This window comes from Haemaphysalis longicornis, unplaced genomic scaffold, assembly GCF_048455015.1.
Source record: "Haemaphysalis longicornis isolate Haplotype H1 unplaced genomic scaffold, Haemaphysalis longicornis Haplotype H1 scaffold_1, whole genome shotgun sequence".
NCBI lineage: Eukaryota > Metazoa > Arthropoda > Arachnida > Ixodida > Ixodidae > Haemaphysalis > Haemaphysalis longicornis.
In genome coordinates, this window is record NW_027526203.1 from 340,119,113 (window position 1) to 340,191,201 (window position 72,089).

Here is a 72,089-nt window from a genome sequence, read left to right on the forward strand (position 1 = left end):
GGCAGATGACTGTGGAAGCTGCGGGAATAACACCATTCAGGAACTATGCGATATATATATCAATTATCAGTATTAGACAGCACGCAACATTCTTCGCAACTAATTCCCTTATTGCGAGATTTTCAAACGCTCTTGAAGGTTACCCGGTATGGCAAACGACGGCTGTCACTACTACAGTACTTCAAAAGTGCCGAGGTGCTCATTCCTATAAGCTCCATTTCTCGTCCATTCTTTGTCCTACACGTGCTGCATCTTGCCGGCCGGCAGTTTTCCCGTGATCGGTGGATGGATGTGCACGTGTCCTTGGCGTCACCTTAAAAACTTTGGTGTGTCATATTTACACGTCATTTTTCTAACTTAGGAGGCATCTTTGACATTGAGTGGCATGTGCGCGGCGGTGTCGCGTTCACTTTCATTTTTTTAGTGCGTTAGCAATGGATAGGGCACATGGGAAAAAGTTTTCGCCGTTGGTCTGCAGACACAGCGCGTCAGAAACACATAGAACAAACACCTCGTGTGGACATGTTGGTGACGTCGATGAAGTTGGCTTCGGTGTTGTTGTGTTTTCCTTTATTCAACAGGCTCAAGGCTTAGAAGACATTACGAGAGTCTGATCTATATCCAGGAAACTAGGTTAGCCTTCCGGATAAAGTCCAGCAAAAAACGTTAGGCGAGACCATGGACCCACCGATGGTAATGCGTGTCTTGCCGTAAATTAGGCATGAGGCCATCAGACATTTCCTTCGAATGTCCTCGGTTCCAGGGCATTCCATAACACATGGTGAACGTCTGCCGGAGCCGTTTCATGAGAGAGGTTGGTTATTTCACGTGCCGTCGGTAGTCCCCTATCCACCCACTCGTGCGGGCGGGAGTAAGAGCAACTCCCAACCGGATCCTTCGTAAGACAACCTCCTCCATCCTGGTAAGGTTGAGCGGGAGGAGAACCGAGCACGGAGGTATAATACCACGCGTTCGGCGTCGAAGGTCCTCCTTTGCCGCCATTAGTGTGGCCCATAGGTCACTTGGGAGCTGGGGGGGGCGATGATGGGACGGGGAAGTTGTGTAAAAGGAAGTCATCCTGTTCATTTTCTACAATATTGGTGTAACCAGGCACCCATGACACAAGCGCCTTTGACGACATTTTCCTATGGAGCTCATGGATTCTTTGGCAGATTATGGGAGTCTGCGCAACCTGTTTGTAATAATGGATCCCCTGCGTGCAGTCAGTACGAAAATTGATGTTGGTCAAGGCTTAAAATCTTCCTAAGAAGCTACTTCCTACTTACTAAGAAGATACTTCCTAAGAATACTTCCTAAGAAGATACTTCCTAAGAAAATAAATTTAAGAAAAAAAACGCGCATTTTTTATTGTGCGAATGACAGTTTTAAACAGCGTCCATACATTTAAATGCTTGCGTCCAGGTATAGAAGTGGCATATAACAGCTCAAAACAGATTCAAGGAACGCAAAAAAAACTACATCTGATTCTTCGCAGTATGGCAGAATACAAAAAAAATACAAGAGAAAGAAGCGACAATCTAGGTCTTTTCGGGAAATGAATGGAATCTAAGAATCCGGCACAGTGCGTGTGCCTGAGAACAACCCCAAAAGGGTTAAATACATTCTACCCATATCCATTACCTCCTTCTTCGGTAAAGTGGTGAAACGATTTATCTGAAATGCCCTCACTAAATACCTCGACAAGATCAACTTATTTGCTCAACAGATAGGGGAATATTGAGCGCGCACATCCTATCCTCCCAGGACGTCCTTCTGCAGCTGTACGAGGAGAAAGAGGAGGGGGAATGCCTTTAATGATAAATAGAAGTCAGCCTGGCAGCGAGCTTGGCTAGCTACTCCATATGAACATGAGAGGGATCAAAATGAGCGCTGGAAGCGAAGACACAAAAACTCATACAAACATTACCAAACGCAGATGAGCACAAAGAAACTTACCGATGCAGGAACACGCACACAGCCCACGCACAGTTGTAAAGTTAAAGCAAACGTTTACAGAGTTTTGTTCAGGCCGGAGTCACGGAGAAACGACACCATGGCCCTTGTAGTCCGTGTTGCCATGGCAGTTGAGTGCCTTGGACCAATGACGTCACGAAGTTTCAGTGGTGCATCAGCCCGTAGTCCCAAAGTTGTCTTTATGCATAGCCGTGGAGTGTCAAAACGGGGACACATACGCAGTACATGTTCTATGTCCTCACGAACACTGCAAGCATGACAGTGAGGGAAGACAACTCGGCGCGTCTTGTGCAAGTACTGGTTGGTGAGAGCGACGTTGAAGCGAATGCGGTGAACAATTGCTTCGTCACGCTTTTCCAGGCAACACGGCTTTCGGAAGGCGGAAAAGTGCAGGCGGGATAAATTCTACACAATGGCTGATAATTTTCTATCTGTCAGTCCATATAGATAGTTGTAACTGCTGGACCACAGATTACGCAAGCGTCGCGGCATCACCTCGAGGGAAGAGAAGCGGGGCGATTACTCTAGACTGGTTGTGGGCCGCTCAAGCTGTCTTGTCGGCAACCACACTCCCAATCACTCCACAATGTCCAGGTAGACCCTGTAGCACAACATCGTGAAGCAAGATGGTAGTCTGGGTATATCATTGACAACCCAAGTACAGCGCAAGCCAGAGCTGTACTGGCCATAGACCTACGATATCAACTTAATGCTTTCGACAGTGTTTCCCACAACGGTATCCTGACGCATCTGGAAGCCACAGGCTGTGCCCCGCATGTACAGCTACATTCGTAGCTTCCTAAACTACCGCACTGTCAGGATCATGCTTGGTCTACACTCCCCACAAGCCAGACAACACTTGGGTTGTGGCACACCACCGGGGTCGGTGCTCTCTTTTACATTATTTAACCTTCCCATGTGCGGCTTCTCCTGAAGCCCCAACACCATCGAGGGAATCAAGCATACTGTGTACGCAGACGACATAATGATACGGACGACATAGGCCTCTGCAGGTACAATACAAGACTGCTTGTAAGAAGCCTTTGAGGTAATGCAACATGAAGCTAGAATTCGGGGCTTAAGCTGCCCCTGCTTCCCAACAAAGTCTGAGCTAATTATGGTTGCTAAACATACCCGAAACCAACCGCAGAAAAAACTCTACATTTCACTAGATGGTGCCTTCACCCCCACAAAAAACCGAAGGGCAGATTCTTGGCTTCAAGTTGCAAAACAACGTAATGCCCAGTGCCACCACCGCAAAGCGCCTAAAAGAGGGAGGACAAATTATACACATGCTCCGCCGCATCACAGAGTAACTGACCTAAAGGAAGTGGAAGCGGTATACGGTTGAGGGATGCCCTTCTCACCTCTGCTTTCCGCTATCACATTCTGTACCTAAACTTCACAAAAGATAAAAAAGAACGGCTTGAAGAACTCATGCGAAAAGCGAAGAAAGTGGCCTTAGGCACACCTGTTAGTTCCAGCACTGGTGCCCTCTTGAAGGTAGGTCCGTATAACACTTTCCGAGAGTTAATCACGGTGCACAAGAGGGATGTACTGTAACGCCTTCGTCGTGCCCATCGAGGACGTCGAATCCACTACACACTAAGCTACAGTACATCTATACCTTCAGATTATTCTTCAGTCATCGTCTCTCATCTCAAGAAGGACACCAGGAATCACCCTGGGGTAACCACACGGGCCCCATCCGTATCCCTGAACGGCGACACCAATCGCTGTCTTCTTTCAAGAACTCATAAATGAGGCGCCATCCCACCAAGCCATGTATCACGTTGACATTACCGCCAATGGACATTGTGGCAGCCTCGTTGGGCTCAACGAGCATCCATACACCATAAACACCGAGAAAAAGCAATCGAAAGCAGCCCTAGGGCAGCGGGTATCGAGTTGCTCGCCATCGCTCGTGCTATTCAGTGAAATCAAAACTTCGTCCCTTCAGGTAGTAGTCGACCAACCATTACTTCTGCATACTATCAAGGGGCCTGTCAACAGCTCATTCACAACCTTCGCCAAGAAAGAGCTCAACTACTCAACACTTTCACCAATCTAAATTATGACATTATTTGGACTCCTAGAAATGTCGTAATGTTTGGCGATGAGCGAGCTCTAGTAAACGCGCTCGCCGCTGCGGCTCATCTCCGGGGTTCGGAAAATCCCTCGTGCAGAACATCCCTCCCATCCAGAACGCACACTGAAGCAGCTGCGGATCAACAGGCGGGACCTCCCTCCTCATCAGTCAGCTTTATTGTGGGAGCCGGCCGTACTGTGCCGGTTAGCACGGTCCTGCACATTCATGACGCCTTCACGAGAACGTCTCCTGTACTGAAATACATCCGATCCTTCTCCCATTTGTGTATACTGCGGCGAATATCCCAATGGACAGCATATTTTATGGTAATGTCCAGCAATACTTCATCATCCCTCATCTGCCTTCCAACTCAGTTGCGCACCCCGCTTGGACTGGCATGCCTGACTCGGGCGCCTCGCCGTGAACACCAGCTAATACTGGTCACTCACATTCAGCCTGCCCTAGATATGGGCGGCCTCCCTAGACACCTTGAACTAAGGGAATAGAGGTCTCTTTTTGTACGAAATAAAGTTACCTCAGCCATTCACTCACTCAACCACTCACTCACTCACTCACTCACTCACTCACTCACTCACTAAGCATGGTCCACCGAGGTAAAGGGAAGGAATTAAGGCTTCTGCCAAAACTGTCACTGAAATTGAAGCCTATCCGCAGCATTCGGCAAGTTTCAGAAAACGTGGCAGTGCAGCAAATTCAGCGTCCTAGTTTATGGCTCACAGTGTGGTTCGTCCTTGGATAACCTAAATAACAGATAGAAGCACCAGAATGTCTTTTCATTGCACCGTTCAAGACAATTGGTTCAAGCAAAGCTTGAAATTCAGCCGCGCCATTTCCCGTGAAAAGGAATGCAACAAATGCGACTGACCGAGGCTTAATTATTGTGTCGCTCAACAAGTTAAGTTCGCTGGTATCGCGAGAAGAGTCCTCTGCAAGGGCAGATAGCGCGGTCCCGTACACCCGTCCGCTCTAACTGGACCACCATCATCTACGGACCACTCTATCATCTACGTGTCGCTCGTCGTACGCCTTCCGCCCTTTTTGTAAAAAAATATTTTTTGGGGGGGAGGGGGGAGGGGGATTAACGCGCCGAAGCCAAACATGGGTTATGAAGCGCGACGTAGTGGAGGGCTCCGGATTATTTTCCATCACCGGAGGTCTTTCATGAGCGCCAAAATCTCTACACACGGGCATTCTTGCTTTTCGCCTCCCACAGAAAAGCGGCCCGCGGCCGGGATCGCACCCGTGTCCTCGGATTCTGTAACACAACGCTTTAGCCACTGCGCTTCCGCGGCGAGTATCCTATTTGTAAATAAATCCATCCCTTAAAATATGTATGTATGCATGTATGCATGCATGCATGCATGTATGTATGTATGTATGTATGTATGTATGTATGTATGTATGTATGTATGTATGTATGTATGTATGTATGTATGCATGTATGTATGTATGTATGTATGCATGTATGTATGTATGTACGTATGTATGTATGCATGTATGTATGTATGTATGTATGTATGTATGTATGTATGTATGTATGTATGTATGTATGTATGTATGTATGTATGTATGTATGTATGTATGTATGTATGTATGCATCTATTTATGTATGTACACTCAGGCATACCCAACTGGGCCATACAACGTTGCAATCCTGGCACTGACAGCCGATGCTGTAAAAGTAAACTGCTGCCTTGAATCGGGCGCCTTTCTTGCTCATAGATATTCCCCCATTCTTCGCTTCCTTTCCAATCTCTGCTAGAAGAAGAAAAACAAACTGGTAACTAGCGTGGTCTTGTCACCACAAAACCAGGGAAATTGTGGGTATCTGTCAGCTTCCTCCAGCGAAACTGCAACTCAGCTATACTGTCATAAGTGACGCAACCTCGCAGCGCCGAGGACAATGGTCGCGCTTGCGACGGCCACTATTCACGGAGAGCCAGCTCGTGGGTAACCTTGCCCTCAGATGAGAGACAATTTTATCGCCCAGAAGGCGAAAATACCCTAGCAGTTTCCGTCACCGTGGAATCACTTGAGAATCGATACCTGAAGTGCGACAGCGCTTCTAGCAACGGCATGTGCTTGATGCAATAACTTTTTTTTTTCAGTCCAGAAGCAAGTTGCAACATCTTTTGCATTCATTTTTTACAAATTGAAAACTGTAAATTCCCTAAAACAGAACCGCCTCTTTCCCAATCCCCCCCCCCCAAAAAAAAACGCGATACCATAAAAAAATAAACACTGAGAAACCGATTACAGGCCGCAGTAAAACTAGAAGAAAACGTGTTCAAATAGATGGCTTGTTACCTACCCCGGGAAAAGGGCTGTCACAGAGCCGCTTTTGGCCTAGGTGGCCCCCAACACACGCGTTAGAAATAAAATTCTGATTCTCTCTCTTTCTCTCCTTACGCACTACCCTGTCAGGGTTCCTAAGACCAAGTTGATGAATTTTCTACAGTTATTCTACAGGGAATTCCCATGTTTCTACCCAAAAATCAAAAATTCGTCATAAAATCCATATTTTCAACTGGTTTACACTTGGGCCAAGAAAGGCTCTAAAACGCAAAGGCCATGCTCACCGACAAACTGCCCAACTCGCAGTCCACAATCAAAGGGTTAGATGCAGGAGTTCAGGTTTTACAGAGTCCTATGCCAAGACCTATATGCTCGCGATCAGCCGAATTACATAGCCATGGCAGTAGTCAGCGCTACGCCCGATTCGAAAATCTTAGTACGTTTGGTCATTACCTGCAGATAAACCAGCGGGTATAGCGGACCTCTCAGACAACAACGGCAACCCCATTTCAGATGTTGCCACATGTTTAGCCGAGAAAATCAAGTTCTATATATAAACGGTAAAATCGACCCCCCGTCCAACACCTTTTCTCGTCGTCAAAATTCTTTATTTCCAGAATTAGTCGTGACAACGTTTACTATAGGCCCTCAAGAACCTGACACAGTAATTTTCTTGCCGTCCTGGCGTTACTGCTTCTGCAATTTTAAAAGCTTAAGACGAGCTATTGATTCCTGCACTAACTACAAAATGTATTAGTTCAGTTTAATATGCCACATTCCCACGTGCCTGGATGGTAGCATGCATTCTTCCTGTCTTTAAAACTTGTGCTAAACCGCATGCTAGTAACCATCAGCCTATTTCCCTTCTTTAAGTTGTGTATAACTTTTTGGACTGTTTTACACGAGTCCGTAACTTCCAGTGTTAAATCGCACGTCTTTCACGACAGCATGGGTTATTTCCGGCGGTTGTACAACCACTAATAATTTTCCTTTCGTGCAACGAGCGTCCTAAGCGGTTCGTTGTCGGATACAGCTTGATACTGCGAACTTTGACGTGACCAAGGCTTTTGATGGCGTCACTTACCTCTTGTGAACTACGAAACTGTCCTGCCTGAGCATAGGCAATTCTTTTGTTGAACTTTTTTGAAATACTTATGTGGGACGGGCCTTTTACATCAATTGGAAACGCCAGAAATCCTACCATTTCTGTGCGTCAAGTGGCGTGCTACAGGGGTATGGCCTCCACCCTCTTTTTTTGTGCTAACTATGTTTCGGCCGCTATAGGAGGAGGAATAAACGTTTATTGAGCAAACGGACAGGAGTGAGGAGTGGTGCTCAGCTTCCTGCGTCCAGGAGACCGCGAGCCTTTGCTGATTCCATGGCTCGCTTCATCAGGGCTTTTTGACACTCCGGTGCGGAGCTAGTCAGCGCAGCCTTCCACTCATCAGTGTCAGGGTTGCGTGGGCAGGAGTAGACGAGTTGACAGATTGTGAGAGGACTGTCGCAGTGGGGGCAGTTGTAGGGGTGGTGGAGTTGTAGAATGTTTCGGTTTGTAGTCTGCGGTAGATATATGCTTTGTAGATAGATAACGTGTGTCGGGGGGAGAGGATATTTTCTTCTCATTTGGGTGTAATGTAACAATAACGAGCTGTAGCTGTTTTCGAGGGGTGCGTGGTTGGTAGGTTAATGCTCTATCCCTCTCAGGATAATTTGTGTTGAAGATGGGAATGCCCGAGAGTGGAGTTCTCAGACGGCATCGGGAGCCGCTTCGTTCCAACAAGACCTGAGTGGCCATAAGTCCAGATAATAGCGAAGCTCAGGCAAATGATAGAGCTCCTAGCGGAAGAGAACGCTCAGTTACGTACACAGTTCGCTCGACAGGCGGCAGGACAGCTCCCGTCACAGGAGAACATGGACACCACCACTACAGTCCCTTCCGGGTCGGCCCTGCACACCCCTTCTGAAATGACACGCAGGGAGCTCCCCAGAGACCTGCTCATACCCGCCGACTCGGAGACCGAAACCACCTCTATACAGCCTTCCAAACTCCGTAAGGGAGTTGATGCCAAACCCAAGGATACTCAGTCTACAATTGAGCAAGTCGTGAACCCCAAACTAGAACAACTCGAAGAGAAAACCGAACGTGCAATGAACGACCGCCTGGAGGAGTTCAAGGCATGATTACGAATCTTACCGATACCATCGCGAAAAAATTCTCAGCTACGAAATCCGGAATCTCGGTTCTCGAAAACACGCAGAGCCAGCCAGTCTTCGGGGATGGCGGCCCAATTAAGCACAAGCCATACACGCGTCCCACCACTGAGCCCAACACAAGCACATTTATAGAGCACACTGCATTATCTAAGAATATTCTCGGGGATTAACATGGGACTAGATAACCGGCGACCCTATAGCAGCATCATTATCTGGCAATGGAATTGTAGAAGCTACCGAAAGAAGCGCGGCGTCCTTCGCCAGCACATACATCAGGTGGGGAACGACGCCGTACCAGATATTATCGCACTACAGGAGACATGTGGGACATCCAAGCTCGCAGGCTATCGTGCCTTTTCCCCGACGGATACCATCCCTGCCAGCCGCCCCCACCATCTGGTCACCACGCTGGTCCGTAGCAATATCCCGGCCATACAGCATGCCATGGGAGTCGAGGGGGCCGATCACGTGCTGGTGAAACTGGTTTTCACCACGGGCCAGCGCAAGAGTAGGATCTTTATACTTAATACGTACAGCAGCCCCCGGCAGGCCCACCGTTTTTCCAAAATTTTCCGACGTGCGTCCGACTTGGCGGGCCATACTTTCCCGCTCCTCATCCTGGAAGACTTCAACGCCCCACACTCAGCATGAGGCAACGGACGGAACACAGCGAAGGGCACCCGCTTATGGCTTGATGCACAACAGGAGCGCCTTGCGCTCTTGACCGATCCGATGCAACCCACAAGACGGGGTACGAGTACCACACAGGACATTACCCCCGACCTCATCTTCATTCGAAATCATCACAGTTCCGTTTCTTGGACCAACACTACGGTCGACCTGGGTAGTGATCACTACATCCTAAGCATTAACTTAGAGACGCCCCTGTACAGACCTCGTGCTGGCGTTGCTCAGCAATGCGTTAACTGCAAACACTTGGGATCTAATATGAGTGCCTCACGCACGTGACGTATACTCCATCTCATTGATGACAGCAAGACCAGAACGTCTCAACGACTGGAACTCCTCAAACTCCTGCACCAATACCCAGGCGACCCCCAGCAATTCTTCGCAGAGCTCCGAGCCCGCTACATTACTGAAGCACCCCCATCGGTTGCACGCACATATCAAGGCAGCTGCCAATCCGACGCTTGATGCGCCGTACACGGAGTCTAACACCCGCAGGGCCATGGCCCAACTCCGTACGCAATCGGCGCCTGGATCCGACGTGATCACCAATAAGACGCTTCGGAACTTGGACGGCACCTCTGTCACGGAACTTACAGCCTACTTCAACAAATTCTGGATCGAAGGGGTGGTTCCGGATGACTGGAAAACTGCCATCACCGTATTCATACCAAAACCAGGAAAGCCCATGAAAATCAAGAACCTTCGCCCCATTTCTCTAACCTCATGCTTAGAGAAGTTGTTCGAGCATATAGTTCTCCACCGGCTTGCTGTATATGTTGAAACACACCAATTACTCCCCGAAACCGTACACGGCTTCCGCCAGGGACGCTCCACGCAGGACGTGTTGATACAGCTGCACCATGATATAATACTGGGCACCGGAGTCGGGCCATGGGACACCCGGGCCGTCCTTGGTTTAGACCTCAAGAGCGCCTTCGATAACGTAGCCCACGATCCCTTCCTAAGCGGCCTCACTGACATGAATGTCGGTCCAACAGCCTATCACTACATACAGGACTTCCAGTCCCACCGTACGCCACGCCTTACAATCGGAGATCTCAAAACCGATCCCATCCTGCTGGGCGATGTGGGGTGGAGTGCTCTAGCCCTTCCTATTTAACGTGGCGATGCGGGCTCTCCCGCCAGCACTAGCCCAGATACCTAATCTTCAACACAGTTTATACGCGGACGATATCCCTTTATGGATAGCCGGGGGGTAGCGACGGCGATGTCCAGAACGCCCTTCAAGCCGGAATTAGAACAGCAGAAGGCTATGCCAACAGCAAGAGGCTGCAGTGCTCCCCGCATAAATCCGAGCTGTTTGTTATCTACCCAGGACGTCACACCCCTCCACCCCATCAGAGCATTCAGTAATACTCCAACGCGGGAAAGCCCATACCTCAGGTTCCCGTTATTCGGGTATTGGGGATGCACATTCAAGCGAATGGTCTCAACTCCGAAACCATCCACCTCCTTGATATCCATACCAACCGGGTTGGTCGCATGCTCACTCGGGTGGCTAATCAGCGACATGGAATATCCGAAAAGTCTCTTCTTCGCCTCGTCCAAGCCTTCATACTCTCCAAGGTAACCTATTCCACCCCCTATCTGCAACTGACCTCGCCTTGAAATGGAAAAAACTCAATATAATTCTGCGCCGTACCTACAAGCTGGGGCGAGGCATTCCCGGAACGGCACCTACCCACCACCTCCTGGAGTTGGGTATCCATAATACTGCTGATGAACTCATTGAAGCTCAGCGCACCTCTCACATTCACCGCCTCGCACGCACACATATGGGCAGAAAAATCCTACAACGGCTAGGCCGTACGGTCCCATTTGAACACCCGTCTGCGCAACTCGTGCCTGCCTTTTTACAAGCCGTGATACAAGCGCCACCTCTCCCCAAAAACATGCAAGCGGGTTCCCAAGACGGTCGGCGCCGAGCACGAACAAGGTACTTCACACGCCTCCTCAACACCTATCCGCATGTCTGGTATACGGACGCCTCCCCATATAATGGACGCCCCCGCCCTCGGCGCTGCCATATCTAACTTTCCCAATGAGCATGAAATCGCATGCACCTTTTCCATGGCGACATCCCGGACGCAGAAGAGACAGCTATCGCCCTTGCGGTTGTGCAGATCGCTCGCGGTGCCTCATCTGGAATCATCGTCACTGACTCTCAGACCACCCTGCGAAACATTACCAACGGCAAGGGCAGCCCTCAAGCTGCTCACATTCTACGCACCATCCCAGAGAGTCTGCCCTTACCTCCCATGCGTCTCCTTTGGACCCCCGCCCACTCGGGCCTGGAGGGGAACGAGGTGGCTCATGAACTGGCCTGCGAGCTCACCAACCAGGCGTTTCAAGATATCCTGACTCACTACAAGGACACTAGACGCCTTTATCCACACCCGCACGCCTCACACACTCGGCACCAAGCGACCGTGTTATGGCAAATCCAGACAAACACCCTCCCTTCCCCAGCATTGTACAGCGGAATATACCCTAACTTATACAGCCCGCTCTGTCCTTCCTGCGGAGACTGGGCCAGCATGCAACACATACTATGGAAGTGCCCCACTATGCAGGCCAACCATTTTATTCGCGACGAATCAGGCCGGGAGGCCGCACTGCTCAGCCCCAACAAGGACATCCAGACGGCTCTCGTGGCTCTGGCGATCCGTGCGGGTCCTCCGGCGCTTCAGCGAGACACGCTACCGCATTCACCGCATTCATGAACGGCCCGGCCATAGACGCCGCGGTTTTGTCCAAGCTGGACTCGGCTGCCGACCACCTGAGAAATTATCGGGCCACTAAATAATGTATTCTCTCTCTCTCTCTCTCTCTCTCTCTCTCTCTCTCTCTCTCTCTCTCTCTCTCTCTCTCTCTCTCTCTCTCTCTCTCTATCTATCTATCTATCTATCTATCTATCTATCTATCTATCTATCTCTATCTATCTATCTATCTATCTATCTCTCTCTCTCTCCCTCTCTCGCCTATGTTTTCGGGCAATCGTGGTAGTATTGGGATGGCCTGGGGCAGCCCAGCTTCATACAATCGGCAGGCTTGCTGACAGTCCGAAATGGTGATTGGATAAGGTTGATTTCGGTGAGTGGTGGTTGTTGGTGTATGGGCTTAGTCTTCCGATGTCTTTAAGCACCTTCCTTCTAGTGGGAGTAAGTGCTAGGTGCTGAATTTGTAAGTTTCGCTGGGCTTCAATTAGTTCTTGAAGAGTGTTATGCAGCCCCAACCGGAGTAGCTTTTTATTAAAGGTGTACGTGGGGAGTCCTAAGGCCGTTTTTGTATGTTTGCCGTATGAGTGCGTCCAGCTTGCTGATATCTCGAGGTCTGAGTTCGATGAAGAGAGCTGCGTATGTTATCCGGCTAAGAACAATGGCTTGCACCAATCGGCATGTGTCACTTTCGACAAGACCGTGTTTTGGGCCTCGGACCCGGCGTATGAGGTGGGTGAGTTTCGGGGAGGTTTTGTGAAATTGCAGTAACAGAGCCGTACCAGAACTATCATGGTGGAAAGGCAGGCGAAGAATTCCAAGTGTTGTCCCTTTGGGAACGGACTGCCCAAAAATTGGGACGTCTGAGTCCGGAGTCCGAGGGGGTGGACATCATCGCGTTCTTGCCCTGATGATTTCCTAATCCACAGGGTAAGAACGCGAGATTTAGAAGGTTCACATGTCAGTCCCCTGGGTTGAATGTATAAGATCGTTTAATCCACCGCCTGTTGCAGGGAATCTTGCTGCTCCTTCTTGTACCATGTAGTGCCCAGAGTGTTAAGTCGTCAGCATAGAATGCATGCTTGAGGTTTAGTGTTGCATTAAATTTTGTGGGAAGTGTGAGTAGCGCAATACTAATAAGTAGAGGAGAAATTACAGAGCCCTGCTGGGGCATGCCTTCGGCGGGAGTATCAGATGTCGGTGACACAAGCTACCCATCCAGGCTGTGCGGTTGTTGAGGGACAAGATTGAAAGCTATGGGTCCGCACTGAGTCTGGTCAATATTTCCTAGAATAACTTGATGAATGACGTTGTCGAAGACATCCCTGACATCAAGTGCCAGTATCGCTTTAGGGGTGTTGCGGCTAGGATGATCAATTACCTGTTCCTTCAGTTGCAGCAGTACATCCTGAGCGGGAGTTTCTGTCGAAATCCGAACATTGTTAGACGATATAGGTTTTGCCCTTCCAGAAAGTTGACCAATCGTTAATGCACGAGGTGCTCGAAAAGCGTGCCTATAAGCATGAGGCCAGAGAGATTGGCCGGAGTGCCGTATGCGAGATGGGTTTCTTTGGTTTCGATAAAGTGTTACATCTGGGTGGCCCCTCTGTGCCGGCAGTGAGCCCTCGTCCCAATAACAATAAAACCGCTGAAGTATCGGTTATAACGTTTCGTGATCCAGATTGCGAAGGATCTCGTTACTGAATTGGCCCTTGCCGGCCGCGGTGTTACGAATGAGATTAGCAAGGATGATTGCAGTTCTTCGAAGGTGAAGAGGGCATGAAGCTCTTGATTGGGTCGGCCCGTGCAACGCACGGTCGGGGGAGTTGGGTGGGTTGGAGGAGTTCCAAAGAGGTTGTTACATATAGATGGAAGTAGCTCTTTGGCGTAAAGGTCACTGTTTCTTATTAGTTGCTGTATTTTGTGGTTGGCCTGAGTCCGAAAGTTAGAGCTATCCAGGAGGTGCCGAAGGGCGTGGACGTACCCCCATGTATAGTGCAGAGAATTGAAGTCACTGACCAGGAGTAAAGGTTCGTTTTTTTGTTTTTTGTTTCGCTCCAAGGATTAAGGCGTCAACTGCACGGAGGCTACCGTTGGTAGTGCTGTATATGTTAAGTATGTATGTACTCGGACAGGAGGCTTGTGCAGATATGAGTTCCACAAATGTTTTGGGTATTTCTCGGCTCAGCTGGTGCGGTTGGGCGGTTTGCGCGTTGCGAACAAAGATAGCTGTGCGATGTTACGGGTCGTGGGTGAATGCGGCGTAGTATAGAAGCTGTGGAGTAGGGATGCTGACTTCTTGAACCGCAATTATGTCTGGCACTGATTAGGCAGGGAAGAGAGCCAGTTGACTTCGTTTGCTGTTCAGAGCGCGACAGCTCGATTGTTAGACGGTGATTGCACCTCCACTCTCCTTAGTCATGGTAAAGGTGATGTTTCGTTTATTTATTTATTTTTTTTTTGAAGGATGACTAGAATGAATACTTCAGTACAGGCTTTGTATGGATTGTTCTAGCTTATTTTTCCGATCGGTGACCCCTCGGAGACCTTTGCAGGCGGGAGCGATGCTCGCTGCATGCGAGTATGTAGTTTGCTTGACAATCTGTGAGAGTTCAGCGTCAATTATAGCGTGAATTCGCGGCGGTTCGAGTGTGTTGGTGGGTAGGGGGACGCGTAAAAGGAAACGTGGTGATAGAGTTAATTTTTGTCGTAATTTAATTTTCATTTCTTTTTAGATAGGCAGATGATGTCAAGATTTTCGATAATGTTTTGTGTCTTCGCAATTGCAAAATATTTCAAGGAGATCTCAAGAATTTGGTCGCTGGTACAAAGAGAACAGACTGAGTGTAGCATTTCGAAGCAGCGGTCATTTCGAAACGAAAGCAACCGAAAGATAACCTGACAGAATGTTTCAGGGATGAGGGTTGGACTGAATGAATTTTTTCTGGAAAAAATAAACATTTGCGCTTTTTTAGCCAGTGGCTGATTAGAATATTCCGCTTGCTGCGCCAATGGTTTCAATGCGGTCGAAAACAATTTAGCAGTATACGCTGCACGCTTCAATGACACTTACTCCAACCAAGCAAGTGACTTCATCTCAACTGCGTGACCACAAAACTCTCAAAAACAGGTCTTAAGTCACCTCGTGCCCGCCAATGAAGCTTCATGCCACCCAACATAGATGCTTGAGGCGCTCGACTTCCGTTCAGGCATAAATGGCTCTATAAACGGCGTCACGTACATGTACGGATAGGAATTTATGAAGCAAGTTGTAGTTTCTCGCTGACTTATACTGATTAAGCGAGCGTTGAACGTCTTTTCTTTTCGTGTTCGCAAAAATACATGCACTCCTGTCGAGCTCCAAATGTAGGGCAGGGCCCTAGAACAGCATTAAAGCATTTAGTTCCTGCCCCTGCAGAAGGGCATGTATTTTGGCGTGCTCAAAGAAGGCGCTATTACGTCTATTGATCATCTCAAAAAGCTAACGTTTACACACGTACATGTAGGATACACAACAGACCGTCCAAGCAGAGGCTGGAAGTAGTGTATCCCTCGCCCGGAAACCCATTTTCAACATAACATGGTCATCAAACACCCTACACTTTGCTTCTATGCAACATTTCCCCCACGCTTGATTTTCACTATGAGCCACTACTTGCCCATTTGAGATTTACTAGTCGCCTTCTTTGATCGTATGTTAAAACTATTGCGTCTCAGAAGTGTCGGTGGTGTGCGATAAAAATATAAAACACTTTAACGAATGAAGAGCACACATAATCGGAACGCATAAACGTAAATTGCCTGCGCGTAATTATTGCGATGATGGTTCATTCACGGCACTTTATAATGGCTGCTTTAAATGGACCAACGTTCCGTAGCCAGAAAAAAAATCGTCTTCAGCCGAATGCAACTATTGGCGTTATTATTCCATGAATGTGGAAAAGCAAGCGAGACACGCCTTTCTTGGCGCCCAGTTGCGTACACAATGAGCGAAAAGGGTCGCCCAGTTCTCACTGCGGAAACCAGTTCACTTTGACGCTCGAAACCGAACTGCGCGTTCGCAACGAGTCTTGATTGAAGAGCACTTCCTTTACCGGCTCCACGACTTCAGAAAAGGGAGAAAAGCTCACATAACCTTCACGCTTCAGTCAGCAGGAATGTGGAAGGAGAGCGCAAAAAAAAAAAAAAGAGGGGCTGGTGTGCGTGAACGCAGTGCGAACGCCCCGGGGCAACCGGAACCTTAAATTACGAAGGTAAGGCTATCTCCACTTTCCGGAAACACACCTTTCTCAAGAACGGTCGCTGTTTTTCTTTGGCCGATCGCGCATAGCATGGCGTATACTGCCATGCAAGTAACTTCGACAACAGCCACGGGTGGGACACAAAAGAAGTCGCCGAACATGTTTCTTGTGTCTGTGTTGTTGGCTTTCTTTTTTTGCAAGGGCGGAATAGAGCCCAGCCGGAATGACCTCTTTGGCAGGAAGGGCCCGATGGCGCGCCCCCTAGAAAGCAAATGTATATAAGGAGCCCTCTGTCCGTGCTGAAGTCGTGTCACTGCCAGACGAGCCAGTAGCAAGCCCAACCATGAAGTCCCTGGTAAGGCGTGCCCCTCGGCCCACTTGTATTGCAGCCTGCGCCATGCGGAATACGTGCACTCGGATGATCGCCTGCTAAACCCCCCCTGCCGGATACTCCTTTCGCGCAGTGAACACGCGGCCAGTTCGCCGGGCCACATCCGGACAGGATTCTCTTGCTTAAGCTTCGCACGCATCCCAGCCTTTAATCCTGTACGCCCTGATGTAACCGTCATCTGTCCTATCCGTTGTCGTCTGCCAGAGTGCACTTTCTCAGCTTGTCCTACAACTCAGTCTGCGTGTTTATCTTGTAAGGCTGATGAACCTATGCGAATCTAGCCTATCCTTCCCAGCATTCACCGAGACGGAATATCTATAGGGCTTCAAAGTAGCTCGTCAAATTGACCACGGTGCAGCCAATGCTACATTTGTTGACCTCAAGTGTAGCTTTGGCAGGCCAGGCTATTATTTCGAAGGATAAAGAAGGAGTGAGTGCTAATAAGTTGTACACAAACAGAATTTTATTCTAATTGTTCATTTCCCGGCAATTTAGTTCAAAATGCCCAGCGTTCAGGAACTCAGAAAAACCATTGTAGAAATGATATTTTGCATAAGGCAAAGGTTCACCTTGAATGCAGGTATTGCAAAAAAGAGTTCGCGGAATGCAACGTAACATTTATTGTGTAATTAGTCATCAAACGTTACGGCTGATTGCGTCTACGTCTATGGAACCTGTGTTAACTACCTCCTAAGATCGAAACTGCGCACATATATGTAAGCTGTCCCATTCAATGAAGCTTTACGCAAATACTTAGCAAAACGCTTGGGAATTCCAGAGTCCTCAGTCCTGAAATTACGGTTACGAGCCAGAAATCTGTACCTGAAATATTCAAGTATTGTGTGTGCACTGTTTTAGTATACGACGCTTAGCAACAGGGAATATGCAATGATAGTTTCATCAAGCTCTTCATTACATAAAAACTGTGCACTTTCGGCGTGCAAAATGTTTACAGTACAGAAAAAGAAAGAACCATGTTTCAAAGCACACGGTCATCGGACTCTGTAGTGAAAGACTCATTCATACCGATTCCTGACGCACGGCTTTATTTAACAACTCCGAAAGGATATTTCTTTCCCGTTGCTTTGCAAGGCGAGCAAAGGAGTGATAAAAATTGGCCTTTGCACCTTTTTGTCCTGGAGGAGAATAGCAAAATCTGAAAGTAAAATTGCAAGCTTTCAAGGTTTGAACGGCTTAGTGCGGTCCTGAAGAAATTCAAGCTGCTGTAATCTATTAATGCCCAGGAAGCCCTTTACACTATAGATACGGGTTTTCGTGCATAAAGGTTGGCCAAAGCCATAAACATGGGCATATCAAGGCTATTACTAAACTATAGGGAAAATATGGGACCAGGAGAGCGACTACAGTGACAATTATACCATCGAGAAGTGTTCTGCAGTAATAACATTGCTAAAAATGCTCACATTGTTGCCTATTTTTACGCAGATGATTGCTGTCTTCTTCGCTCTTGTGGCTGCCGCCTGCGCCGGCTACTTTGGTGGTTACGGGGGATATGGTGGCCTCGGTGGATACGGAGGCTACGGCGGATACGGTGGATACGGCGGCTATGGTGGATACGGTGGATACGGCGGCTATGGTGGCTATGGCGGCTATGGCGGATACGGTGGCTACGGGGGATATGGACACGGTTACCCCGTAGGCCGTGCCTTCGCTTACCACACTCACATCAAGCATGGTTACGGCGGCTACGGCGGCTATGGTCTCGGTGGATACGGCTACGGGCATGGATTCCACGGTTGAGCTTTCGAGACGACAAATGCAAGAGCGCCAGTGTGCAGCTCTTCCCCAGCCAAATCTTCTCTATACCTAAATGTTCGTCTTCGGAAAATAAAGTTTCAGGGAACCAAAACCATACCCAAGACTGCCTGGAATTATTTGTAATACTAGTAAACTGCATCTATTCAATACGTGAAGCATCATAAACTAGAGGCTTCCGACAATCGTTGTCAGGAAAGTATTGACCAATCCTTAAAGGGTAACTAAAGTGTAGAACAGAAGTAGGCCTATTCCGATAGACTGCGTTGCCTTAAGTACGTACGCCACACGCAGAAGGAGCACTTTTTTTTTAATTCATAAAAGCCAAAAGCACGAGAATACGTATTTTCACTTCGCATATATCTTAGTGAGTGAATAAATTTGTACTAATCGAGCATGAGGTGCCGATGTGCGGGCGCCCCTATCCAAAATACCCTGGCTGTAGCTGGCTGTCCAGGCCCGTTTCACCAGACCTTGCTGGGTCTCAGGGAGCGGGCTGGTCGGTCAAGCGTGCCATCCATTACTCGTACGGCGGGCCGATGTTGGTGAGCAAGTGAGGTGAAAAAGTTAGAAAGGTACAGCTATCGCACCGTACTCCCTGCCTCAGTGCGCGTATGTCTGTGTGTGTGTGTGTATGTATGTATGTATGTATGTATGTATGTATATATATATATATATATATATATATATATATATATATATATATATATATATATATATATATATATATAGCGAATTGGAATAAGAAATGAAATGAGGGGCTCGTTGAAAATAACTCAGAAATAAGAGTTGGCAGTCAAGAAAACCTCGGAAAGCAAAGGGGAGGATGTAGTTGGTCAAGATAAAGAATTTGGAAAATAAGAAAGTGGAGAAAAAATGCCCGCCAGGTGGGATCCGAACCCACGACCTCCAGAATGCCGGTCTGGTGCGATAACCACTACGCTACCAGCGGGGCTACTTTCGTCTCCACTTTCTGGGGTATTTATGTTCAGGTGTTTTTGTTTCCTGCGCTTGAGGGTGGTAGCCAGCGCCACTCAGACTACTCGGGGCGAAGGGGACCTTCTTTTTAACCCCCGGGCCATGACTCGAGCGTCTACGACATGTCGAGAGTGGTCGACCAGCGTTGAACCCTCTTAAGCTCCCTATGGCACCAAGACTGCCAGAACAGAGGCCCTCGCTATGGATGTAGCGAATCGGAATAGGAAATGAGGGGCTCGTTGAAAATAACTCAGAAATAAGAGTTGGCAGTCAAGAAAACCTCGTAAACCAAAGGGGAGGATGTAGTTGGTCATTTAAACAGATAGATAATTTGGGAAGACAGAAAGAAAGTGGAGAAAAAATAAAAAATGCCCGCCGGGTGGGATCCTAACCCACGACCTGCAGAATACGCGTCTGGCGCGATAACCACTACGCTACCCGCGGGGCTAATTTCCCCTTAACTTTCTGGGGTATTTATGCTAAGGTATTGTTGTTTCCTGCGCTTGGGGGTGGTAGCCAGCGCCACTCGGACTACTCGGGGTGAAATGGACCTTCTTTTACACCTCCGGGCCATGACTCGAGTGTCTACGACTTGTCGAGAGTGGTCGACCAGCGTTGAACCGTCTTAAGCTCCCTATGGCACCAAGACTGCCAGAACATAGGCCCTTGCTATGCATGTAGCGAATCAGAATTGGAAATGAGGGGCTCGTTGAATTAAGACATGAATAAGTGTTGGCAGTCAAGAAAACCTCGAAAGGCAAAGGGGAGAATGCGGTAGGTCATAGAAGCAGATGAATTTTTTGAAACAGAAGGAAAGTGGCGAAAAAATGCCCGCCGGGTGGGATCCGAACCCACGACCTCCAGAATACCGGTCTGGTGCGATGACCGCTACGCTATCGGCGGGGCTGTTTCTCCACCACTTTCTCGGGTGTTTATGTGAAGGTATTTTTGTTTCCTGCTCTTGGGGAGTGGTAGCCAGCGCCACTCGGAGTACTCGGGGTGAAGGGGACCTTCTTTTTAACCCCCGGGCCGTGACTCGAGTGTCTACGACATGTCGAGAGTGGTCGACCAGCGTTGAACCCTCTTAAGCTCCCTATGGCACCAAGACTGCCAGAACAGAGGCCCTCGCTATGCATGTAGCGAATCAGAATAGGAAATGTGTTGCTCGTTGAATTAAGACATAAATAAGGGTTTCTTTCTGTCTGTCTCAAAAAATTCTTCATCTGCTTCTATGACCTACCGCATTCTCCTCTTTGCTTTCCGAGGTTTTCTTGACTGCCAACCCTTATTTATGTCTTATATATATATATATATATATATATATATATATATATATATATATATATATATATATATATATATATATATATATATATATATATATATATATATATATATATATATATATATAGAAATAATACTTTGGAGAAGGTAGCGGCCTCAGACATCTGCCAACGTTTCGACAAGGAGACTTGTCTTTTTCAAGACACGCCTTGAAAAAGACAAGTCTCCTTGTCGAAACGTTGGCAGAGGTCTGAGGCCGCTACCTTCTCCAAAGTATTATTTCTATCTGGTGACCATCTTCAAAGCCCTCTCGTTCCCTATATATATATATATATATATATATATATATATATATATATATATATATATATATATATATATATATATATATATATATATATATATATATATATATATATATATATATATATATATATTCATCATCAGCTTATCTACGCCCACTGCTGGGCAAAGGCCTCTCCCATTATTCTCCAATTACCCCGGTCCTGTGCCAACTGTGACCAATTTATCCCCGCAAACTTCTTGATCTCATCTGCCCATCTAACTTTCTGCCGCCCCCTGCAACGCTTGCCTTCTCTAGGGATCCACTCTGTTACCCTTAATGACCAGCGGTTATCTTGCCTTCGCATTACATGCCCTGCCCACGTCCATTTCTTTTTCTTAATCCCTACTAATATGTCCTTAACACGTGTTTGTTCACTGACCCACTCCGCTCTCTTCTTGTCCCTTAATGTTACATCTATCATTTTCCGCTCCATTGTACGCTGAGTCGTTCTCAATTTAAGTTGAACCCTCTTAGTGAGCCTCCAGGTTTCTGCCCCGTAGGTAAGTACCGGTAAGATGCAGCTGTCATACACTTTCTTCTTCAGCGACAATGGTACGCTGCTATTCATTATCTGAGAATGTCTGCCATATGCACCCCACCCCATTCTTATCTTTCTAATTATCTCTGCCTCATGGTTGGGATCTGGGGTGACAACTTGGCCTAAGTAGATATATTCGCTTACCACTTCTACTGCCTCGCCACTTATCTCAAACCGCTGTGCTGTCCCGAGGTTATTGATCATTACTTTAGTTTTCTGCATATTAATTTTCAGGCCCATGGTTCTACTCTGTTCGTCCAGTGCGGAAAGCATGCTTTGCAATTCGTCCCCCGAGTTACTTAGCAAGGCAACGTCATCACCAAATCTGAGGTTACTGAGGTATTCTCCATTAACCCTTAGTCCCACCTGTTCCCAATCCAGCGTTCTGAATACTTCTTGTAAACATGCTGTGAATAACATTGGAGAGATTGTGTCTCCTTGTCTGACACTCTTCCTTATAGGTATTTTACTGCTCTCCTTATGGAGGATGATGGTAGCTGTGGACCCATTGTAGATATCCTCTAGTATTCTTACATAATGCTCATCTACACCCTGGTTCCGTAATGTCTGAATGACTGCTAGGGATTCGACCGAGTCAAATGCTTTCTCATAATCTATGAAGGCTATATATAGGGGTTCAGTATACTCAGCGCACTTCTCTATCACCTGATTGATCGTGTGAATATGGTCCATTGTTGAATAACCTTTACGGAACCCTGCTTGTTCTTTAGGTTGACTGAAATCTAAGGTTTCAGAAATTCTGTTAGCGATTACCTTGGTAAGTACCTTGTAGACGACTGACAGTAAGCTGATCGGCCTGTAATTTTTCAAGTGTTTCATGTCGCCTTTCTTATGGATTAGGATGATGTTCGCGTTCTTCCAAGATTCCGGTACACTTGCGGTCATTAGGCATTGCGTATACAGGTTTGCCAGTTTTTCAAGTACAATTTCTCCGCCATCCTTCAAGAGTTTTGCTGTTATCTGATCCTCACCAGGTGCTTTGCCCCCTTTCATTTCTTTCAAAGCCTTCCTTACTTCTTCGGTCGTTACTGGTGGGATGTCTATCTCCTCTGAACTACTGTCTCGTTCGGCATTATCCTCTATGTCCCGGCTACTGTACAGGTCCCTATAGAACTCCTCGGCCACTGTGACTACTTTATCCGTATTTGTGATGACATTGCCGTGCTTATCTTTAAGTGCATACATCTGATTTTTCCCCGCGCCAAGACGCCTCTTCACTGCTTTCAGGCTACCTCCGTTCTTTACAGCGTATTCGATTCTCTCCATATTATACTTCCGTATGTCAGCTGTCTTACGCTTATTGATTAACTTCGAAAGCTCCGCTAGTTCTATTCTGTCAGCTGCGGTAGAGATTGTCATGTTTTGCCGTTTCCTAATTAGATCTTTCGTCTCCTGTGAACGTTTACCAGTATCCTGTCTAGCCATAGTGCCCCCGACTTCTACTGCACACTCCGTGATAATGAGTGTAAGGATGTAGCTGGCTTCCTGTGTCGTAAGCTCGGCTTCATCGTTAAGAGCTGAATATCGGTTTTGCAGGGCAATCCTGAATTCTTCTGCTTTATGTCTTACTGTTAGCTCATTTATCGGCTTCTTTCGTACTAGCTTGTTGCGGTCCCTCCTTAAATCTAGCCTAATTCGAGATCGTACCATACGGTGGTCACTACACCTTACCATTCGGAGCACTTCCACATCCTGCACGACGCCAGGGTTATCGCATAATATGAAGTCTATTTCATTTTTATGCTCCCTATTCGGGCTCCTCCAGGTCCACTTCCGACTCTGCCGTTTACAGAAGAAAGTATTCATTATGCATAGGTTATTCCGTTCTGCAAACTCAACCAGTAAGTCCCCCCTGCTATTTCTACAGCCCAGACCATAGTTCCCAACTGCCTTGTCTCCAGCCTGATTCTTGCCTACTTTAGCATTGAAGTCCCCATAACTACGGTATACTGTGTTTTTACTTTAGCCATTGCCGATTCCACATAGCGTTCCACTACTTGGTCGTCGTAGCTGGATGTGGGCGCGTAGCCCTGCACCACCTTGAGCTTGTACCTCTTATTGAGCCTAATTACAAGACCTGCTGCCCTTTCGTTAATGCTATAGTATTCTTCTATGTTGCCAGCTATGCTTTTATTGACTAGAAATCCCACTCCCAGTTCTCTTCTGTCCTCTAGACCCCGGTAACATAGGACGTGTCCATTTTTCAGCGCCGTAAATGCCTCGCCCGCCCTCCTAACCTCGCTAAGCCCTATTACATCCCATTTAATGCCCTCTAATTCCTCGAACAACACCTCTAGACTCGCTTCGCTAGATAAGGTGCGCGCGTTAAACGTTGCCAGGTTCAGATTCCATTGGTGGCCTGTCCGGATCCAGGGATTCTTAGCACCCTCTGCTGCGTCACAGGTCTGACCGCCGCCGTGGTCAGTTGCTTCGCAGCCGCTGGGGACTGAGGGCCGAGGGAACTAAACTTGAAACTTGGGTTTATATATATATATATATATATATATATATATATATATATATATATATATATATATATATATATATATATATATATATATATATATATATAACAGGAAGTCATTAGGGCCTTTATCGTTCACGAGTTATTTCTTGACGTAGCTGGCAAGGGTGTATACGGTATTTATCGGTTGTAACATATATCGCCCGGAGTCCGTCAGTCCAGGTGGCAATATGCTGTCGAAGCTAGGTGATTCATTCTTGTGGACTTCACTCTTTCGCCTAATTGTTGAACCCTAGCCAACAACAGGTCAATTATGCCTTCGGTTAGGCAATCTCTGGCGAATACTTCTGAATACGCTTTGCTGCGGCCGGCAGCCGAAGTTGTGTTCTCGTTTTCATCCATTTCTGGGTGTAAGCGCCACAGAGTATAATGTCGAGAAACGTGCCAAACGTGCTGCAGCTAGCAACTGCAGCCCGATCATCGGCGCGCCCAATATTCTTGTTGGCTTTCGCGATGCATCCATTCTGAGCTTGCAGCAGTCCTTTTCCGGCTTAGGAGGTGCTGAGAAAGAGGCTTTTTTTTTATTTTTCCTCGTCAACTTCGAAATTAGCTGTCATCCTTAAGATCACTGATAAACATTTGGGTTTGCAATTTCTGAACGCAATAGTATACTAAATACTTTTACGGGTCTAAGAGATTCTAGGGGATGTAGGAAATAACCTTTAACCTTCTTTATCCTCTTCGGTTGCAATTTCGAGAAATCATGAGATCTATTTTGGCACAGTTGCATGAGTTACATTTTAGCAGCAAAACGCTATTCAGTAACCTAATGAGCCGGGGAGTTTTTTCAGAAGGTATAAAATGCCCTTAAACTAGACATTCAATTAAACTCGATAATTTAAACCGGATTTCAAACACTCTTTAGCGGCCCATGACGCCACGGTCATTGCTCGCCTAGAAACTAGCGCCAGAGTTTCCGATCTTATCTATTAATATGAAACTCTGGGACATCAACACGGCATCCCAGAACCGACATTTAAGGCATGAACGGAGTGTGCAGCAGACAAGCACTTAGCCATAGTAATGGCCGTGAAACTGATAACGCAGTAAATGATAAGTTTTCACGTACCGTTGATAGAAGCAGCTAAATTCTGTTACAGAAAGTGATAAAAATTAGAAATATATGTGCGAAATATACGAAATATATGCACACAGCGTGATACTTTCCATCTCCATGGCCTTATCGTTACTCCAAATTCGTGCCGTAGTCTGGCATATTTCGTATTGCGCAAGCACGCAGGTTAGCGGCGTTCAGATTTTTTCGTGGCAGCGTCTACTCCAAGTTCTAGCAATGGTGCAGGCAGAGTGCATTATTGCTAGCGATAGCGCGCTCTGGCTCAATAAAACACCGAATCATCCGAAGCGGCTTCAAGGAATGCATCAGCAACACCGCCAAAATTGTGCTTCGGGGGGAGCAGAAGACCTCACGGCAGCGGAGAGGTCATCTGGCATTTTGATCAGGATCAAAGGCTCTTCCAATGAGCGGGAGGTTCTGAAAAAGACAGCACTTGCGCAACAGTGCTGTTTCAGAGGGGCAGTCACGTTTGTGCACCGCTCACTGGTTCAGGTTTGCGTGGTTTTGGCACTTCACTACGCATAGAAATTAGGAGCCACATTACATACAAGACGTTGGTGATCAGCGAAGCCGTGAGGTACCAAGGTGCTCGTTCGATAGCCTCTATTTCCGTTCAATCATTCTTCTTGGCCGGTAGTGCCCATGTGATCGGTCACTGGCTGTACACGGGTTCCTGGCGTGGTCTTGAATCTTTCGTGTTTCAGGTGTTCACGTCGCCTTCCCCTGGCACGACAAGGTCTCTTTGGCCTTGAGCGGCACGTCGGCGGCTGTGTTACGTTCATTCTCTTCTTGGCTTGTTTTTTCTCTTGCTCTCCTCGACTTTCCGCTAGCTTCTGTTTCCTTCCCTCTACCACCTCCTTTCTACTCGCGGACGCCATAAAAAATTGCGGGCGATGCTTAGAACTTTTAAGGATGCGAAGGTGAAATCCTCGTTGAACCTTCTGTTGATATGCTTTTGAACTTTCTGTTGCTCTCGTCGGGCCGCTGCCGCAGCTTCATCCACACTCTAAGAAAAAAAGGTGTGGTAGTTTCTCCCTTAAGGATGAAACAGGAATGTACCTTATATTGCTCCCTAAGAGGTAGAAAGTTTCTCCTTTTAAGAGGGAGAAGCGCGTTTCTCCCCATGTAAGTGGGGGAATATTTCACCCTTTCGTGAGCTAATGGAGAAACACTCCTGCCACGGCGGTGCTCCCCGGGTAAGGCTCGTTATAAGAGAAAGGTTTACGAGCTGATCGGTTTGTGGGCCGAGGAAGTAGAAATATATGTATACGTTACTGTGGTTGTGTGCGCCTAATATGCGCTAAAATAACTAACACATCATCTGCCGAGCACCAGAATTGCGGTTAGCAAGACATGACGCCATCCGTATGCGCGACTTCTTCCATTCGTCCCGGGCGGCGCTCCACCTTCACTTTCAGCGCGAACGCGCTGCCGTTCATAGAGAAAGTCACAGCGATTGTATTCAGACCGCCGCTTTATTTCCCACAGGCTTGTAATCCCGCCGTTCCCCGACACACGAGATCACAAACGTCCAATGCTGCTGTTTGCGAACAACTAGTTGTCAGTCGCCTCACCTTTATACAACCGATGCATCGACACATAGGTCGTCTGCGTTCATCTCAGCGCAAAGGCGGTGCGAAAAGCGGATCCGTCGCATACGTCGGAGCAAAGATGCCACTACACAAAAGAATGCACAGACGACACTGCTCGCTATCTAGCCAGCTCGAAGTAAATTAATCGGAAATATTTAAACATGACCGACAGAAGAGGCTAAAAAAAGGGGGAGGGGGAGATGCAGCTACTAAGCATCCCTATCAGTGAACGCTTCCATCAAGGCACCAGAGGCAGCGCATTGGCGGCCACAAATCGGGAAACATAGTACAACACACCAACATACACTTGATTCAAGGCATTGCCAAGGCACAATACATGCAGCAGAGAATAGTGCAAGCATAATACGCGTATACCTACACATTGCACCGCGCATAGTACACTTTTGACATTCGCGTGATCACAAAGCACAACGAAACTTAAAACGGCTACAAAGTATTTAAAACACTGATCCCAGATTATGCAAGTAGGAACAATGAGCTTGTTTGTTTTGAAAACCCACAGCAATGCGTGAGCCTCACCTGTGTTTTGTTATTTTGTCAATGTAACCGGTATAAGTGCTATTTTTTATTAGTTCCAAATTCTGTAAACCGCACTAGAACCGCTCAGAGAACAAAAGTAGCACGTGTAGAGAAACAGTGCAGCGCGTATGTTTGAGTAATAACACTTATTGCTTTGTTCACGGTGTAAGATCGTCTTTAAGTGAGGACACAGCCTGCAAAGCAAACGTTTACTCGTCGTTCTAATAAAGTCGCATAACGGACGCCTCCGAGACCATAGCCTGCAACGCTTTCCAGTGGTAGAAAAAAGAAGCTGCCCGAGCGCCAGCCACTTGGAGGTGTTCGGATCTTTTCGGCTCCTTGTCGGGCCTTCTCGGCAGCTTTTGTATCCGGTCGTCTGCTCGCCGCAGCTTGGCCGATTCCGGCAGTCGGAGGAGCACACAATAATTTGGAGAAAGCCGTGGGAAAGCATTTGCGCTCGCCGCGGTGTTTGAACGTGTTATGAAAGGTGTTCTCAGTCATTAACAATCAAAAGAAGATATAAAAGACTAAACCGAGGTGAATGTGGGCCGCGGTAGCCGTTGAACACTCACGCAAGTGAGATTTCATGCTTGCACAACGAAAAAATGGGGTGCAAATTCTTTATAAAGGACAGCAACGCCGGTACGCGCTTCTGGCAAGAAAACGTGGAATTGATTAACGTTCCCTGCGATCCTAAAGGAATGAATGCCTGATCTCCAGCAACCCCCCGCAGACCGTGACGCTACTTGCAGTTGGCATTTCTCTGGGGGTGCGGTTGTGCAAAATGGTACTTTCCGGAGCTTGGAGGCGAAGTACTACTCGACGTCAAAGAGACGCACGCTCGCAAACGATGCAGTACCGTCAATGATACCGTTGGCTACAGCATCCCAGCTACTCAGTATCAGCAGCGGCAAGAAGGAAGCGTCCGCTAGCGGAACAGCACCGCAAAATACAAGGAAGGTAGCTGATTTACTGGAATAGAATAAACTAGCAGCGAGTACGCTGATGTTTATTCGTCGTAAATGACGTTGCAAAAAGTTCATGCACGAAGTAGCGGAGTCGAAGCAATGTTGTCGAAGTCCCTGGCGGTGCCCAATGTTCAGAGAAACTTCGGCGCTGGTCTAAATGAACTTCGGGTGCCGGCACTCTCGCAGCTGTTCTAACAATGCGGTAAAATAACGCGTTAAGCCCGTGTTGTGTGAGCTCACACAGTGAGCTCACACAAACAACGTTGCCTTTCACGCATGCCGCTGGTATTTGCGAATCACCTTGCTTCAGACAGTCGTTGGTGAAGCCACCTGAAGTCTATGACGCAGCGAAGTTAGGAGTTCTGTCTACGCGCGAAGCCACCTACTTTATTTAACAGATTGTTGAGCCGCTGTGTACACACCTAAAACTATATCTTACACCGGGGCTTTGCATTCGCTCTTTCAGCAAAGAGCACACCCATTGTCTGGCAACCATTTCGGTACGCCAGCCGGTATGCTACTGAACGTGGGCGTTTTGTTGTTGGTAACTGATGCATCAATATGCTGCGCTCCGTGCCCGTTGATAAAGAAAGGGGAAGTTTAGTATCATCACTGCCCTCATTTACACTTGAGAGTCTGTATAAAGCGTCCACAAATGCGGTGGAAACGTTGAACAGGGTGCAGGCGAGTCGCACACAGCTAGCGTGCATGCACCCAGAGAATGTGCGTCAAACACGCGGCTGGCAAGCCATGGGTTTGCGTGACGAGCACATGGCAATAAAAAAAGACAGTCAGAGGACAAGGAAGCAGCCCACTGCAGTGGCGGTGTTGCACAGAGTCGTTGTGTACGCCCGATCAGCGAAAGCCACTGAGCAAGCAAGAATTGGTTATCGGAGTCGGCGCCGTCGACAGATCGCAGACGACAGGGGAAAATATTTCCTCCCCCATTTCGGTGTTTGGTAGAGGCCGTGCAGAGGGCGCTGTATGTAATGAGGCAAAGGTAGCAACTCGCTGGGCTGGGGTTAGAAACCCCCCGATTTTCTTCCTTTCTCTACCCTTCTTTCTTAGTGCCTAGTTGCTTTCTTCCGACGGCGGTTACGACGAGCGGCATTTCGAGCTGCTCTATCCATTTCCTCCTTGACGTACTTCTCCGGTCTTCCCTGCCCGTGACCAAGGCCTGGAGCGTCGTCACCCATAGTGATGTCGAATGAAGCTCTGGGCCCGCGGGGCGACGTGTACAAGCGCGTCCAAAATGTTCTACGGTCGCCGCCGCTGACATTTCCCTCCTCTTCCCCAGCGCCTTGTTGCCCTTTCCCTCCTTACCCCTACTGCGCCGCCGTTGTCCTTTCTCCGGCGCTGCTGTTTCCCTTTCCCGGCGCACGCATCGATTTCCTGAACCTAAGAAGGCGACCTTGAAACATTGAGATCTAAATATTTCGCTTTAAAATTCGAGCCAACAAGAGGCTAACAGTTTTACTGTAAAACTGTCTACAAAAACGCTTTGTTGCGGACGATTGAATGACAACTCGGTTAGAATACAAACAGCAATGAATGAACAGTTTTGCGGAAGAGTGAAAATATTACTCCCATTTTTCCTGTCCCTTTTTTTTTTTTTTTTTTTTACTTTTTGGGAATGCGTGGTAATGAGTGCTTTAATTTCTTCGGAGCGGAACGACTGCACTGCTTAAGAGCCAGGTACAACTCCTAAATTAACGCGAATGCAAACTCCGCGCAATTTTTTGTTATGTGTATTATGGTGCTGACGTAACAACGTGCAGACAGAATTATACCCGCAGTGACTCGCCGATGAGCACACAGCCAATAGTCCGATTTGCGGTGTTCTTTTTATAAAGGTTAAATTTTCAAATGTGTGTTCGTCCGAGACCCGGACGCACGTTCAACGAATGTGTAGGAATCAATTACAACGCGCCTCATTGCCTAGGTCGTGCCCTAAGGACCAATGGCCTGTTAACGCTAAACAGACTTTGCAGATACACAATTGTCCGACTTCGTAAATAACTGTGCAACCCGGCAGTCTTTCATTGCATACAGCCTTTAACGGCGAAAGACTAAGCTGGCCACGTACGTACGCTTCGCGATAGAGAGACATGGTAACGATCCCCCCGCGTGAACGGTATGAAACATGTGATTCATCCTGGTCCCACGCTCACAAGCTTTGGAACGACGGCTCTTTTCTACGTGCAGCGACTGCGTAAACGCGTACCTGTGCTCCGCCGCAAGCAATAAAAGCTCGTGCTTCATTACTAACAAACATGCTAAAGCAGTTAGCACTCAAGAAAAATTAGCATGTTGCACTAGAAAGTTCGAGGACACCTAAGCACTACTGAAGAGCCGTGGATATAAACTACAAGCGCGCAATTGAAAGCCGCTGCTTTCTTGGAGTGGGCATGTTGACATCACATCCAATGAGAATCGGCCTTGAGCCTCGGACGGCAGCTGCCATCTTCACTGGCCAATCCCGCGGAGTGGGTACGTGAGAATTTTGGGTGGGCATGGTGACACCGCAGCCAAGTGGGAGTCGGTAAAGCGACCGTTAGCTTATGACTACAGCTTCTGTCGTTGTGACTGGCCAATCCACCTCAGCAGGTATGTTGTTACGACGATAGTCAGCCTTGGTGTCTGGTTACCTTGATGTTGAGCCTACCGACGATCCAGAAAGCTTCAAAGTCATCGTTCGTCAAGCTGCGTGTACCGCTTGCCGACGTTTCCTAAGTTGAATGTCACAACGTATTCGCTAGGTTAACTTTAAACAAGGGAACAACTTCAGCCCGGTGTGAAAGTTTCGATAAGCGAATCGTCTTCGAGCAGATGAAAACAATTGTCTAAACTTTGGCCCCGGGCTGACGCCGCTTCTGTGTCGAAATATTTGTTTTCAAGAACCATAGCATATATTCGGGTGCCTCCGCTCTCACAAGCTGGACCGCCGGCTGTCGTGCTCCCTATGCTCACATGGCTCGCCTGCTGTTTTGACTTCGCATTTGCTGAGTCTCGCTCTGTGCTTGCTTGCTCTCTGGGATTTCAACTGGCTTGGAGTTTGTTACGGTGCGATACGGTCTTTCTGTGGGGCCACTGCTGGCATGGTGAAACACCGTAATCGCTAATGCGACAAGCTCTTCCTACCTTTTGCTTCATCTGAAGGCATATCCGCTAATAAATGATGGGACGATCTACGGAGAGGTCCGCCTGATTTTTTTTTTGTTACTTGATTGTCTCAAAAACTCCAAAAGGTATCAAAATTAAGAACGCATGCAACTACTGGAAGCGTGTTCTTTTGCAGAACATATTCTGCTGAAATTAGATATCGTTTTACAGCATCCCTCAAGGTTGACACCCCATCGCTTTTCCCCACAAACCTCTCCCTCTAATGTACGTACATTTTAGGTTTCTGGATTCGTTCACATGCCAAGCGAACACTGCGCCACAAAGTTGTACTCACTAGACGAACGGCGCAGAAAAAGGAAATTCAACGTCTTCCTTTGGGCAACAATATCTCGTGCTCGCTACGGTAAAAATACAACGGAAGTTTTGTTCCACAAATTTAAAGACCGGTCAAATTTAAGATCTCGTATCGTTTGGTCATGATCCTCACTGCAATGCTCCCTCATCATCCCGCTCGCATTGCGCAAACATAGATGGCGCTGTCCCCGCTCCTCCCTTTTCTCAATCAAGTTTTTTTTTTTTTTTTTTTTGAGTCAGTCAGTGCGAAAATTCTGCTTTTTATAATTCTTACTGTCCCTGGCACCCACTGTGCACTAGCACAGAGGGCAAAATTTAGGAATGTGGGTAAATAAATTGACCTCTTTACGTTCGGCGAATTCCGACATCTACTATTCATAACGCTAGCAATCTTGCACGGATTCTTCTGGATGTCATCCACGTGATCACCTCAAACTAAAATTTCAGAGAAGTGTTCAACTTCTTGCAGTTGAACCAGGCGTGCGGGTATATATCACCGAATGGATGTTTGCGCGGTAGTTCTCTGAAAATCGGAGGGTAATAAATTCCAATGTCACCTGTGCGTCATACAAAAGAGATGAGTATTGTTCGGCTCGACTACTACGCAGGCGAACAGTATAGAAGCTCGTACAAAATGTCTACCAGTTTTATTTCTTTGATTCGAAGGATCGCTCTTGCAAGAAGGCGTTCGCACTCTATTTAGGTATCAATTGTAGCTCCAGATACGATTCCACACGCAAGGGTGGTGGAGGTCCTGTACTTGTAGACAATGGCGACAAAGCTCCTGTTCATTTTCGGGAGCTGCCACAAACCAATACATCCGGGCATTAATTCGAAGAACGGTATTGGCATTAAAAGCAAAAAGAGAACTATTATTTATTTATCTATTTTAATACCTGGCTTCAGAAGGATGCCAAAATTTAGTCTGTTAAAAGCATTGGCGCTTTACAAGTGAACTATCAGGCGAGCGGTGTAGCAAGTTCATAGATTCTTTTAACGCCCCGACAATACGTTTATGAACTTTTTTTTTTTTTTCAAAACCTAATATCTTCTTAGAACTTAGTCAACGAGCGTGTGCAGTCCTGAGATCAGGTGTCCACGGTGTGCCCGAGTTAAATATTACGTACTGCTCTACGAACATCTGATGCCTTGACAAAAAGTGTCTGAAAAGGTTTTTTCCCGCTCTCTGTCGGGGCATAGTTTGCGGCCTTGAGCGGCGTCACTCAAGTCATATGGAGTTATATTGAGTCTTTTAACCGGCTTCCTTTCAGTTGCAGCAATAAACCTTTTCGATAGCCACTAGAAATAACATCGTAGCAAGAGCGAAGCAGAGGCTATAAGAGGAAGCACGCAATGCTGCTTTCGAAGCGCTTCCTGCCGGCACGAAGGAAAAGTGAAGGCGTTTTCCGGTAGTGTTGCAGTCTACCGCAGCGTGGGTCTTGTGCCCACATTCGTGTATGCCGCATGCATCGGGAATTCAAGGGCTTGGAACCGGACCCACGAGTTTGGGAGCATACGCTACCACGGCGAGACGAAAGCGAGTGGGCGACATTTAGTAGCTAGCGCAATGGCAAAGATGCCAGGTAATTATCCGTATCGTACATACGATACCTGAGCAATACTTGATAAAGTGCCCTTGCTAGTGGTTAGTCGAGGGTCAGCATGGGAAGTCCGCACTAACCGTAGAATCCGATCTTTAGGTCGGAGCCATCTTAACATGGGAATGCACCTGCAGCACTCCCGACTGCTAACCTTACGGGCACTGTCTCTAGTGGCAGCGGGGGCAGGCGGGAAAACGTGCGAGCCTGCTGCGCGCATGGAAAGGCCGTCAGTGGCGGCCCGTGCGCGGCTTCCAGCTTCCTCGACGGGGAACCACCACACAGTGGTCTGCGGCCCGCTATAAAACCGTTGGTTGTTGCTCATTGGCGCGAGACGCCGGCTGCGAGGGCCGCTGTGCCGAGGCCCGGGCGCCCGCGAGCCTGGAATTGGTGCGGCGGGGAGAACAAGAGTGACCTGTTTGGTCACCGGCCGGTGCCGCCCCGGTCTTGATATATAAAGGCCATTGTTCCCAGCCCGGCTCTATCACTGTCCACTCGTACTCAAGCCGCATCGACCGCACCAGCAGCAGTGGCAGCATGAAGCTCTACACGGTAAGGACGCCGCACAGTGATGTCCGACATCGAGTCGCGTGCTGGCCGGACGGTCAGGTTGCTGTAACCCAAGTTGCTGTAATGTGGGCGACCGTTCCTTACGCGTCGAGTTCCTTGTTTCCTTGTTTCTTGCCGCCCGCTTCCTTTCCCCGTCTTGCAGTCAGGCCCGCAAGACGGCGAAAGAACTTGCGGTGAATGATGCAAACGGCGATGATAGGCTAGCTGGTAAATCATACCAAAAGCGCTTGTGTCGCTCTTCCAATTTGCAGCCCTCGTTTGTGAGCGGTGAATTTTCGAAAGGATAGAAAAGTGTAAAACGGTAGTCGCTCGCGTGTTTACTGGCAACGAACTGAGGCAAAAGGCTTAGCTACAACTTGCAGGCTTTTTTTAAGCGAAGCTTCCTACGCCTCCCTCCCTGATAACGTTCGATGTCGCGCCAAAACGCAGTGCAGGAAAGCCAACTTTACACATTTGTTTTCCCCAAACAAGGATGATTGTAATAGGCGAAGGCACATCAAGCGCCTCAAGAAAAAAAACCCTCCCCTTGGGGGGAATCAAACCTGGGTCCCTCGCGTCATGAATTCGACGTCTATACGATTGCGCCATTCCGACAAGGTCGAAGCAGTTTGTGGTTTGGACTTTGACTTTGACTCAGGTTGCAAAGGAGAAAGCTTCGCTATTTAAGCATCTTTCTCTTAACATAGGGACTCTGATTCTTTTTTAAGGGCATAAAATAGCTTTTTTATATAAAGTTTAAGCAATTACCCGCGCAAAAGGTACCATCTACCTCGCGCGCGGTTAAGATGGCCCCGGAAAACGAAACGCTCGTTATTGCAAGCCCTTTTTTTTTTCCTTCGTTAGAAAGATCAACGTGTCAGCTCTCTTCATAGTCTCCAAAGCTGATATTGTACCGCCAAGTATTATACCTCAACTTTGCTCTTCTTTTTTTTTTTTTTTTTGAACATGTGACATGTATCTTAACTGCCATGCACACATTTCTGTATATTAAACTTTTCGCTCTCAATGCGTATTTGCACCAGGCGGAAGTGCGCTGTAATTCTCGTTTTCTTTTTATAATTAGAATTACGTGCTAATTCTTGAACTGCTCGCCCTACATGACGCGGTAGGGGTAAATTGCTGCTTGCAAGAGAGTAGCCGTTCCGGATCGCTCACTCGACCCAGTTCGCGCGAATCTTGTCACCTGTTCTCCCGGCCGGTTTTCTCATTTGGCAAGGGAGCGCGAGAAAGTGTAGAACTCTTCGATGCGCGCATAGAGGTAAAAAAGATGAGAGCATTAAATAAATTTGTCTTTCTCTGGCATTTGCATAAAATCACGCTGCAGTTCACTCGATGAAATTAAGGTGTTTGTCTTAGACATGCATCGTAGTTCGTATCGTTGTATCTCCTGTACGAAAGCTGCTGTCAAAGAAGCTGATTACGGAGATCGTGCACCGATCACTTTCGAACATTTGGTAGGCGTGTGGGAGTGACCACTCAAGCAGAATGTATTCCGGGAGCACCTCTCGAAAGAAAGTACTCACGGAGAAAGTGCGCTCGCTACCTCGTGACGCCGTCTTGCCTCCTCATCCTCTTCCCGAAATGAAGTGTCCATATAATTATTACTGCGCGATTGTACTCACACTTGTACTTGTATTCCACGATTTTTGTGTGTTCTTATAACAACATATATAGTCAGTGTAAGCGATCAATCTAAAAAGCGGCTTTTCATCTTCATGCACGTGGTTTAAATAAAAGGTTAACAACCGGAAACTGCCAATTGTAGCAAAACAACTGTGCTTGCGTCAAGTTTCCATTTGCAGCGAGCATAAGCGTTTCCCGTGCGAGCTATTCGTTGATTTCGACGTGTCCCCGGCAGGTACTCCTCTTGGCCGCCCTTGTCGCTGTGGGCATGGCAGGTTACCACTTCGGAGGATACGGAGGCGGCGGCTACGGAGGCGGTGGCTACGGAGGCGGCGGCTACGGTCACGGTGGCTACGGCTACCACCCAGTGGGTCGCAAGTTCCATTACCACACGCACATCAACCACGGCTACGGCTATGGACACGGTCACTACGGCTGATCTTCAGGCATGGCGAACGACGTCAATTAGCGCGCCAACCCCTTACCCCGTGGTGCCCGGACACCCACACTTCACCAGATGTCAACCATTCGGCGGCAATGCATTAAACAGATGTTCCTGCACATTGCCTCGTCGTCTTACTAAGCGCAGGGTTGGTACAGTACGGGCTTAATTGCTGTCACGACACGAAGTCGCTGACTGAAATCTAGGAGAGTGTAGCGCGTTTTTCAAACTTTTATTTGTCGCTTGTTCTGTTCATCTTGTGTCATCGCTTACAGGAGTATGTAGCGGAAATATAAAAGTTTAGCTCAAGCCTACTAACTTATTCACATACGGTTTACATTGTAACGCATTCACATATGGTTTACATTGGTCAAACGCGTTCGAACTCCGCTATATTCAGGCCTGTGGGTGTTTCAGTATGCCGTCACAATCGGCGAGGAACATGGTGCGAGGACAAGGACACTTTTGGATGCGTCTTTCATCTAAGAAAATGACTGTATACGAATGCAGCAAAAAACCCAGAAGGCGGCCTATATGTTTTAGAGTTTCGGCTTAGAAAATAATTTTACAATGTGTAATTAGCCGGTTCGGTGTTCATTTAAGGTTTCAGGACATCTTTTCAGGGCGCAAGTTGCGCCATACAGTTTTTCCCGCTGCACTTGGGGTGAGAATTGCATTAACAATGACGGTCAGACGACACAGGGCTCGACGGACTGTATTAGCTGAGTTTGCTGAGTAACTGTGACTGGAGCAGGGTGCAGGCTGAACTACTTCTCGTCACTATAAGTAGGTTTTTTTCTTCTTTGTTTCATTGCCTCATTTTACGGTTTCATTCTGCACAAATGTCACGGTAACCGTTGGCTCTTCATTCTGTTTTTACATGTTTACACTCACAGTGCGCTTTCTTCCCAGCCTATAGTACAAAGATACCTACAGTTCAATCATGGCTACGGGAAGGAACACCAAACGAAGCACACTTTCTCTTGCGCTAGCAGCGCAATGGGCCACGCAACGCACGTGGTGGCGATGTCGAATAAGGCGGGAACAACACTCTAAGCCCACCCAACGCAGTTCCGCATCAATTCCGCCGAAATCAGCCCCGTGCGAGACTGCGCCGTTTCTAGGTCAAATACAGGCGGCCGCTTGCGAGTTTATTCGCCACTTCCGTGCCGAGCCATTTGGACGTCGGAAAGGCGCCGCTGTCAAGGCGGTCAGACCGAAAGCGAAGGAGCAGCTGAATCTGTCTCTTCGGAGACCCTTGCGCGCGCTGTGGCGCCTGCACGAGGCGCTAAAGGGGAGGAAAACCAGAAAAATTCGTCCGCTGCTACGCCACGCGCTAACGAAACTCGTGGACGCCGCAGATGGCTAAAGCAGAACGGGAAATGCAAACACAGTATTTTACAAACTGTTGGCTACTGAAATACGGCTGAACCGGTTTCGTGCAAGATTGCGCGAACAAGAAGAAAAAAAAAAGCACCCCTTCACCGCACTATTCCTACAAAGGCGATGGCGGCACAAAGTGCGCTGTGTGTTTCTTCACGGGCCAAAGCTTTTTCAAGGCAACTCCGGGCAGCATTAAAGAATATATGATCGGCGTTTATTGCGTGCAACACTGGAACCGGCATTACATGTAATTACTGCCATTCGACAAGGAACAAACAGCCTTAAAGATACCTTGCAGCGGTTCCCATAAACGCTTTCACTCTTTCATTTGTGTTTGGAAGGCTTTATTTGCCTGGAAGCACTTTGAAAACCGTAGTTATGACCGGTTGCGTGATTTTGTTTGCCGCAGAAGACACCTATCCCAGTCCCTGTGTTGCTTTTGTTGCAATTTTATTCAAAGTTGCGCAAATTTGTTTATTGATGCAACCGAAATGAAGCCGACCAACCGAGGTTAAATTGCTGGTGTACCGTTCCTAAATCACGCGAGCATCGCCCAGACTGTGAATAACATGAAGAAACAGAAAAAAATATCTTCAGGAAATTCCAAAGTTATCTGATGTGCACTGAGCACCAATATTTTAAATCCAGTATTTCGTAGCCACCTGATCTAAGAACTGGGCACGCTTATTGGTCGCGCTTTAGAAGCATTTCAGGTATTTGAAAAGCTGAAAAGCGCATTGCAGCCAGGGGTCCTCTAAAAGAAAAACGCGGGAACTTGAATCAGAACATTAATTTGGATGCATTGTAGAAGTTATGCTGTGTCGTCATGCATTGCCGTGTTACAAACATGCTCGTTATCCTTGTCCCGGGTACTAAGGCGGCTTAACCAACCAGCAAATTAAACGGTGCGTGGATGGGCGAAAGCGCCAGCTCATCTTAAGCTCTCCTTCGTCTCAGTTATGCAAACTCGGGAGAACTATCAGCCCTACTTCTGTTGGTTTCCTGCTCATCTTGGGGCGACTGAGGAAGCCCCTCTGAATCCCAATGAGTCTGCTCATGAGGCAGCGTAAGCTCTTACCCTGCGATCTTCCCCGTTCCACGGCGTGGAGGTACTCCTTGAGAACAGACTCCCCTTCCACATACAATGAGATCACGACGTATTATCTTCTTAACCGCAGGGTTGAGGTTTGCCGCATCCTATAAAAACTTGAAAAAGCAAATTAGTGCCCATAACCTGGAAAAACGCCTCCATTATTTGGATTCATAAGGAGAAAGATATCAAGGACCTCAAAAACTACAGACCCATCAGCCTACTCTCAGTTGTTTGCAATCTCTTTACCGAAGTTATAGCTAGCCGGAAAGGTGGCAGCCTCGATGCCCAACAATCCAGATAGCAGGCTCGGTTTAGGAAAGAGTACTCAACCATGGATCACATCCATGTCGTCAATCAGTTGATAGAAAAATGCCCAGAGTACACTAAACCTCTTTGCATGGCATTTATAGATTACGAGAAAGCGTTTGATTCTGTACTCACCGCAGCCGTGCTAGAAGCACCAAAAGACTTGGGAATAGAGGAGACCTGCATAATACTTCTAGAAGGCATATATTAGGAATGCACAGGCAGGATAACCCTCCAAAAGCAAAGCGATAAAGGGGGTAAGACAGGGAGATACCATCTTGCCAAAGCTAATCTGGGGGGGGGGGGGGGGGGGGGTATTTAGAAAGTTTGACTGGGAAAACATACTATTAAGGATAAACTGGGAATACTTGAGCCATTTGAGGTTTGCGGACAACATAGTCTTGCTGAGTGAGACTGCAGAACACATGCAAACGAAGCTTGAGGAACTACAATCAGAAACCACAGCCGTGGGGTTAGCGACAAATATGAATAAATCGAAAGTAATAAGGAATAAGCATGCTAACAACGTCTTCTTCAGCTTAGGAAACGAAACGCCAGAAGAACTAACAGAATATAACTACCTCAGACAGATGGTTAGTGCTGACCCCAACCACGAGAGAGAATTCTAGCTCAGAATAAATATGTGCTGGGGAACACTCCGTAAGCACTCCCAAGTAATGCAAAGTAAGCTACCTCTGTCACTCAAAAGAAAAATCTACAACCAGTGCATACTGCCGGTGATGACATACGGAGCTTAAACTGGGCACCTTACTAAAGCGCTACAAAGCAAACTTGGGTCGGCTAAACGGGCCATGGAACGAATGATGTTAGGAATAACTCAGGGACAAAACTTGGGTCGGCTAAACGGGCCATAGAACGAATGATGTTAGGAATAACTCAGGGACAAGAAACGAGCTACCTGGATCAGATAACAAACTAGAGTTGACGATATCATGGTTCAAATAACGAAAAAGATATGGACTCGGGTTGGTCATGTAGTGAGACGAACCAACAACCGGTGGACGATTAGGGGCAGAGCAAACTTTCGCAATTAAAAAAAAAGGGTGACAGAGTGGGTAGCAAGGGACGGGTCTAGAAGAAGGAGGAGGTCAATAACACGATGGAGAGATGAAATAGGGAACTTCGGGGGTAAACTGTGAACTCGAGTAGCGCAGGACAGGAGCGGTTGGAGGTCACTGGGGGAGGCCTTCGTCCTGCAGTGGAGCTAATCAGGCTGATGATGATGATTATGATGATGATAACGACGTCGGTGATGATTATGATTATGATGGTTATGGTGATGGTGGTGGTTATGAATACGACGGTGATGATGATGGTGATTATGATGATGATGAGGAGGAGGAGGAGGAGGATGATGATGATTATGATGATACTGGAAAAGTCTCAGGCACTTACGTTACGCTTATTGCAGACTGGTACTTATCCTTGCCCGGGGAGGCTGAATATGTTTTATCCTGGGACGTATACGGAGCCTTATTGCCAGGATTGTGGTGCTTTAGCCACACTCGAACCCATGCTCTGATTTTGCGACCGAATTGAAGACTTGACTTCAAGCGAACAGTCATCGAACATTTCAAGTCCTTGGGAGATCCCTATCATCAGCCTTGCGTCACAAAGGGACTTACGAGATCGGAGGCAACTTTGCTGTATCGCATCCGAACGGGCTCAGCCAAGACCACAGTATAGCTATTCAAGGTGGGCCTCCTGTGATCGTCTCTGTGTTCGTCATGTTCAGTAGTCGGGGATGTACACCATTATGTAACGTGTTGCCCACACAACACCATGGACCACATTGTTTTCCCAAGGGGACATTGGATGCTGCGCAGAGACGCGTCGCGCCTTCTACTAAGCTTCCTTCAGGAGATGGAACTGGCTAACTGGTGGTGAAAGGACCCTAACATTGACTAATTAGGAGGAGCTTGGGCGGAGCAATTGCCGGCATATCCAGCCAGGCTAACCCCGCCGATCCTACACAACAATCACCACCACCACCACGTCGGCGATCAAGGACGCGTCCAGGTGGGAGGCTGCACTTCGCAGTGCGGACCTGGACGATCAACTCTGGGCTGTCCAGGCTCACGACGTGGCTGTGAGGCTTGGCCTTCCGGTCTCGACGTGGGAGCGGCCCGCTTAGTGGTTAATTGTTTCTACTTGCAGGGCCAAATAAAGTTTTCCATACATCTATCGTCTCCTTGGCGCCGCAGATGAAGAACAATTTGAGGGAGACCACACGGTACGCATACGCTGGCCAGCGTGAGCTTGAAAAGGATGGCAAGACAGCCGGGAGTTTCCCATTAACAGCGGGCGCTGAAAAATGGTTTGTATTCAAAGACGACCCACGGTATTTATCAGGTATAGCGCCACGCTCAGGAGCTTTCCTCTGTGTTGCTCGGGCGTGTTGCTGTGTTGCGTGTACTCGCGAGACACGCTGACGTAGTACCACGAAGTCCATGCAAGCAACGTCGCTCACTTCAATGGCTGGTTTCCCCCTTTTTGAAGACGCAACGCCTGCACCAGAAGCCCGTACAATAGCGGCGGCCGCGGGGATGCACGACGCCGTTGAAGGGTCACCGGAGTGAGTATTAAACACAGCGTAATTACCCTTTAGATACTAAAGTGTGGAATACTCAGGCCATGTACGAAGCTTTTTTGACCAATTTGCACATATTTTATGACGAAAACAAAGCCCGTTTGAGAGTGTTTCCCTCGCACCACCCCAACCGCCGATTTGATGACGTCGGCTGCAGCGACACACTTGCAAGTCTGCAGGGCTAAGTTTGGCGGATTACCAGTGCTTTTAACCTGTACAACCTGCCCGTAAAGAACCGAAAACGTCAATATTTATAACAGGAGACAGTAAAAATTTTCATAGCTTAGATAGCCCGAAACAGCACTGCAGGCCACTGTGGCGTCGTTGCGTTAGTTGGTGTGGCAGCCGCGAGCGCCGCAATGTGATTTCTCTTCTGGCGCACGTTGTAGATAAACTATGGCTCTAGGCTTCCTCGGCAGAGTCAAATGATTATTTGCATTAGTTAACTTGCACAACGCTGCCTACAAAAAAAAAAAGAACTTTACCATCCCTTTCCGAAGAAAGTTGGGGGAAGTGCGGAAGCTTTCCCACATCAAAACGTCGTCAAAAACGTGCGTCAAAACCTTCGCTGAAAGTGCGTCCAATCGATCGTCAAACCTTCAAAGACCCAAATCCCAAACTAAGGACGAACCCATGCGATGAATTTTTGCACACTATGTAAACGCGTCCATACGAACGATCCTAATGTGTACCGATACGTGGTTTATGAGATAAAGGTATACTATACTGTACTCCTTCTTCGTGATCGATGCGTGTATTGTCTTATCCATACCCGTTCCTTTTTCGCCATTTCCAAGTAACCGTTTTGGACACGCTGGAAGCCCGGTTTCACACACGCGCCGTGTGTGCAGACATCTTATCAGAGCTTTTCGGTCGACCAACCGGTCTATGGGGAAATGCACTAGTTTTTTTGACAGGGCGCCATTGGTCCCGCTAGGAAAGCTTTCACTTTAAAAGCTGACAGCCCATCTCAGCGCGTGTTATGAAGTAGTGAATGCGAAAGCATTCGTGCCTTGTAGAGTGATCCTGCCCGTTCCGCTGCGTTGGAAGTGTGTTCTTACGCGTGCACTGTGGAGGGCCTCGAGGGCATTGCATAAAAGGGTTTTCAAGCAGTAATCAATGACAACAGCAATTATTTTTTTTAACTCGAAAGCAAGAAAACATGCGCAGGATACGCAGTCGGTCAACCAAAATATGCAGGAAAGAACACAGCAAGGTTTCGACAAAGCTGCACATTACGTTATACAGCAGCAAAAAAATGGCAATGGCTAAGATTGTTTGATTTTGATTGTGGGGTTTAACGCGCCGACGCAACGCAGGCGATGAGGCGCGCCGTAGTGGAGGGCTCCGGATTCATTTTGACCACCTCGGGATCTTTAACGTGCGCCGAAATCTCGTACACACGGGCGTTTTTGCTTTTCGCCTCCATCAGAAAAGCGGCCACCGCGGCCGGGAATCGAACCCGCGACCTCGTGCTCAGCAGCGCAACGCCTTAGCCACTGAGCCACCGCGGCGGGTGGCTAAGATTGTCTATCACATTCAAGGAACGCAAATAATGCAGACTGGAAAGCAGATTGCTGCGTATGCGTTACAATGCTGGCAGGCAGAGAATCCCATTCGTTTATCGACAAAAAAAGGGGGTAGTATTGGCGTTCCTTTGTGCGCGAAAATATAGGTTCTGGGTTATGATCATGGTCGACACGTGTGGAAATGTACGAATCAGGGTGAATGAATGGCGAGTCACGGTGATATAATTTGTGGAAGAAGGATAAGCGGAAATATTTTCTGCGCATGGCAAGTGGTGATAGATTTAAACTCTTCTTAATGAATGACACACTTCATAGCGAGAAACAACGTGACAAAATAAACCGCGCGGCTTAGTTTTGAACAGATTCGAGCGTATCAGTAAGGATTGCTGTGTGAGGGCGCCATACTATGGAAGCATATTCTAGGGTTGGCCCGATTATAGTATTGTATGCCTGACGTTTGGTGTCTTTGTTCGCAAGTTTCAGGCGGCGCTTAAGAAGATCAAATTTCCTTAATGCTTTCGCGGTAATATATTCTACGTGGCTAGTCCAGGTTAGATCAAAGTGGAATAAAATGTCCAGATATTTCATAGATGGGACTGTTTGAATTACTAAGTTGTTTATCACATACTCATTGGGTGAAGGATCTGCAACAGATTGAAAACGTACATGCTTGGTTTTGTTAACATTTATTTCCATTTTCCATAAACGGAACCATTCTGATAATTTTGTCAGACCGGACTGCGACATGGTTACGTCGTTTGGTTCAGTTATTTCCTTGTATATTACGCAATCGTCGGCAAACAGACGCAGTGAGGAGTTGAAGTTGGATCCGATGTCGTTCATATAGACTAGAAACAATAAAGCAACATTCGGATTACACAGCTGAGTTTGCCTCTATTCAGTCTAATAGTCCGGTCATGCCCGTGGGTACACGTTGAGGGACGACTTATTAGTTGCGCCGCTGCTTGCGAGGAGCAGAAGCGCCTGGAAACGCGACCCTTTTCTTCGTGTTTTATTTCTGAAGCACGCGCTGAGGCACACACCATTCATTACGTGAACAGAGGCTGACTACGCTCCGCTTGTGCACTTCTTACGAGAAGTTGACACATCGAAAAGTTTATTCGGACCACCTCATGTCGAAAGATTTCGACTCTAATCCAAGGCACGTGGAACAATTGGTAGGCGACGTTACTTGTGTATGTTGTCCACCGGAGGGTACCCTCGCCGGCAGCTTTTATGCAGGCCACACGTAGTCTAGCATTGTTCAAGCGTAGTATGTGGAGGTCTGGGCACCATCAGCCATCCTGTTGGTATCACTGCCATCACTGCCTCTCCCATTTCACGGTAGCAACGGTGCTTTCCTAAATATTTTCACCTGGAAGAAATGAAAGCGCACGTTGCTCAGCTTTTTTTCTATTTTACGATTGCCACGCAACTCCCATCTTCCCGGCCCATTTTTCTCCCCTTCCTAAAAGTGTAGAGATGTGAAGGGCCATTTACATGTTCTCGTAGCTCCACAGGTCGTATATCTGCATTCGGAATCCTGCCTTCTGCGAAAGCAGCAGCACATCGCGCTCGGTTTGGCTCAGGTCGCTAAATTCAAGACCGAGCTCTGGCGCATGGATGTCGTCACGAGGCTACGACGCCACTTGCCATTTCTACAACGCTATTTGCCGTGTAGTCCAGCCAATCCCCACATACCAGTATTACGCCACAGAAAACGCCACCAAATCAGGCAAAGAGGATGACGAAAGCGATACAACGCTTTTGTAATGACTTTTTCTTAAATAAATTTTTGGAAACGCCCCCAGAGGCATCAAAGCACTGTCTAGGGACTCTAGATTTTACCCTGCACAAAACATTACACACTGGGTGCCGGAAAACGTCCGGTGGGGTTGATTTCTCGTGGAGTCTGGCGTGACTGGCTGCCCGGGACGGTTTTCGTGACGTTTTTGCGCGCGCAGCCAATCACGTGAGACCCCACAAGGAATCAGCCCCACCGGAATATTTCCGGTTCCCAGTAAGATTTGCCCCACTGCTCACTTCAGTGTCCCTGCAGTGTCAGAGAGATAACCACGATGAACGGCGTCTCTGCAAGTTCAACCGAGACGCTATTCATATTACATGCGTAAGCGCAGCCCAGAGACTGTGCTCTAATACTTCAATGCGCATTAACCAAATGATGGGTGCAATTTGTCACATATTACTGTAATTACTGTTAAAAATATCATTACATAAAACACGGCCGCGTATTCTCTGTTTATTTCGCTTTAGAAGAGCTTCGAACTAGCGAAGCAGTTCTCTTTCACTCTTCTGATCTCTTCGCGTTCATGAAAAAAAAAACTAAATTTACTTACCCTCTCTCCTTATGAAGATATAAATTAGTCCAAATAGGAGCCTTTTCAGGGCGCTGTGTCTTGGCGGAAACATGTAACGAACGCGTCCTGTTTGCTCGTGGTTCTGCAGTCGCCATCGCACAAGTAGACAGTGACAAAGACGAAGAGCGCAGCTTCCCGGTTTGTCGCCTGGACCGCAGCCTGGCCTTTGGACGCCATGCCGAGGGCGTCATGACAGGAGGGCGCATCGTTGGTACCACTACGGAAGCCAATGAAACGGAGGCGCGCCGATGGAGGTAAGGCCTCACAGACTACGTACCATGGTGCAGCACGCTCCATAAGCGCTCGCGGTGTTGCCAAGCGCTTCGTACTACCTCGCCTTTTTTCTGTTACTGCTAGCCACTGACCGGCGAAAGTGTTTAAAATCCCCACCGGCGGAAAGCAGTGATTTGTATTTTTCATCGCGTAAACAAGCTTCTTCTACAGCGGTTTACTTTGGGGTTAATTAAAGATATCCAACCGGCCTAGGATGAAAGCGGTCAATGCTGGTCACTTTGTCAGCGGAAAGACGGTACACGTTGGAAAGAGCGGATTTACGGACCGTTTCGAGGAAGTCTGGTCGAGAAAAGCAAACGTATAAAAGGTGCGATCAAGGCTTTCGAGTCCGCTTAGATGTCCTCTTTTTGTTCACGGTTTCACACTGATGACTTCAAATAAACGTCTATGATGGCCTCCATGAACGAGCAACCGGTGCATGAGTGCCTGATTTTCGCCCAGCCCGGCAAAAAAAAAAAATGTCTCTGTCGAGTGATTCCCCCACTTCCACAGTGCGGAAGAGGGTGTGGAGCGCTTGTGCGTTGAAGGATTGCGGTGGCTTTCCGCTACAATGAGTGCAGTGGAAAACAAGCAAAAAATACGCTTTTATTCCGATATACATCTACCATGGTTCCGCATGAAACCCATGACATTGCGCTTACTCACAAATGTCTCAGGCGCTCTGCCCCACAGAAGGTGTGCGTGTACAGGTTCAGATACACGTGCCTCTCCGTGACGCAGGTTTGAGACTTGGACTGTTCACCAGCACTGTGTTCCCAATGTCGGGGAGCTCGATGGAAGCGTTGGCGGTGAGCCAGTGCAGCTGCGAAGAGTCCGAGCCCCCGCCGGCACGGCAGGCGGACACAGCCCGCGCATGGCTGGCCGCGGCCGCGTGCTCGGGCTACTCCTTTTTCACTTGGCTGCCGGTCGTGTGCGCAGCCGTTCTATACGCCGGGTACATGGACCAGTTCCCGCACGTGCCACGCAGAGACGCCTCCTGGCCCTTCACCATCATGCTGGTCATCATTAACGTGGGAGGCGAGTATACCCCCAAGGCCGGCTGTACACTGTGGACGGCACCTATCTCACAAACGCTGTCGAGGAAGGGAAAACGCCGTGCAGTGTACTATATAGCACAGCTGAACGGATTGGCAGGAAAGACACGAACAGAACTCGTACACAGAGCTCGAACAGAACAGAACTCATTCATTCGTACACATGACGCATTCTCTGAAGCAACCTTCGGTCATTCTCCCAAGACTTGTACATTGTTCCCTTAGCGAAGAAGGCGCAGTAGTAAATATTTCTAGTAGACGCGGCGGAAAGGCGCTTTTAAGTTTCAACCGGCATTTCTGGTCGAATTTGGGGTTCTGCAGGACGAATCTGCATCTCGGCTGTGGGGAGGGAGCGCTATGGTAGAGAGCTACGGATTAATTCAGACAATCTTGAGGACCTCCAACGTACGCCAATATGTCCAACCCACAGGCTTTTCTTTTCGTCTAGATCAAATATACAGTGACGTAAGCTCATGCTCAGCAACAGAACGCCTCAAGTACTGAGTAACCGCGTGGGTTGGAGCGGGTACCTTATTTGCATGATTTTCTAGCACGCACCTTTCTTTTTGCTAAAAGTAGCCTCCCAATTTTCGTGCGAGTTAGAATCTGGCTCAAAACCGAAATCGGCCTCAAAGTGTCATGAAGAGGACCTCCTCTCAAAATTCCACTCAATCGAATCCAAAACAATCCATCGGCATCGCGTGAGTAATTTTTTGGTGCACCCATTCCTCAATGGGCATACCTTAGCCAACTGTTGTACTTATTTTTGCGGCTGCAATCAGTACCTCTTTCTACCGAGCAGCATCATGCGCACTGGGCGTCCCGAAGACATGAGTGCGCCATTGACGTAAAGCAGAGGCACATTTTCCTGCATGGCTTCACCGGCCCTGAGCAACTAACTTGAAGTATTTGAAGCCTCCTAGTTAGAATTCATAAATTAGCGGCAAATGAACCAAAGTTTCAATGAACACTTTCAAAGTTTCCCACGCTATTTTTAATGCCAGCAGGAGATGGATCAGGAATTTCATGAAGCACAAGAGATTTTTGCTGCCACATTGGCGTGAGCCAAATAAAATGTCTTTTGCTAGGTACGCGGTGTCATGTCTTTTACTTCTTCGTGGTAGAATCGGCATCAATTTTTTTTCCCAATTTTTCCTACGTAAACTTACCTGCGCGTAACAATCGAGGCGCGTTAGAATCGTGCAAATGCGGTATTTCTTCGCACACTTAGTGTCCAAGCCGGACAGGTTAAAAATATACTGCAGTGTTATTGGACTGACGTGTAAACTTAGTGTTGGAAAGTCAAAGCATATCACAGCCGGCGCTACTGCACATCAGCGAAAATATTTATATAGCAATACCGCTGTCTACTACAGTGATAAAAGACTTCTGAAACGGCGTCTGCACCTCCTCTGCGATGCTGGTGACACCAATTGTCTACATTACCGAAGATCACCCAAGCCAAGCTCAATTTCCAAGTCAAAAAAAGTCACCACGCCGTGACTCCTCGAAGGGGTGCTACGGCTTCGTGATCAAAAAAGTTTCAAGTCAACACTGAACTGGCACGCTAAGTTTTAAGTCAACACTGAATTCACACGCTAAGTTTTGTTTGTTGGACACGGCCTGTTGCGTAGGTAGATGGGTGGGTAAGCTGATTAAACTTGGAAGTGTCCAAGCAGAGTATGTATTTCCAAATACAAAAGGAAAAACGCACTAAGCAAGCCTGGTGTGGAATATTGCTGTCGTAATCACACGATGAACTTTTCATTCTTAAAAAACTGACTCCAGAACAATTAACCTGAAACGTAGCTCAAAGTAGCGGTCTTTAATGTGGAATTCAGAACAAATTATCCATGGCAAATTGGAAGGCGTTCGTTCATGGTACACAAATAGTCGCCAAGCCTAACCTCCAGATGTTAGATTGCAACTGCTATAATAAAGAGTAATCTTGCGGGCCTAATCAAGAAGGACTATATCTCTGCAAAACCTTATTACAAGCAAGCTGCTTACTATTATCTTAGGCTGCCGCCCCTATGCATGCCAACGCCCGGATGTTTTCAGGCATGCCCGGATGTTTTCTCTACTGCATAGAAAACAGAGCATTCTTCATGAGGCGCTCTCGAACAAAAGGTGCATCGAGTGCTAAAAGGGAGAATTGTAAAAACGACCATGATATCCTCGATATCCAGCTTAACCAATCAATTGCACAGGTACGTTGGAAAATGTTCGACTCCTCTCACTCGCATCCTAACAAATTACAGGCCGCTGGTTTGCGAAACCTGAACGCAGGCATCCCCACATACACACTAGCTACGCTCGCATGCATAGACTGAAGATCGAACAAGTGCCGTCCTCCCCGTTATTGTTTCTCTTCTCAAAAGCCTTGGCTTCCTTACAAAGTCCTTTCAGGTTTGCTCTATCTCGGGCCTCAAAATGCCCTCATTTACAGCCCTAGGCTATATTTGTCACGAAAGCAACGGGCCAGCTCCTTTTATCGTTCGGCAACTTGGAGGGCAGCCTGATCAACGAGCTTAGCCCTCATCGTGGTGAAAAGATGCCTGCTCTGGTGTAAAATAACAAATTTGAACATGGTTGCACTCGTCACTTCGGCTTGCTTATTGTGTACAGTCGAGCTAAATTAGTACGCATTTTATGGAGCAAATTCTGTCTACGCAGGTGTTTGCTACGCCGTCTCGCTGCAGTGGCTCTCTGAGAGGTTTCTGTTGATCGTGGCAGCTATTCTCTGCACCGGTTCGCTCTTCATGAGCTCCTTCACGCACGACATCCTAGAGCTGGTTGTGCTTTTGGGCATTTGTTACGGTGAGTAGATGTGCCTAATATTGGTGCTTGTGTGCTGGCACGCATTTTAGGAGTGCATATCTCTTGTTTTTCTCCAGAATATAATTCCCTGTTTTTCACAAACTCTACCAACCGAAATGAAAAATTACCGCACGTTTCGAGAAACGTGTATCGAATGCTTAAAAGCAAAGATCAAAGATCTATTTCAACAGCAAAACGAACAAGGGCCTTGATAAAGCTCAAACATTTTTTGCTCAAAGCTAGATCCAGCATTGTTTCCTTCACCGGGAGTACGGGTTTTCTGAGGCCTACATTGCTGCTGTAAAGTTATAGAAGATAATTTTGTTCGGGTACATAACCATAGGCGGCAAGCCGTACTGTCCGAAGGATTCGATTGACTCGCAAGATAACGTTCGCAGAAAATATCCCTATTGCTTTTACACAATTTGAATCCACAAAATTATACATGTTTTGGGCACCGCACGCAGGAATGGGAGTCGCTTCAACATCTATCGTCCCAACTGTATTGATGGTGCACCACTTTGATAAGTACCGAGCGACTGCACTGGCGCTCATCAGCGGATCGGTTGACGTGTCGGGCATGCTGACTCCGTCCCTCGTTCAGCTTTTCATCGACAAGTACGCCTTCTCGGGCTGTCTTCTTCTACTGGGTGGCCTTTCTCTTAACCTCTTCATCGCTTGCATCTTCCTCAAGCGGCCGGAAGGGCAGAGGCCAGCCAACGAGGCTGTTTGTGATGAACAGCAGACGGCGATTGAAAGCAGCGGAATGGAAGGTTCGCAGACGACGGTAATTCCAGAGGCCGTGACTAGTCTAAAAAGCTCTTTAACCGGACGCGGAGACCACAGCCCCCACGAAGAAGGTAGCGGGAACGCCGTCAAGCTGCAACACAGCCGAGGCGACGTGCGCACGTGGCTCAAAAGCACCGTCTCGCTCGCCATGGTCCATGCCAGGCCATCCAAGAGCAGTCCCGGCGACAACGCCAGGGACGCCGAAATGCCGGGTATGCATCTCCCCGACAAGGTCAATATGATGAAGCAACCCTCTTCACTTGATCTATACACCCGATTCACCGAAACATCGGAGAGCGGACACTTTGACAGCCCTAGGCACAAGTTCGGCGAGGCCGTGGTCCAGCTGGAAAAAATCGCGAAATCACAAGAGGCCGAGGATTCTGGCGACGCCGCGCAACCTGAGGCGAGCGTCGTAGGCGAGCCGCCAACGAGAACTGCCGCCACCAAGGCGTCTGGGTTTTTGCAAAAGCTGTGGGCAGTGTCTACTGCGTACACCTGGATGGTGTGCCTGTCCAAAGGGGCCGCCAACTTCTCGTCCTACACCTTCAGCCTGGTGATAGTGGACTACGCGCACGACAGCGGAGTGCTAGGCCAGAAGGCTGCCCTGCTGTCGGCACTCTTCTCCTTGGGCTGCCTCATCGCCACGCTGCTCACAGGGCCCGCCGTCGATCGCGCCTGGATCTCCAAGTGAGGAACCCGCATCAGTCGAATTTGAGGAAGAAGCTACCGCCGAGACGGGGGGGACCTATATGTCTAGAGCTGCGACCAGGGAGCGCTTTTTATTGGTTGGGGTCCAGCCACTGCTTCCTAATAAGTCGTAACGACATTTATATGCTTCCCCACACTCTGTACATGGGTTAATGCAAAAGAGTTTACACATGTCAAACGAGCCCTTGTGGCATGGAAATAATATTGCGAGTGTCATTGCAACACAGTCAGAATTTCAAACGCGCAATACACCTCTAAGGTCTGTTCCATAAGATCTAAGCTCCATAGCTATACAAGGGAACAAGTAAAGAACGGCAATAGCTCATGGACGGTATCACTCCGCCTAAGCGACGGACCCGGACGTCAACAGGCGCGCGCGCGTTTTGAAAGGAGATGCTGTGAATGCATGATATCGTCTCTCTTTTCTCACTTAGTTTGTTTGTCGTCGCTGCAGTAGTTTATAAGCATATTAAGACCAAAAAATCTCGGAAACGGCTCGTGCCATGTTCAAAATATTCCTAGTAACGCACTACTTGCGCCGCGCGGAGTAACATCCGGCTGCGGTGATGAGGCACAGCGGCAACTTCCGTCGCCGTTCTTAAGTTGTACCCGAGTATAAAATTGAGAAGCCCCTAAGACTAATACATAGACCACAAACATGAATATTTCAAGGCGAGCTACCCTCGGCACCAATGTGGAGCTTGTCACACCGACCTCCCATGAAGCTGGTTTCTCCTTGCCTCGTATGTCGTTCTTCCCGAAATTGAAGACCCCGAGTTTAAAACGAACTTGTCGTTAAGGAAAATACACTCCTGTATTGGGTCGGTATTCCACATAGGGAAATTGTCGTATATTCCACAGCACTGAAGGTACAATAGCATAGCCTCATTTATTCCTTCATTATCTAAATTAAATAAACATGGCTCAAATCCCCACCAATTCCCAAAAAGGCGGCCTTCAATGCAATAGCGGTACTATGAATTGCAAAGTACAAGTGTAGGGTCGGGTTAAGTGAAGCCCATTGCGCAGTATTGATTTTAAAAGCTCTGACTCTATCTGCTTGCGCACAGTGTACCCATATTATTTTATTCACGTTTGTTACGCACACACGCAAGCAGACACGCATCCACGGTATGAGACCGAGAAAGGGGAGGGAGAGAGAGAAAGAGAGAAAGGAGGTGAAAACATGTACCGACACGCAGGATGTTTTTCATCCGGGGTGTTTATATTATGTCCAATAAAGTTTGATAAATCACACTTTTTACAATGCTTACGTGTTGCGATTACCAGAAAAACACGCATTCAGTATCACAATAATTAGCAAAAGTAACAAACATTCACAAACAGCTTTTAAGTACTGGTTTTAAGGCACATGCTCATATTCGAGAAACATGAGGCGGCTAATAAAGGCAGCTCATTTGACAAAAAATAGCTGTGGCTTAGCTCAGCTAACCCTGGATCTGCGAAGTGAGAGCTTGGCTTAGCCTGCTTAGGTCTCGGTTTGACTTGGTTAACCTCCGATTTAGCTGTGATTATTATACTCCTCATCAAAAGCCTGCCTTCGTCCACGGTTGTGGTCCCGCGTCCGGCGTTTTCCGAGCCGAACGGCTCGCCGTGCGATATCCGCGGGGTTATTAGACGCCGCTTGCCGCCGACCGGCCCGGCTTCGCTCTCATCCATGGAAAAGCTCGCACGCACGCGGCGAGCAACGTGGTCACGAGCGAACCAGCTCCGGAGAGCGCATGCGCCAAACCGGCAGCGGCGGCGGAAGCGGCTAGCGAACGCAGCTGTCGGCGGAGCTCGGCCCGGCGAGTCACATGATGCGTTGCCAAGGGTACGGCGCAGCTGAGTCAAATGAAGGTCAAAGTTACCGCGACTTCTAAACCACTCGACTAGATTAGTAAAGCTTTGGTTTAAAATTTGAATATGGTTGGAAGAGCGCGATGCGCGTCCACAAATTTCGTCCGCGGATCCCATTAGCATTCTTGCTCATAGTATGCACTTGGACCCCCCAAAAGCGCTATATGAGATCCAGGAGAACTTTATGCGTGTTTTAGAGTCATCCTAGGGGGCGTGCATTTGGATCTGCGTCTTCACCTATCGAGGTGTAATGAATTTCTGAACTACACACACTTCTCTGTAAATGAGTTAAGGCGGTGCTTTGAGCTTGCTGGTGCACGATCACTATAATTAAAAACAGCGCTACTAAATGGTACGAGAAAAGACAACACACAACGCTGGCTAACAACGGAAAGGTTTGTTTCACAAGCTGCGCCAAATATGCCTACAAGGGGGAGAAGTAACAGACGCGAGAAAACACATCAAGTGAAAAAACAAGACGAGACACCGTACACGTGGCAAAAAATCCCGGACCATCTACACTAACGTGAAACCTGGAGAGGGACGAAGCATGCAGTGTATAGATGCATTCAAAGATTGTAAGTCTCATTCTTCCCACAGAACGCACGCGTATTGGGCGCCGGAGAAGCGCCGGTTGGAGGAGCACTCGCGTGCTTGCTGAGGCGGTGGCGCCGTCTGTTGCGTCGAACCGGATTTAAGCAATTGTATTCACGGCCGGGCTGGAGGAGCGGCGGGCGCGCAAAAATGCGCGCTCGCCGCTCCTCCAGTTCGGCCGTGTTGTATTAGACAGACTGGCCGTAAGTTGTCTACAAATAACACGCCGCAACATGCTAAGAAGTATATACTTTACAGGAGAAAACCTGGCGTTTGAAACCAATTTCGAGACGGAATTTAACAAATTAATTTTATTTATGCAATTAAATCCTGATTATTCCTGTATTTTCAACTAGTTTAAATCATGTTAGTTCATTTTGAACCAGTTTTATTCGTTATACACTTGCTTTTTAACATACTTTGACAACTTGATTTACCGTGATGACATGAGGCCACGACGAGAGGAGACGGCGACAGCCCGAGCCCCTAATGTGCTTCACCCCTAAAACATGGTGGTGAATGACTTGCACCACCGCGTCTGGCTTCTGTGCACCACCGTGTTTTCTGCCATGTGTGGGGTTTTTGTTTTACTTGATGTGTTTTCTCGTATCTGTGTCTTGTTCCACTTCTCGGTATCTTTAGCGCCTCGTTGTCTTTTCTTGTCGTGTTTAGTAGCGCTGTTTTGAATAATCGTAATATCTTTAAGTGACCACGGAACACGGCTAAGAAATATTTCCTCGATTTTGCCGCGACTTCCAAATATAAGGCCCAGATGAAAGGTGTTAGCTCTTCGATAAACTGCTCTTTTTATGGTGTAGTTTTTTTTTTTTTTTTTTCCTATCCAGCCGCATCTCGACTAGAGACACCCCAGAAATGAACTTTACCTTTATCGGCATGCTGAGTTAGGAAGTTTGAGAGTTATAAGTAAGCTTTCATTTTATATGTAAGATTTTAGCCAACACTAAAATCCCAACACTATTGGTATTTTAGTGTTGGCATTTAAGCCGACCAAATTAATTAATACAAAAATAAGCAAGTTATGGTCGTTGGTACACTCTTGATGGGAAAATAAACTGCAGCCCCAAACAAACAAGATTTTACCCCCGAGTAAAGCCACAAGCCGCAACGCTGACGCAGTGTATTTCGTCACAGCAAAGGAGACCGCACAAGAAAGAGTGGACAAGTGTTAACGCACTTCGCTGCCTGATCAGACGTGCGGTCGGCTCGTTCGGGAGCGCGTCAGGCCCCGGAGTGGAGCGTGCCCGTGATGCCGCCTCACTGCGAGGACTGGCTGGCGCCTACCCTGAAACGCCGCTTTTTGTAGCGTAAGCTACACTGGCCGAGGTTGAGCAGTTTCGCGTGGGCCGTGAAGGGCCGTACTGCGCAAGCGCGAAGAGCACGAGATTGGATTGGATCGGATTTGGAATAGATAGGATTGAATTGGATTGAATTAAATTGGATTGTATTGGAAATCCAATCCAATTGCAGTACGGGTGTGTGGAGACTTGGGTCTCCATATTCGCCAGTCTGCGCATTCCAGAGGAGTAACTTCATAGCCGCGGCAGACGCACTGGCGCCGGCGCGTGCCCAGCTGTCGGCTCCGTTGCGCAGTAGCCAAGTCTGTCACTGCGCCGGAGCCGCTTGATAGCCGTTTCGCGTGGCTCCTGGAGAGCCGTGCTGCTCATGCGGGAGAAACAGTGACTGGACTGGACTGGACTGGATTTTGATTGGATTGGAAATAGTTTTAGCAGCAGTAAGCATGATAATCAGCTAATCCTAGACAACCAAGAAACCTAAGAATAACCAGCTGAACCTTAGCTCACGCTACGTATATCCTGGCATAGCCAAGCTAAGCCACTGCTAATTTTTGATCCCCACGTGAACTGGCCACCCATGTAGCGCAGCAGGCAGAACTCGGAGGTTCTTTCCTGAATAAGCCAGCCCACGCGCTTGCAGGTACGCTGCCATGATGCTGAGCTGCGTGGTCCAGGCCGGGGCTCTGGTGGCCTCGAGCGCGTGGCGGTCCTTCGCTGTCCTGGCTGTCTGCTCTTTCCTGGCTGGCGTCGGCCGTGGTGTGCGCTGCTTCCTGTTCCCGGTGCTCATCTCGGAGCGATGCTCGCTGGACGACCTGCCCGCGGCCCTCTCACTCATGAACGCCGCCTGCAGCATCGCCCTCTTCCTCAGGACTCCCCTCATTGGTTAGTCATCGCTAGAGACTGGATTTTAGGCAAATGCCTATCTTGTTCCTTGGTATTCTATCGCGCCACTTTGATATATGAGCATAAAATGCAGGTTAAGAAAGGCTTTTATGGTGTTTTTACAGCGCCTATAAATGCCTATTTTCGACGTTACTGCCTAAATGTCTATAAGTGCCTATAAATGCCTATTTTACACATCGGTGCCTATATGAGCATTATTTAGCCTGAACTTGCGCTTTTGAGTGCAGTTTCGCATCATTACTCATGTTACCGAGCAGCTATCATTGGAGTTTTAGCGTAGCAGCTCGCGCACGCTAATGCTATGGCGGTGGGTTCTCGGGACCCGAGTGCGCGTGCGCACGCGGAGGGGGCGTGGAGGTCACCGACTTCCACTTGAAGATTCCTGAGCGGCACCTTTTCCGGTGTCTTTCGGTTCACGCACGCGCACATCACCCGGCCGAAGGCGGTCGCCTCTTAATGAGCGCATGGCGCGGGCCCAGAAAAGTCCCCGCCTGCTTGTGCGGAGGGCACGCAACATGCACTCAGTAAGAGGCGACCGTTTTCGACCCGGTGATGTGCGCGGGCGTGAACCGAAAGACAAGGAAAAAGTGCCGCTCAGGAATCCTTCAAGTGGAAGACACCACCGGGCGTTCAGTTAGCCGGGAGCTGGGGTTCGGGGCCCACCGCTCCGTTTAAGGCCGGAAGGGCAGTAAGAATACACCCTCCCCTGCCAACCCCTCTCCTGCCCTTCTCCCTCCCACCCCTTTTCAATCCGCAAACCCCTAACATTATTTGCTAAAAAATCCCAGCCCATCTCCACTAACGTGAAACCTGGGGAGGGGCGAATCATGCAGTGTATAAATTCATTTTTTGGCGGCTTGGTGTTTTTGCCGACGGAGACGAAACCGTTGAGGGATTGGGGTATACAGCTTTGCTGTAAAAGTCTCGTGTTTTTGAAGCCCGAATCGTTCTCGTGCGAGGTGTTGGAAAACGAGTGTCCTGGTGAGTGCTTTTAGTACGCGTTACGTTCTAGCGCGAGGCGTTGGAAAACTTCAGTAAGACGTGTTGTTGGGCCAGTTGGTTCATGTTGGAGAAATAATATTTAGCGCAACGAAAGACACGGATGGTGAAAAGGACGGGACGAGCGGTGTCTTAGTACTGTGACTACTTGAAAAGACGACGACGACAGGAGACGCCGACAGCCCATGCCCCTAATGGGCTTGGCCCTTAAAACATGGGGTTCTCTCGCCAGCACTGCATCCTTTCAAAAGGAAGCTGCCTTTTTCGAGAATCAGGCCCCTGAAGCAGATAAGCCCGTCATATTGTGTTCCTTTACGTTGAGTCGTAGCACGCCATTTAAGGAAAAAAAAAAAAAAAAGAACGGGCCATCTCCACTGGAGTGAAACCTGAGGAGGAGCGAAGCATGCAGTGTATAGGTGTATTGTTGACGCCTTGGCGTTTTTGCCAACGGAAATGAAACCATTTGGGGGTAGAGGTATACAGCTTTGCTGTAAAAGTCCCTTGTCTTTGAAGCGCGAAGCTCTCAAGCTCAAGGCTTAAACGAGTGTCCCGGTGTTTTTTTTTTTTTTTTTTTTTTTAGGTCGCGTTACGTTCTAGCGCGAGGTCTAAACGAATTTCCCGGTGTTTTAGCACCGTGTCTACATGAGACGATGATTACGACGACGACGACAGGAGGTGCCAACAGCCCCAGCCCCTAAGGGTCTTCGCCCATTAAAAAAATGCTTCCCGTGGTCGCAATCAAACCGGGGTCCCTGGCTTTACGAAACCGGCGTCCATCCGATTGACCTACCATCGCCTTCCGCGCGCAAAGCATTTCCTCTGGGTTCGTAACGCGGGCGTTGGCTTTAGACTTGGCCGGTTGTTCTATAGCGCCGCGGTCGAATTTAAGATAGATGTTAAAGCCTGCGGACGAAACGATCTGGGCCTGCCAGTCATGGAGAACTTTCAGCGGAAAGTTCGTAAATCCATGTGAAGTGCACGATGAAGGGAGCAGGGCCGCCAGCTCTGCTGTTTCTCGAGCCTTCCAGGGCGGGACCATTTTTTAATGTTTTTTCTGTGTCGCAATTAAATTGCAGTCAGGTAGACGTAAAGCAGCGCTTTTTTAATGAGTATTTCCAGCTCTGAGGTGTTCTTGTTAAAGCCTGTTTCCCTATATGCGACGCTGGAGCAAGCGACGGGGGCTATTGAACACGAATGTGAGCAGTGCGCTTGCCGAATTCGACCAATGGATCGTCATTAGTCCAGCAGTTTTGTGGAACAATTGAACACCTGTAACGGGCATGTTCCGCTGTTGGCGTCTTTGGCCCGTCATAAAGAATTACATTTTTCGTTTCGCTATCGTAGATACAGGTCGCAAACGTCTTCATTTATCGTGCCTATATTTTCGACGTTGGAGGCCTAAAACGTTGTTTTGCGCGCCTGTTTTAGGCGCCTAAAATGTGATTTTTAATGCCTAAAAATCTGGCCTCTAATCATCACGCGCCATTGCTTATAGCGTGCTGAGCCAAAATATAGACTCGAGTGAATCCTGATTCCGGCACAGAGAAACAAAAATCCGCAGCCGTACGTCGAGTAAGCCGCTTTACATTTTCGAAAGCATTAGCAAGTGTGTGGCCGGGAACAGTTAGTTACCGTCTTTCAACACGTGATGGACGCTCTGTGCGAGGCAGTATTCTCATATACCTAGGGCTTTATTTAGAGCTCATTTTACTCTAAGCAATGCACACGGTAAGCAATGTATGTGTTGGAAACGAAATGACAAGGGACAACTCGCGAGCAAAGACCTGCAGCACTTCTCACGCAGTACGGTTTTCTGTTTTTCCCTGCCTTCTGAGTTCTGGTTGAAACCGCCTACCTGAACCACTTTATTGTAGTTGCGTATTAAAGAGTACATTTACTTCAAACTGCAAGTTGGTTGGCTCCAGGCCACAAGATCAATCAACCAATCAATCAATCAATCAATCAATCAATCAATCAATCAATCAATCAATCAATCAATTAAGTAAATCAATAAATAATCAAGGAAGTTTGTTTATCGCGATCCCACTTAAGCCTGCGTTCCAGACACAAAAGGGCCCGGCGAACCAGCTATTGCCACTAATGCTAAGTACTTGCGGAAGGTAGAAAACGAGAGCCTCAAATTCTTATCAGGCCTCAATTTCTTCGCAGCTATGAAAGCAATACACGTCACTGAACGCAGTCGGCATAATCGCTTCCCTACTGTATCGATTCGGAACTTCCCTATTCTAGAGTAATGATATCAACCCTGACATACGCCCGTTTCAGGAATCACGAAAATTAATGAAGCCTGAACTCGGGGGTAACCAAGCGCGGCTACACGAAAACATTCAAGGATAATTTACTTCAACGTACTTCGACCTCGAACCTATATATAGCTTCTCTGATCTCCATAGACGCTTTCGACGGCTATGGAAAGTTGACACTTCTATACGCCGTGGCCCGTGAACTTCTTTTCTATAAATTTAAACATATAAAAAGCAATTAAAGTGTTTTGTAAAGCTATAAACATTTGTTTCTTCGTTATTTCTACATAAATTTATTCCTCTGCTCTTGCACTCGTGGAATCCCAAACAGCGTAAATTGTAAAGCAGCGGACGTCGACTCCCCACTACTGCAGTTATAGGCGGTGGTTGTAGGAGGTTACCGGACGGTACATATTTTAAACTACTTGCTATAGATTATTCATGTATTCGAAAATTATGTTACTCCCGGAAACACAGGTTTTTGAAGGTCTTTCTTTTCTCAGTGCCAGGGACAGGCGGCACACGTTATCCGTGGAGTTAGCGAGCGAAACTTCCCCTGGCCCTTGGACTTACCGGTGCAGTATCAGCGTATGCAGAGTGATTTCCAAAGATGTCAACGTTCTTTGATTTTTAACGACCATCGAATTGCTCACGTGCCGGCGATTACGCATCCCTAGCACGTAGGCTGTATTACCTAGTATAATTTTACGCTACCTTTTTCGCAGGGTTCGTGCGTGACAGCAGCGGATCTTACGCAACACTTTTGCTGGGGCTAGCGGCCGTGAACGTCTTTCAGCTGATCGTCTGGCTCATCTATAACACCGTGACAAGGTTCCGCTCCAGATGAAAAACAAGACTAGCGAAGGGGTCGCCTTGGCTGTTCAAAACAAATTGCCGACGGTGTACAACTGGTCAATTGTTCGTCCGCCTCCATCCAGCTCACGCAACTGCCTCCCAATAAACCACGGCGACAAACCGAGCAAAAGGCTGCTCTTAGACTGATTACATCCGCTAACCCTGGCTCTGGTTCTCCACAAATGCCGCCTGCCAACATTTTTTCGCTCCCTTCCTACGGTGTTACCAGCACCTAGTCCCACACCATTTAAGTGTAAATGAAGAAAGGTGCAATTTACTTGCATTGACGCAAGATATCCCAGTTCTCGATAACACTTTGCGTATCCCCAAGATTTAAGGCTGAAAGTTGGGCTAGTTGGTGCTGACTTCGAACCACTTTACCAGCGAAAAACGGACAGGGACCTAGAAAGAAGTAGACGGGACACTCGCGAGTGTCCTGTCTACTTCTTTCAGAAGGTTCCTGTCAGTTTTTCGCTGGTAAAATGATCCCCAAGAAACAGCAAATACCGATCATATTTAAAGTGGGCTTCACTACAGCACACAAATGCATTGCAGGGAAACCATCTTTGCTGGAGCATTATAGATAGTCTATTATAGCGAGCACTTTAAAGTCGGCCTCACTACTTTACACATATAACACGTCCAGCAATACTTTTTATTCTTGGGGGGGGGGCAATATAGGAGTGGTATCCGCGTGATGTATCAACGGACTTTTTACTAAATACCCCTTCGTAAGACCCCATGTATCTCTATAGGGCTCCTGCGCTCCCCAGGGGACGCTGCGCAACCGACTTCCGGGTAGGACTTCCGGGTAGTACAAAGCTGCGGGGGTCCCATAGGATACTGTGTTGACAGAAGCAAAATCAGCTCGATGCTCCCGATTGTTTGCGACATGGTCTCCAGCCCATCCCAGACGCGTCCGATCTCTTCCGGCGATAAACTTGGCACTAGGGAAAAAAGCTTTGCAGCGCTAAATACGTTTAGAGCGTCGACAAAAGTGCTGGGGCAGTGACGGCGCTCTGACACTCGCAGTTTCACCGATCGGTGGTCGTATGTAGTGAACTTTGAAGTGAAAGCTTCTTGATTAAACTAATTAAACACTTCGGGGGAAATATTTTCAACAACAGCCGATCGAAAAAGAAGAGTAAGGCAATCGTCACTGATCGTGCGTAAAAGTCAGCGAGTCCTGCGGACCGCAGACTCGTCTGCTACGGTGCGCCGTGCTTTTGCGTACATGCACACTATGCGTGCTCTTTCGTTAAACACTGCTGGTTTGCGTCGCCGTTACGAATGCATGGTGCAGCGCTAGCTTGCCGTTTCATTGCGAGGCTCAGCAACAAAATTCAGCGAGCGTCAGAAGCGTGAAATCTTTTGTGATTCTGAAAGTAGTGACCATAAAACAAGTGGTCGGGTGAACTGAGTGGCCGTTATGTTTCCTTGTTTGCTCTCACTTTATTTAATTACGCTCTTGCAACATATATTCCCAGTTCGCACTTAATAGACTAGAATAAGGGTCAGCAAAGTTTTGAGGTGTAGTGCCGAGTTACATGAAGTCGACATGGCGGAGGGCCGGACGGCAATTCGGTTGGGAGGAGGAGGGGGGCTTTGAAGGCAAAGAGAAAAAAGTCATCGAATTGCCAATAATATTTGACAATAATCCGGCTAACTGTGAAGATGGGGGACAGTGCAGCTGTAAGAGATCAATTCTCTGTCCTTGTCTCGCCGTCTAACCCCATTTGAGCTCAAAATTAGTGTGTGGCGTTCCGATTGTAGTGACAGGTGGAAGGGAGGGGGTTCTGACGACGTGCTGGAGGCCACATAATACAGCCCCGCGGGCCACATTCGGCCCGCGTACTGTCGGTTGCCGTCCCCTGCAGTAAAAGATAACCGACATAACCGACACAGTCAGTGACGACAGTATAAAAATTCCAAGGAAATGACGAGCGCTCGTGAGTGCGTGCCTCGTAGCAACTGCTGAGCGTCCCTGGCCCGCGCAATAGCTTCAGCAAAAAAAAAAAAAAAGAAAACACCTTGCGAAAATCTTTGGCCACCGCACCAGGTATGCGGCCATGTTATGTTATGTAAATATAGAAGTATACATCTCTGCAAACAGCGGAAGGGCGATTCGGTGCTTGTTTTGGGTCCTTTAATTTCGCTTAATTTGTTTATTCGACTTCATTGCCTCACCTACTCGCTAGGATACATGTACCTTGCCGTTCATAAATCATGCGGCGTAAAATGTGAAGCAAGAATAATTTATTTTTTCAAAAATAAAAAATAAAATTTACCATTAGTTTTCAAGGCGGTGCCAGGCCAGCAGTGTCACCTGAGTCGTCTGCGTTTCTCGCGTCCGCTTGCATGCTCCCGCTGAAGCAACCATTTACACTTACCTCAGGCTATAGGGTGAGCAGAGTTCTGTGTTTATGCTACTTTCGAACTGTTTCTTTGTCGATTTTACGCAAGAAGAAAGAAAGACCATCCAACCTGGCGAGACTCCCACTTCGCAACGTTCGGGACAGCTCGCTCAAAAGAAAGCCGATAAATCAGCTTGTTATAGCGGATATTATTTCATTTAGCCTCTGCAACTACTTTGAGGTCTATTTTATTCCCATGCACTCATTTAAACACCCCACAACGTGATTAAGTTAAGCACAACCCCTTTCGCTCTGCCTTGTAATTGAAAACACATGGAAGGCGGCGAGGGTCGTCTGCTTTTGTACTACCCAGATGCGTCGGATACGAGGGGGCGCTACATTTCGCCAAAACTCCAGTGCAGGACCTCTATAAAGCGTTAAATACGGTGTCCCGTTAAAGCCGACTTCACTACTCTACATGAATGCAATGCTGGCAAACCTTTCTCGATAGGAAATTTAACAGGTCTTCTTTGAAAATAGGAAGGCCAATGAGGTTTTTTGCCGAACAACCAAAGGGCTAAATTCCTCCATAATACATGTATCCATCTTGAACACTGTCGACCGAGCCCCTTTAAAGATGGCTTCACCATAATACAAAATGCATTGCTGGGAAGAAATTCGTCATAACCAACATAAAGGTCTTAGATGAAACTATGTGGGGCCTAGAGCCGTTTCTCGATAGCATTTTCGTATCCGGCAAATGTATGACACCTCAGGCGCTACAGACAAACGGATTTCCTCGTTCAGTCTACGTAGAAATACTTAAAGGAGCCATGAAGACAAAATGCAAGTTTGGTTCATTCAAAAGATTGCCTCGTTATAATCATGCTGACACCACTTTTAACGTAAACTTCGCTCAAATAAGCTGTACAATTAGGGAAAAGGGGAATGGTCATGCGACCCACTAGCTCATTTCCCGCAACAGAACCTATGATGTCATACCAGCCAGCTCTGCGATTGGCGGAGGCCGGAAAAAGCAAACGCAAATTAGGCACAACTTGTAAGCTTGCCGAACGAGCTATTTGCGCTTAAATTTAGGGCACATTCTTTTTATATCAGTAAGAATGGTGTGACAAACGGTGGAAGTTACGAAAGCACACGTAAACGTAGAAGTACCGATGCTGTTGGTACTGCGCGCACTATGCTTCGTTTCGATGCACAGCACTGCGGGGCTTTGGGGTTGTATGAGAACACTAGCCGATTGACGCAAACGATGGTGTCTTACGTGACCATATTTGTCGAGCGAGCACCATGTTTCACAAAACGAATATTGTCTCCATGAACAAAAACAAGCCAGGTTTAAATAAGGTCACAAACAAACCAAAGGCAGAAAATGGCTTGCCGCGGTGTTCTAGGTTGACTGACAGTAAGCAAGTTTCCGCTCCCACCGGCCTGATACGACTCGGGAGGAGGAGAGTCGAGTCCGGCCGTGCCACTCCACACCAAGTTTAGGTGAAAGACCTGCTCTTGTGGTGTCATTGCAAACGTCGTTCAAACACACGTTTTGCCGCTAGAATCAAACTTTTAGCTTAAATTGATTAATTTCGCAGTGAATAAAGCATATTTTGCTTCCGGACAAGCGCTGGGGGCACTACAGAACACGAAATCTTTTGGACAAAACAAGCTTGTAATTTGTCTTCATGGCTCCTTTAAGCATTCAATACGCGTGCTACACGGCCTTTGTAGATGCCTTCCAAACGCCTTCGAACGCACTGTCTATCGATTGGGGTGCGATCTATTAGGCACACGTGTAAGTAAGCGCACCACTGTCAATTGAAAGGTGCCGTGTGGCACAGGCACAGGAGCCATCTGAGCCCGTATTGGAATTGAACCCGGGCGTATACAGCAAAGGAGCCGAGTGCGTTACCACAGCACGCTGCCAGCACTGCCGTCGTATCGCATGACAGGCGAACCTGATGGCACGTGAGTAGAACAGATGCACACCAGCCACGGAGAGCTCTGACCACGGGGAATATGTGGCGTGAAGTGTCGCAAGTCTGTCTGTCAATGTTATGGGCGCCAAGATGCGGAGAAACGGAAGCGGAGAAAGATACGCAAGACGATGCAGATTGTCGCCAGGAAAAGCGACACATAATGAAAAGCACGTAACCCGACTTAAGTGTGCTGAGGAATATTTATTTGAATGCTTTCAATGGCAAGTTACAATTAAAGGAACGTGTGCTTAGGATAGTGGGATCCCTGCATGCTCCATCTCCGTCTTCTTGCACTCAACCACTGTCCATTGGCTTGGCAGCAAACGTCCAGTGAGACACAATTCGCCAAATAAATTTCATCAGCAAGAAAGCAGGTACGTTCAAACACAAAGCAGCAAAGAAATGACGTTATAGCGGTCTCAAGAACTTGGAAGAAACATTACGCCAGTCATGCCTTCAGGAGTACAGCGGCTGAGGATATTAACACAGGATGATTTCCCACAGCGGCGAAGTCGCTGTCCGCAGTCTTCTTCGTTCTTCATCCCCACAATGGAAACGCGGCAGCAGTGGTTGAGGCGCACACAGCCTCAACGCTGGTGGGAGGCATGGCAGGGCGTTCACAAGTGCACCGCGGTGCCGGCTCGGATCAGGGTGGACAGCGTAAGCATAAGCACAAAGACGACAAGCATCACGACGACGCCGCCGTACCAGTAGCGGAGCCACTTGCGCCGCGACGACGCCAGGAGACTGTCTTCCATGGACCAACTGTCCGTTGTAGTCATCGTGGCTCTGCGCTTCGACTTCGTAGCGGGACAATATGGAGCACCCAAAATGGCACCAAGGAGCTGGCGTTCTGGGGCGCGTGTTTTCGTCACGGCGACGATGATGATGATGATGCCATCCATGAATTTCGCGCATACCCGCGACTGCTGATCGGCCACGGATAGGACGTCTACTTCGCTGTGTCTACATCTGTTACAGATATACATGAACAGGGGGGAAAGGGGAAAGAAGAGATGATCGCCCAGGAGTTGCAATCCCCTTGGCGGCCTGACGCAGGAAGATAAGTATGCATTTCATGTTCCGAAGGCTTGCTGCCTCAAAAAGAATGGCTAGCGGAAGGAAGGTGTCAAACACGACAAAGTGGCTCCTGCGAGCGCAACCGCATAACCATCGAGACGTGGCGCCTGTGAAGCAAAAGTGCTGGACTGATTACGAAATCGCAGAATGCATCCCAGTTCGGCAGCAGTAGGCTCAGAAAAGCAAACTTGGGAGCTTATTTCTGTTTTGTTATCTACCGTATGACGTATTCCTCCAACACGTTGGTATGCCTCTGCGTGTTCTAACATTATGTCCACCCCGTCTCTGTCATCATTATCAACATTATGATTCGTTCCCCTCTAATCGGAGGGTGCTCATTGATCAGTATCGCCAGGGCACGACTTCTTTTTAAATACATAGACTTTAATGGTTTTGTTTTTCTCATACGGCGCAGCAAGCTAAGCGAAATGGATCGGCTAACCTGGCCTTTGCCATTAAACGCCTTCTCTCTCTCTCTCTCTCTCTCTCTCTCTCTCTCTCTCTCTCTCTCTCTCTCTCTCTCTCTCTCTCTCACACACACACACACACACACACACACACACACACACACACACACACACACACACACACACTGAGAAATTCTGTTATTCGGTCCAACCATTTGGTTGTGCCCCCCAAGCACCGGCAGTGATAGTGCATTCATCCGATCGCACCGTGGCCAATTCAATCGTATAGACGCGTTTTTTTTTTTTTTTTCCTAAGTGGCTTCTTATACGACACAGTATGGCGGGGTTCTGTGCTTCGGGGGCCTGATTCTCTAAAACGACAACGTCCTTTTTAAGGACGCAGTGCTCGCGTGAGAACTGCATGTTATAGGCGCCAAGCCCCTTAGGGGCTCGGGCTATCGGCGTCGCCTGTCGTCGTCGTCGTTTCATGTAGTCACGGTACTAAAACACCAGGACACTCGTTTTCCAACGCCTCGCCATAGAACGCTTCATGCTCGAAGACACGAGACTTTTACAGCAAAGTCGTATACCCCTACCACCAACAGTTTCATTTCCGTGGACAAAAACGCCAAGGCGCTAAAAATCCCGTTCGCGTGAATTCTTTTTTTTTTTTGTTCGTGAGTCGTGCGAGTGTGCAACAACGTACGGATTTACTTAAGGACGGCAACAAACTAATCCGAAAAGCGATGCGCTAAACGACGCACGCCATGTGTAGGCGTCGTTAATTTAAAATAAAACAAGAACACAATGTGGAAATAAGTTAAGGCGGCGAACCGGCAGAAATAGTTAACATCGACTACACTACGCCTTCACTTTTCTGGTCTAATTACGTGTGGGCCCAAAATCTAACAGGGAAAACCGGCAGTTCCCAGCAAAGTCCTTTCCTTCGATTTATACCTAGAAATATCTGGATGGGCCCGGGTGAAACTATGATTGCTTTGGGAATGTGGCGGTTATGGCCCCTGTGTCAAGTATGCGCAAAACCTTCGGGTTACCACCGACCTCATTATTGGCATCGCGCTCAAGCCTTGAATAAAACCTACTGACGCCTATAAAAAAACATAAGGATATCTTGAACTCAAGGTGCATTTTTGCGACCCTGGGAACGCAAAATCATGTGATGCAATACTTCCTGACACTCCACAGCGTTACAAAAACTGCTCTAAACTATGCTGGCTAGCGGTCGCCGAAAATCATAATGCCTTGTGCCAACACGGACAACACCCCACAAAAGGAAGGCCTAGAATCCTTTTTGGTGTTTCACTCTCTCGATTTGTCGGATATTAGGAGCTATAGGTAATCCTCTCTGGTCGAAAGGATGCTGGCTACAGAAGGCGGCGCACTTGCTTTTTGCGTTTCGCAAGGGATGTTGCGAGGCAGGCGATGGAGTGGTCGCAACAAAGCGACCGTATTGTTAATCCCGCTTTAAGCGTGCTTATGCGATTTGAGGACGTTATTAAGATAAAAATGAAGGAAGCTCGCACTAGCGCGTAAGACTTGAAGGTATCGAAGCTTTACGCAACCTTCTCGAGCATCACGAGGGTTTAAGTCCCCAATAGCAGCCAATATGCTTCTTCGCTGCCGCAACAACCTGTACTCCACCATTGTTGCTGTAAGTGTGAGCTTCTTTCAATTTTGTGGACGTGTAATCATTGGACATCATCGAGGAGGCGCGCACGCTATGACATGCCTTTCTCGTTCCGAGCAACCGTTTCCATGATAACGGGGAACGCTGGAGATTTTTCGGCCAATCTTGGCTTATCTCCCTACGTATGTTTGGCTTGACGGTTCGATTCCCGGCCGCGGCGGTCGCTTTTCTGATGGAGGCGAAAAGCAAAAACGCCCGTGTGTACGAGATTTCGGCGCACGATAAAGATCCCCAGGTGGTCAAAATTAATCCGGAGCCCTCCACTACGGCGCGCCTCATCGCCTGCGCTGCGTCGGCGCGTTAAACCCGACAATCAATCAATGTTTGGCTTGACAAACGTGCGTCGGGGATGCGGGGTGGTCGCTGCGAGGCACGCACACACAAGCGTTCGGCATTTTCTTGTTTTTTTTTTTTTAACTTCCGGGCGGTCCCCGCAAACTTGGCCAACCTACGTAAGTGGGTATGCTTGGCTTGAGAAACGTGTGCAGTGGACGCTGGGCGGTCGCCGCGAGGCCCGCGCTCACGTGCGCGCGCTCGGCAATTTCTTGGTATTTTTAACTGCGGACACAAAAATTTATGATTTGCTAAACAGCTTCGATGTTAAAAATCTACGCAGACGCAAAATTAGGAGCGTGCAAGCATCCAACATCAAACGAACGCAAACGAACGACAGTGAGAGCGAGAGCGAGTGAAGCAGACGACATATGCGAGACTCCACAAAGCCGACGCCACGTAAGCGCCGTCCGTGGTCGCTCTCGCCGCCAATACAGAGGCTACCAGACCACCTCAGGAGTCTTTCATCGTCTTTTATGCGTTGTACTTGTCTTGACCTTTTCCATATACGGCGGTAATAAATGCAATTCGCGCAACTATCAATCAGTCCGGCAATCTGAATAAATATATTTTCGCGTTGAGCATATCCGCGTTTGGGGTTATCTGAGGCTTTACTAGCACCAGGAGCGGCGGCAAAGAACGGTCCTGACTGAGAAACGCTCCAGCATCCAGAGCAAGCCAGTCGCACGCGGTTTAGTGATGATGATGCGTTCCGGGTAGCCCTCCTCCGTCGTCTTCGTATTGGCTGCGTGATCGCGCATCAAAAGTTCATTCCCATGCCTGTTGTCTCTGCGATCTTCAATCCTTGCCGTTACAAAATCACGGGACTATATAAAGCCAATCCAGAAGCCGAAACAAATATCTTGAAATAAGAATTCTTGCGTCTGAGCCCCCGGAAGCGTTGCTGTCCAGTGGTTTAACACGAAATCGCGTCACGCTGTGGCGATGTCAAATCAAATCTTTGGACAGTGCGCTGTGCTGAGCATATTCCTGCCCAACCGATGATGCTGCGCGAAAAAAAAAGCATGCACACCTCGTGGACTGACTTGTAGTACTGCAGTGCTAGTTGCGATTGCACGCGTTGTCTTCGTCTAGCGGAGCGGGCGGTGAGCCAGTGGGGTCTGGCGACCATCTCCGTTCGTCTCCGGCGCAGCTTCCATCTACATCCAGAATCGCGTCTTCATCCGACGCAACGTCGCTGCAGAGACGATGCAACTCGTTACTCGAAGCAGCGTTTCCGAAACTGACAAGGTTTGAGATTTCGGCCGCGGAGGCGTGGCTGTGCAACGCACTCGGCCACGTCCCGAGGGGATAGGGGGACGTCTGCGGCGTTAGGCAGTAGCTGGGAGCCACTAACAAGGGCAGTGGGGGAACATCCAACCGGCCGCTGGTTGCCGAGGGCCGAGGCTGAGATGACGCGTGTGACCACAGCTGAAGAGCTGCCGACCCGGCTGGCCACGACGTGGGTTTCACCAGGGATCCATGGATTGCCAGGGACTGGACGTCAAGCCGAGCTGCGACCGAGAAAGAAATAGTGAGCATTTGTCAACGGGCTTCTGAAAGGACAGCAAGTCATGCACATACGCACCGTGTCATGCCGATATTGCAGAATGAGAACTCATGGAAATAGACTTCCCTACTGTGGTTGCTTGAGCTTTACCGCCGCCCTATACCAGCAGGTCTTGTCGTGGCTGGTCGTGCCAAAAATACTTCGCAGTTATTCCCCGCTACAGTCTCTCTCTCTCTCTCTCTCTCTCTCTCTCTCTCTCTCTCTCTCTCTCTCTCTCTCTCTCTCTCTCTCTCTCTCTCTCTCTCTCTCTCTCTCTCTCTCTCTCTCTCTCTCTATCTATCTATCTATCTATCTATCTATCTATCTATCTATCTATCTATCTATCTATCTATCTATCTATCTATCTATCTATCTATCTCTCTGTCTAATCTTATTAAATATCAAGTGAGTGTCCTAATCTATCTGTAATGTTTCTTTCAGAATATTTTTAATTCTAAGCACATACACACACACACACACAGAGAGAGAGAGAGAGAGAGAGAGAGAGAGAGAGAGTTTTTATTGCCCCAAAGGCTAATGACTCATTTTTACCCCGTTTTTACCCCGATGTGATGTGACAAAACTGCAATGATTACGTCAGATTTATTATTTCCGCCTTCTTCTTTAAGCAGCAAGATAATGGAAAGCTTTCGTTCCTTTTTGTTGGACATGGCGCTGGATATACTTTATTTAGTAATGCAGGTGAGAAAAAGAAACCACCGCTACCGCACCATCGAAGTATAACGGGAAACATATACAGCAAATTAAAGAAATTCAACACCAACATTATAAATGAAAAATGAGGACCTGAGTCAAAGTAATTTTTAGGGGGAGAAATGAAACAGAAAAAAAGTGTAGATATATAACTGCGTCCCATTTGGGGACGGCCTAAATTAATGATAGTACTAATGCTGAAAATGCGTTACAGTGTTACTGTCTTCATTCCTCTTGACGTGCACTTTGTGCTCCGTGATCTTAGGACCTCCTGTCCAGTTGCCCAATCTCAACGAGTGTTGTAGTCTTTGCATCATAACAAAATTTTGTATAATATTTGGATCTAAAACTGGGGAATCACGTTATTTATTTCAGAAAGTAGCAAAACTTCGCTCCTCCGCACATGTGGATCTTTCTGGCAATTTCTCAAAGAGGATTGAAAGGGACCGCGTAACGGCGGTGCGAAAGTAAAGCACGCCCGAGCAGCCAACGAACGTTGAAAATGACTGTGTGACAAGGTATAACACTTTGCTGGAATCCTATTCTTGTATTTTGAAAATATTATATTCACTTCTATACCACGCAACCGTCTATGAGAGCAAACTGCCTCTGGCTATTACTTTCGACATGATAAACATGGTTAAAGGGGCCATGAAGACCAAATAACTGTTTGGTTCGTTAGAAATACTGTTTTGTCCCGATAACAATGATAACAATTTTATTGCAAAAAATAATGGAAATAATAAAGGAAACATGTGAAGCAATGGCGACCCCCTAGCCACTTTCCGGCAACTTTTCTATGACGTCACAGAATCCTCTTTGTGTGATTGGCGGCCGGCGGCCATCACTAAGTCACATGACTGGACGATTGTAGTTGGGCCACTAGTTCCGTTTTATCGCATCACTTGAATGCTAACGTGCAGTTAACACACTGAATATTATATTATGGCCCATATGACGCCACTGCAGCACGAAATTATAATGTTTTTTGGTACTTCTTGCATTTCTTTTTCGGTTAAGAACGGTTTAAAACGTCTTTCGTCAGTATAATGGGGCTTAGTGAGGTACTGAAGCTTACTAGTTCTTTCGAATTGAACAGAGCTGTATTTTGTCTTAATCCCCCTTCAAAGTACGCCATGACCGATCCACACGAAAATCAGCCTGAATGCTATGATACTAGCCGTAAGCAAACTTGACCTGCTGAAAAACAAGGAACTAGGTAATTTTTTTCTCCTGACGTCTCGGAGCTGTGGTGTCATCACGCGAGCTGTTTTGTTCTTGAGCTGTTGGAACCCATGCCGGCCCTACTGTTTTGGGATATTTTTTTATCTGTTATCAGCATTAAGCCTCCGGGCTAGCTTAGCCACTGTTTATAATTTAGCGCACTTACTGACTTGCTGTAGCCTAAAACAAATAACTAGCAATCTGCGTGTAATGTCTCTGTCACTGCCACCAGAAGAGGAAGAACCACGTAGCCTGTTTTCTGTTTTTATTACAGGTTCATTCATTTGAGTTTGGCTGAATTGCCTCCAACCTGCTTTCTTGCTATGCGCCGCCCCAACCAGTTAATAAAAGAATCAGTGACCTAATTAATCAAGTAAACAAGCAAACGTTGCGTTAGCGCTCGTGAAAAAATTAACAAAAGAGCACGACGCAGGCACAAGCAGAGAGAGCTCACGACGTTTAAATGTTTAGCTGGCCCCCTCAGCCGCCCACCACTTGTCCGTTCTTTCTTGTGGAGCAATAGCGGTGATCGTCAGTACAGAGTAGCTAGTCAAAAGTAAAACCGCGACGTAACGAAAAGGAGGTAGCTGTATCCGCAAGCCATTGTAGTCTCCAAATGTTAATTAACCTCTAGTCACCAGTAAGGTACACTGTATTCTCACCTTATACTTGAAGGAATCCACGTACGCGCTTCTGAGGCTGCATTCATAGCTACTTTCAGGCCAAATTTATTATCCATGAACCTTTCACTTTTTGTACCTGTGCACGCATGAAGTTGTAACAGTTGTTATTCGTCTGAACTAACGACGTCTTTACTAAACGAAATAATAGGAGGTGGAGAAAGAAATTTAGGTGCGCGAGTTGCAAGGTGTAAAGACACTGCGTTCCACCATGAAGACCATTTCGAATGTAGCTGCGACGGTAAGAAGATATATTACAAGGAAAATTACTACTTCCCGCTTAAGTCCGCTCAAATCCAGCC

The 72,089-nt window shown here is 47.8% G+C and overlaps 3 protein-coding genes and 1 non-coding gene across 4 annotated transcripts in view; 2 read left to right on the forward strand and 2 right to left on the reverse strand.

Moving 5' to 3' along the window:
- The first annotated feature begins 16,592 nt into the window (after window positions 1–16,592).
- LOC144170614 (uncharacterized) lies at window positions 16,593–18,414 on the forward strand. Its single transcript, XM_077700521.1, has 2 exons — window positions 16,593–16,617; window positions 18,100–18,414. The coding sequence occupies exons 1-2, from the start codon at window positions 16,606–16,608 to the stop codon at window positions 18,412–18,414; spliced, it is 327 nt and encodes a 108-aa protein (XP_077556647.1). The 5' UTR covers window positions 16,593–16,605.
- Window positions 18,415–19,308: 894 nt separating this feature from the next.
- On the reverse strand, window positions 19,309–19,381 carry Trnaa-ggc (transfer RNA alanine (anticodon GGC)). Its single transcript has one exon. It is a non-coding gene; the product is annotated as a tRNA-Ala (tRNA).
- Window positions 19,382–33,907: 14,526 nt separating this feature from the next.
- On the forward strand, window positions 33,908–59,736 carry LOC144159753 (uncharacterized). Its single transcript, XM_077691451.1, has 8 exons — window positions 33,908–33,922; window positions 35,799–35,988; window positions 45,394–45,516; window positions 46,320–46,616; window positions 49,310–49,453; window positions 49,921–50,932; window positions 55,364–55,605; window positions 59,615–59,736. Exons 1-8 carry the CDS (start codon window positions 33,908–33,910, stop codon window positions 59,734–59,736), a joined length of 2,145 nt encoding a protein of 714 aa, XP_077547577.1.
- An 8,183-nt stretch (window positions 59,737–67,919) lies between these two features.
- Window positions 67,920–72,089, reverse strand: part of LOC144170622 (uncharacterized) — a 15,306-nt gene continuing 11,136 nt past the window's right edge. Inside the window, exon 3 of the mRNA XM_077700533.1 lies at window positions 67,920–69,134. Within this exon, the coding sequence (XP_077556659.1) occupies window positions 68,683–69,134 (452 nt within the window). The 3' untranslated portion in view covers window positions 67,920–68,682. The remainder of the gene's footprint in view (window positions 69,135–72,089) is intronic.

What these genes read in the sequence shown, in the direction of transcription:
- LOC144159753 (XM_077691451.1), top strand. An exon ending in GACAGGAGGGCGCATCGTTG is followed by an intron (nt 45,517 to 46,319) that starts GTACCACTACGG and finishes TCCGTGACGCAG; the next exon opens with GTTTGAGACTTGGACTGTTC. An exon ending in GGTCATCATTAACGTGGGAG is followed by an intron (nt 46,617 to 49,309) that starts GCGAGTATACCC and finishes CTGTCTACGCAG; the next exon opens with GTGTTTGCTACGCCGTCTCG.